Raw genomic sequence first — 72,089 nt, 5'->3', positions numbered from 1 at the left:
TATCATCACTGTTCTTTTCAACCTCACTCTATACATCCTTTCAGCCATCTGTCAGTCAACTCTAAATCCTTTTTTTGTTTTCTTTTCAAACCTGGAACGCAAACAGCAGGATAAACACAATCTCAAGAGTTTCAGCATCATCATATTTTGGAAAAAAATAGATAAATACTTTGCAGCAGTGCCCTATTGGATGCCCCTATGGTAGATAGAATATGATAGCATGCCCTCTAGGGTGCCCTTCCAGTGGGAAAAAAAACAGATGAAGTGCCCTCTGAGGTCCCGATCAGAAATGGCAAATGCAAGGCATGACGGCCTGCTTATTTTGTAGAAGCTTACAATTTCAAAAAAGAGCAGTGCAGTGCATTTTTTTTGTTGCTTCTTGGCAACCACTGAATCACCTATCCCTAGACTAACCATTTTGTTGGTGTGAAGTGAACTCGCAGATCTGTATCTTTGATTTTGGCTGGCTGGATGCATTTAACTTCTTAGTGAGGAGACAGTTAGCCACCTCGTGAATAAACAACATCTGAATGAAAGAGCTCTGGCTCCTATAGAAGGTGGGAGGCTGTTCCCAAATAGTACACTGGACACAGGTAAACAGAGATCCAGGGAGAAATCGCAGGGAGTACAACCAGCTGGTCCAGGAACTTCACCTAGATGATGGTCAGCTCTAGGCTTGTTATTTTTACCCATTTAGGGAGGAGTCAGGAGCAGTTTGACAATGAGATCAGATGCTTTTCTGCCCTGAGTTGAGCTTTATTTCAACTTAAGGTGTTCAGAGCACTCCCGCAAAAGTGCAGATGTCTGAAAACGTGACGTGCCCATGCTCAGTCGCATGCAAAACACTCACTGCTTATAGAAAACAACTGGAAAAAGACTTTTCTAATTAAAAAAAAAAAAAAGTTCTGTGTGATGTAGGCCCCTCTAGGGTGCCATTAAAGTGGAGAAAAAATAATGAAGTGCCCCCGAGGATGCCCTTCCAGGGGTAGTAGTTTTTTATAGTTATACTTTAAATACTTACATTTAGATGTGCATCCAGCCCAGTCTCAAACCACAGATACATCCATATGTACGTGTCATAGGCTTTATGTACCATATAGCTGTTTGCACAAAACTTGTAATATCACTTTCACATTACCTGACTTTCATATCACGAGGTTGAGGGGATGGTGGTGAAGTTACAGGCAACAAATCTGTGACTGCTGTTCGAGTCTACGTTTTGGCATTTGTAATTGTGACATAACTGTACATTTTTTCGGGGTCCTTGGGGCAATTTCCAGCCTCATTTATGGTGACAAAACTGGATGTGTTTAATGAGACCTCAGGACATTTCCCACCGTGTTTGTTCTTACCAAAACAGGTATTTTAAGCCAAACCATAATGTTTTGTTATAACCCTAACCAAGTGGTTTTTGCGCCTACACCTAACCAGAGCATAAGCAAAGCGTTGTGACAAGAAGAACGAAATAAAACGTGAAGTTGCAACATAAAGAAACAGAAAGTTACAACTAACTGTATCTGTGCTTTTGCAGAAATGTACATTGCGAACATTTATTCTGCCGATGGGTTGCTGAGACACACACTTAGTCTAGAACTGTTTTACCATAAATGCATCATGACACTGCATGCAGCTGTTGTCCCTTTTTTATTTGCTTGTACTGCACCTGTTGATTGAATGTTAGACTGGGGTGCATTGGAGTGTGTGTATGCATGTGTGTGTCCATGCACATGCAGTGTATCAACATAAAGTGACAAATAATTATAGCGTGTGTGCGTGACTGAGCAGATTTCATGTTTATTTCGGATACTAAGGGCCAATACATATACAGTAGTTGGAGAAACCAACTGCATAGTTATTATCATTAAAGCAGAGGCAGAAGTGAGCACGGTACTTAAAATATTTAGCACTTTGCCTCTCTCTGCTCTGCGTGTTGAGAATGGCAAATTCACTGTTTGCTCCTCTACATGTATCTATCTTTTATGACAATGCTTTTACATGCTTTATCCCATTTAGAAGTCAGCAGCTGTATGAGTATTGCTTACACATGTTGGTTGCGGTGCTTTCATGTGCTGTGGAGATCTCAAACTCCAACCGAGACTTCCAATCCAGTGAATTATTGCTTATGTTCTGGGTATGATTGTTAACATGCTGTTTGTTAAATCCAATGGTATCAATAAGCTGACTTTAAAGTGTTTGATGTCAGGTGCTTCATGCCAGCATCTGAAGGCATCGTGCATACAAACGCAGCCGGGCCTGTAGTCTGTGTTTTGTTTTCCCAAAATCTGAGCATTACTTTTTCTTTTTTTTACTTTTTTTATTATTTTCGAGAGAGAATTGAGATGCTTTCTAAGAAGACACAGGGATGAATGCGAGCCAAACGTTCTCAAGTGCAACCCTTGCCGCACGAACGCAACACACGCTCACACAACACCACACTGCTGAGACTGAAATAGCAAGGACAATATGACTCATACAGTAATATGAGCGGCTCCGAGTGTGGGTGTCATCTTATATTAGCAGAAAGAGCTAGCATAATCTCCCTGGACACAATTGCACAGAACACACTAATGAACATAACTATCCAGGTTCAGCGTTGACACCAGAAAACAGTCTGCATTACACACTGATTATATGCTTAATATTTAATAACTGTTTACTGCTCCACAGCTCGGCTTTGTCTTTGTTTATGAGGTTGATTTTAATTAACACGGTATCTGAGTGTCAGGTAATGCTGGCTGGGATTCATGATTTAACAAAACTAAGGTAAAGATTTGACATAATGTACTCTTGGATGCTAAATGCCTGAGGTGTGGAGCACTCAAATGTCTTTAATCAGTTTAAATCATACATTCATTTATTTAATCATTTTCATTTGTTGAGGTACGATGTAAAAGAACACAGAAATATTGAAAATCACCCCTTGTAACTTCCCAACCCTCACAAAATGTCCCCACATCACCAAACTGAGCACAAATAACTCCGATAAGAAGCAGCCACTGTTTGAGAGTCGTGCCGTGCCCACGAAACAGATGTCTCACAACCGCTGTTATGCACCTTTACTATTGCAGCTGAGGTCTTATTCTTTACACGCAATACAGATTTGATGACAACAAGACCTGCAGTGTTTACTGGCTGTACGTGCATCGCCTATTGTTTCTGCAAAATTGTCAGGAAAGCAGAGACACTCGAGTTTACTAGGAAGACATAAGGAGCTTAGGCTAACAGTCAGATATACACGCCCACTCCCAAAGCTGGGCTGGTCTGAGTGTTCGCTGTTGACAGCCGCCCACACGGTGCATACTGATGCATGCAGGCGCCGGGACAGCTTCTCTGAGGAGAACGCTAATTTCTCTCTCACTGTGAATGACACCATGGTTAAAGTTTGAATGGACCATCAGCTCAGACTGGTTTGTGTAATTAGCAGGCCACATAATAACTGGTGTAACTTTTCTATTTATGATTAAGACTTTCATATTTAAAGTGGTATTAAGTCACCATGTTTTTTCGATTAAACAACCCAAAGTGCTGCCCTGTACATTCAAAGATTAACCTTTTTTCTTTCCATAAGCAAGTGGTGTTTTGTCACATTTGCGTTTTTAAGCTTCCTTTTAAGAACTGCATTGTTTGTCTCTCCCCCAGATCGGGCCACCCTGTTCTGCAGTCAAAAATAAAATTGCAAGGAGAAGCTTTTTTCTTACTGAGCACCTTTTCTTAGATATGATTAGAGAAGCATATTACACTGACGCCTCAGAAAGCAGGCCCAAAATTATTTTTCAGTATCAGCTTTCTTTGAAGTAAGATGAACAAGTTAGCAGCAGTTACGTTTATAAATAATAATAATAATAAAAATGATAATAATGATAATAATACACTTTAACAGTTAGCAAAAAAATCTTACAATCAATCCTACATTTAACTGGTAGCTAGTGAAGGGTAGCTTAAACTGGTGCAAACTAGTAACAAGTCTGGCTGCTGCATTCTGAACCAGCTGCAGGCGGTGTAGTGAGGTTTGACAGATACCAAGTGCATTGCCGTCGTCAAGCCATGATGACCAGGGGGTATTAACAACGTTGTTCAGATCCTGACTTGATAAGAAGGGTCTTATTTTGGAAATGTTTCAAAAAGCAGGCTTGAACAACCCTCTTCATTGACGATTCAGACGCTTCATGTTTATTGGTCCTTACCAATCTTAGCTGACTGGGAGTCTCCTAGTTATCTCACTATTGTTTATTATCAGTAACTCAGGTTCCTGCAGATGGTAATTTAACTTCCTGATGTGTGCCTGCCGTGATGTGTATCAGTCTGCCGGAGAGGGCAGGAGGAGAAAGAGTACAAACAAGACAGGTAGAGAAATGGAGAGAGACAGAGTGAATGAGGAGATGAGGGATGTGTCGTGTCGGGAGATTGGATGAGAATTGGAGGCCGAAGAAGAGTAAGTCTACTTGTGCAGGTAGAATATCTATCAATCAATCTCTCCATCCAGTTTTTTCTCTACTTTCTACTACATCCCCTCGTCTGTTCCCATTTGCGATTCGATTCAATCTCATTATCTTCGTCAGGATGGTCTGACTGTGTGCATGCGTGTGCACGAGTATGTGATCATCGATATATCACAGTGGCAAACCTTTTGGAAATTAAGTCTTTATGGCAGACCAACCTGAGCATAAGGACTCACAGCAAGCAGTCCGGGATGGAACAAGCCTGCGAGAGAAGGAGTTAGAGATAAAGAAAGTGATTGTGAGAAAGGTCACAACTCATTTAACAACACAATGGTCTGCTGCACCTGCAATCAAGTTACATTCAGTGTAGGCCATGGAATACGTGACAAAGCAGTTTTTGGCAGACAAAAGTGTTGATATACAAAAAAAGAAGACAGAAAATCGCTCCCTGAAACGTGAGATGGAGTGTAACACACTTTGTCTCTGCATGAATGCACGTAGCAGCCAAGCACTTGCACTGCATGCAAGCTCGAGACATGAATAAATGCACCAACCTGAAACAGCAGTGGGGTAGCCTCGCTTGTACCTGAGCTGGCGAAGAGGTGAATCATATCGTTAAAGGTGGTTCCTGTGATCTCCTCCCAGGAGAAGTGACCCAGGATGAAAGGTAAGAGTCATTTACATGATTGTCCTCTGGTGAGCAGTCAAAAACAAGAAAGAGAGACAAGAGGGAGGCAGAGGATCAGTGAGCAACAGAGTTCACCGTGAAACGGTGCTATTGTTAGAGACATGAAAAAAAAAGAGGTTGTTGTACAAAAGAATCAACAGCCTGACTCATGCTGCTGGGATCTGCCTACAGCAAGTCATTTTATTTGATTTTTTACAGTTGTGGGGGAACTGTCTTTCCATTTCTGAACATTAAAATAAGATAGATAAATTACTGTACAACTGCATGGCGTATGAGATACCAATAATGTGTGTTTCCATTGCTGATAACTGCATAACTATGGTAATTTTAGACCATAGTTGAGATAATACTTCCTTGACACATATTTTTTTTCATTTTGGTGTAACTACTTTGTCATTTAGTTGCATCAATTAAATAATTTAAAAAAAGGTTCATTTATCCCAGAGGAGTAATTCAGTACATATAGAGACAATATATAATAGAAAAACAGTGATATCTATGACATTATATGACAGAACAGTGAGCATGTAGCAAGACGTAGAGTCTCGGGTTGCCTGTAGGAGAGGGGGTGGGTGCACGGGGCAGTCATACTTGCCCACATACTGCATGGAATAATGGCACTTGGGTGCTTTGCCAGATCTGAGCCACAGGCAGGCCATACTTGGGCTGTTCTGGTTTATTTGGTTCACTCGGCTGATATCTGGTCATCCTATGGCCTGCCTGTGGCTCAGATCTGGCAAACAGGAGTGGACCGGCCAAGTGCCATCTATCCACGTGGTATGTGGGCTAGATGAGGGTGCCTGGAACAATTTTGCTATCTGGAATGGGTGGGGTACTGTTGGATGGTGTGGGCTCTCCGGAGCATTTGCTGATCATGCAGTGAATTCAGACAATTGAGGGGGTGGCCTATGATTTTGATGGCCTATGAGCAGGTGTTCACAATGCTTCTTCAGTCAGATCTTTGTGTTTGTAATTTCCATATAAAGAAAATATGGCAATAGTGCCTTTTAGAGCTCATCTCCCAGACTTTTATGACTTTTCTTGGCCTTGTCAATAAGGAGGACACTGTGTGTGTGTGTGTGTGTGTGTGAGAGAGAGAGAGAGACTGAGTGATTGAGTTTGCATGTTTGCATTTCTATGTGTCCTAACCCTGACCCTAACCCATATCAACATTCCTACACTAGTGTCTAAGTGACAGGCCAGATGGCTACTGAGCAATAGACTGCTGTTCGAGATGGTTTTTCAATGTTTGTAGACGTGAAACAACTGGATATTTTTGACGGGAAATTTTCCAGCCGTGTTTTTGCTGTATCAGAACCAGTTAAGCCAAAACAAGATCTTTCTCTAACCCTAACCAAGTGGCTTTTGTGCCTAAACCTTACCAGACCATAAGCATAATGTTGACAACTGAACCTAAAGAAATGTAAAGTTGGAACATTAAAAATAAGTTTCAACACATCCGTGGTTTGCAGAAACATACATTGCCAACATTTATTCTAGTGACTGGGGTTGTTGCATTTCTCTGAGTTACACAGAGGGAGAAGAAAGTTTTGGCAATGCAATAAACACAGATAATCAGCCGCAGGGCTCTGCATGAATATGCATGAGCCCTGAGACAACAACCAGGGAATGGAACGAGAGAGGGGATGCCTTTGTTTTGTGTGAACGGGAGAGATGGAGAAGGTTCTGGTAGGAGAATTCGTCTTTGTCTGGTTGGAGATTGAAGAACACAGTTGATGTTTTCAGTGACGGAGTGGCAGAAATTGAGTGAGGAAGTGATGCAAGCACAAGAAAGAGAGAACGAAAGCAAACAATCAGGGTGTGAAATCATTCTGCAGGAGATTAAACTTGTTAGTGTGTGTGCAAGCTCGGGCAGAGAGACCATGAGTGTGTGTCTTCACAACAAAGGTGTGACAGAGTTAATCTGAGTAGCTCGGAGCTCGTGTGTTGTGAGGATACTGAAGAGAATTACCTGTAGCGTATGTTTCCACACGATTAATTCTCACTTCTCTGAGCCTTTGCCTCTCAAATGTTCTTACAGGACCAATCTAAACTCATTACGATAGCAGTGTGATAACAGTGGATATATCGTCAACTATTTCAGATACTATTGCATGGTAATTACATCAACAGAACGCTTCACTACTCGAGTGGTGATGCTGCATCCACAAAATCTCACCGCTCCACGGCGACTGATCACAACAGATCCAGTGTTGATCATGTGCAGCACAGACTGGCCTCCCTCTGGCAATCAAGGGTGACCTAGGCTCTTAGGCCCACAGGGACATTGATTCTCTGTTCAAGCCTGTGTGAGGAAGCAGATGGCACTTCTGCACACTCGCACATACAAGTGGGCACAGACATACACTCAGTGTATTAGGTACACCTAGCGCAAACTAATGTAGACTATTTGATAAAATCTTAACTGAAAGGTCCACTCACTAGCTTTTAAAAATTAGGGAACGGCCACCTCAGTCTTTCTCCAATAGTCCTTTGACAGCTAGTTGACGACTTTAAAGTTTCTTTTTGTACTACGAGTGTTGGAAAACAGTTAGACATATTCACTCTATTACCTTTCTCTGTGCAGCCATCCATTATATTTACCCTCACATTTCACTTAAAATCAGAACAATGGATTTAAATGTCTCATGTAACCACCTCAGTCAGAGGAGACTGACCCAACCAGAAAGAATTTTCAATGGGGCTGGTGTTGAAGCGTTGAAAATCTGATCAATAGAAAAGTATTCACGCCCAGTAACCGTGTAAACTCTTAAAGCTGCTGTAACCGTCTGTTTTGCAGTTAGCAATCCCCTCCCTCCTCTTTACGTCACCACATGAATGTGGAGCGTAAAAGCCAGACTGGACCGCCTCGTTCTTTGTCCTGATTGAATAAAGTGGGCGGGGATGCCAGAAAATGTATTTTCTCTTTTACTACATGAGGAGGGGGAGGAGGGACATGGGTTAGTGACCAAACGCTCTGAAAAAATAAGCTTAACATAAAACAAGTTTACAATGAGTTTTTCGATCGCTGCCACATCTCGCTGCCACATCTCGCTAAAACGCCAATAAAAACTCCAATTTGATCAAAATAATTGTTGCCTTGTCGATAAGATGTATCTTAAATTCACGTGAACTTTGACTTGCTCAATCAATTGCTCTCATGTTTCCGGCAGTTTAGATGTTTAGATCACTTTCTTTTGCGTCTATGCAAACGGTAAGTTGCAATATGCAACCAGAATGATTTCAGTTGAGTTATTGTCCATGTAACTGCACCTTATAAGATATTGTGGCCTGTGCGGAAGGATCATCACCAACCAATGAGGGTGGATGAAATATTCTCTCATCATAACAAAAAACAATTCAGCATCAACACTTCTATGGCCATTAAGTTGAATAAACACATCTACAATTGTGACATTATAAACTGACTATTATAGCTTTCATAAAAATAGGATTTATTGCAGGGTATTTGTATTTGGCTGCATTAGTTTTAGCCAGGATTAGCTAAAACTAGATAAACTGGCAACTAAGTGTATGCATACAACCATATGTATGCATACAAGCACGCAGGCCAAGACGCCCTCTCCACACACTGCACACAAACAAATACCGAACGACATCACTCTCCATCACCTACACATCTAACCATTTTTATCAGACCATATTGGACTTGCATTCCACTAACCCACTCTGTGCCTGCTCTGTGCTCTTCTCTGCAGCAGTATTAGTGCTGGTAGGAGTATAATTGGACACTGGGGTGACCAGAGTAGGAAGCCCATAACAGCTCCAGGCTGGATTTAGACATGAGCAACCAGACAAATCTGATTTTAACACCCATCGTGACACAGACGCGGTTTTCACATCATCAGCTCAACATGGCAAAACACCACCAAATATGAGGTCAAACAGGGTTAAAATCAGATTTTAGGGGAAAATCCAGCCTCGGAATCCCAGATTTATCTGTTTGGAACCACGCATTTGTAACAACATTCAACTTTAATAGTGCAACGACTTACAATCCATTGGTCGATATCTGGCGCAGGCTGCTGGGATTGTTGGGTGTGGGAGGGATTGATATGGATCAATCTCCTAGGGTGAAGTAAACAAAGATAAGGGCTTACAGTCACAGTTACACATCACCGATCTAATGGTCTTTTCATATGATTGAACAAACAGGAAGAAAGTGGATTATTTCTGTTGCTTTATCTGTGACATATTTCTTTACGGCAAAGGAGGTCACAAGATTCTTCCCACAGCCTGATAAAAAATGACATTTTTCTGCTTCAAGTCACAGGGAACATACATGAATCATTACAGATGAGCTCATACAAACACATACGAACTCAAGGATTAAATTGCATATGCTCATGTATCCAAACAAGGAAGTGAATGCCAACATCCGCTATCACATCATTGCTGTTTCAGCATCACACGCTTCCCTTGTGCAAAAAGACACATCCATAATAAAAAAATGAATAAAAGAGGTATTTGCGAAAAGCATCAGCTACCATAAATATGTCACATCTGTATTTACGGCAGGGGGAATGTAGGACATGTATTTACAGCTTTACTACAGTATCCCTAATCCTGCTGTTTATGTTGACGTCACACTGTTGGGATGATGGAAACGTAGATGTGCGTATGATGCATTCATGTATTACAGAGCGGAGGATGTGCACATTTGTTTGAGATTGCGTAGGAGCCTGAAAGGTCAAGTTTGCAAGATAACCTTGCAAATGAGGTGCCAACAAGGAAATACAACAAACACTGACATGTCTCTGTGTGTGTGTGCCTGCCTGTGCATTTTTATTGGTTTGTTATTTGTTGAAAGCATGGCAGATCAGAATGTTCTTAAAACATTTCACCTGTCGTAGTTTATATTCATTTTCAGAACCAAACCAGAATTATATTGTCAGTTATTGTATAACTCATGCCCAATATAAGTCGTGACCAGTAAGCTGCTAAAAAAGATGTAACCTGTTGTATCACAATGTTCAACTTGTCTTTATCTTTCTCCTGTTGTATTTTGGAGTGGTAATTGCAAGGTGCTGAATTTTACCCTTCCCGTAAAAAATATTAGTCAAATAAATTGTTTTATTTAGTAATTTATCATATATTAGGAGTCTGTGGGCAGCTAAAATGTGAGACTAGTTGCTATGGGCACAAAGCCTATGTTACTGAGGGGCTGTAATCCCTTTTTGGCGATTTATCTCCTGCTGCTTTGAAGGACATTTCAGCATTTTATAAGATTTGGTGTGTGTGATTGTGTTGCAAGCTGGATCTTTCTCATTCCACAAACAACACTGATAAATGCTAATCCTGCATACAGGTGAGTGTGTGCATGTATATCTGTGTGAATATATTTAGTGGTCTGTATGTATACTACAGTTTGTATAAGCCTGGCAAATATCCTTGAGAAAGAGCACCTGAAATGGATATCTAACTCCAGACGGAGACCCAACAAATCCAATCAAACCTCTGAAACTGCTCATGACTTTTACGTATACCAGCAACATACACATTATACATACATAATGGAGGTTTCACATTGGGATACTGATGTGTTGACATAAATGACATTGCCGGTGCATGTAGGAAACACAATTATAGTTTTATAAACGTCAATTCAATTTAAAAGTTGAATGATGATGTCATACCATGTACATTAGAGATGTAATGGCACTAGAGCTGTAACAAAAAAAACAAAAGAGAAAATGAATCGCGTTTGATCATTGATTAATCGTTTCAGTAATTTTTTAAGCAAAAATGTCAAACATCTGCTGGTTCTAGGTTCGTAAATGTCAGGATTTGCTGCTTTCTTTGTTATTTATGATAGTAGTCTTTGGGTTTTGGACTGCTGGTTCGAGAACAAAAAAAAGAAACAATTTGAAGATGTCACATTGCGTTCCTTACATAGATAGACTGAACATTAATTGGGAGTGTGGCACAGGAGAACAAGCACTCGGGCGAGTCCCACCGATCTCACACCCTCTTGTTATCCAGCAGACCAACAGAGTCACCAAATACAACGATCGTGAGCTGCAGTTGCCCCGGTAAACACACAATCACTTTGGCAATTGCAGCTGTGGTGTCTCTGGGCTTGTAAGGGAAGAGACAGGCTGGGTGGCGGACAGCAGCATGCAGGGCAACCCCCTAGCAGCCAAACCCAGAGACACTTGCAGTGAAGAGTGGCTCCAGAGGATGTCAAGCATAGAGAATGCAACAAGACGTTAGGCAGGTTAACGAGCATTTTGGTCATTTTGCTAACAAGGGAGTCGGCTTCCCCCCTTCAAATCACCTGTAATTTTAATATACATGACATGGTATTCTGTATGCCATATACTGTATAAACAGCGGTTTCTGTCTTCAGTAGTGTGTGGACAGAAGCCAGTTGTTTAAGGTGACATAATGCAATATGTTTATTCACAGTGTTTTGTAGGGCACCGCATCAGTCATTCAAGGAAGCATGTTTACACATGGGAACATGGCTTTGTTTTTATTGGCGTGATTGTCTGTTGTGGTGTAAAAAATCCATAGAATGACCGCGTATGCCTGTCAGACAAGTCTGCATGTCAACAAACAGGACGTTGACAATTAAATAAATTGCTCTGAAGCATCAAAGCAAACGGCCATCTATTTACAGTTTGTTTTTCATGTTCTATAGCGCCGCGTGTTGACAGTTCTGTTTGACTGATTATTGAGTTCAACCTCTACGCTGTCTTCTGACCTAATGTGTTGTTGGTCATGTTGATCAGATATCATGTCATGTGCAGATGTGTGTTTTTGCTGTAGTTTCCGTAGTTGTCAGATTGAGGATTTGGTCACTAAATGTGCTGCTGAAAATAAGTTCCATTCAAATGAGGTTTTTTGGTGCAGAGTGCATCGGCCAGCTTGGATGGCTAGTTAAAGACTGACACTGATGGGGAGTAGGGATTAGAGCAGGGCATTAACATTTGGTAGGAGTACCACACTTTTAAGGAGTGTTTGAGTTGTGAATGAAAGCTGGACAAAAGTTCAATTTGTAAACTTTTTCAGAGTCAGGTTTCAAATTGAGGGCTGCATTTAAATACAGTGATGTCTCTTTGCAGGTTTAGGCTCAGGAAAAAAGTGGCCTGCAGCCCAGTGGGCTCTCAGTTGAATTTTAATTGAAAGAAGATTCATTGGCAAGGAAATGATACAAAGGTAGTTACTGCCAAAGTAACAGACACAAATACATATTAAATTGACAGTACTTTGAAGTAAAAATGAACTCAAAGACCAGCTCTAACCAGCTGTAGTAACAGGAGGCCTCATGAAGTTCAGGGTAAGTTCAATCAGAAAGGCTATTGAAAACTCTTCTATTCACAATGCTTTCAGCTAAACCATCCAGATTTTGCCATCATTTAAATCAGCCAATCACATTGTTGCTGTCAAACTTGAAATCTTTTCTCCTCTCTGCTGTTGTCACGTGTCATTCAGTTGAAAAATGTTTTAAATGGTAAAGCGACTTGCGTTTCTATGGCGCTTGTCCAGCCTACAGACCGCTCAAGGTGCTTTACAACAGTTGTCACATTCACCCATTCACAGCGGAGGCTGCCATTGGGGTTCAGTATTTGGCTCAAGGATACTTCGACATGCAGCTGGAGGAGCCTGGGATTCAAACCTGCGACCTTCCGATTACTAGACAACCCGCTTTACCTCCTGAGCTACAGCCACCCTGGTTACACCTATCCTACATGTCTCATCTAAATGTGCAACATATTATTTATTTACGTCATTCAAGTCTCTCCTGATTGAACTGAATTAGGCGTAAATAATGGAATTCATACAATGATACAAAACGACTATATTAGGCCTTTCAGTGGCAGCACATTTGTCATAGCTCATTTACTGTATAATACACATTGTTTAAATTGGCCCAAAAGCAGTGTTTTCAGCCTGCTCCTAATAGTTTGTGGGTGGAAGTACAGTGTGTATGTAAGCATTACGCACGGAGGCTCATGGGATATACTGGAGTCAGAGCTCGTCATATGGGTGTCAGTGCTTACTCAGGAATATACGTTTCGGTATGTACGTGTGTTTCTTTATTTATCCAGAGAACTGCTGACAGTGGAAAGTGTGTGGCCCTGAATGAGTCACATGCAAGGACATGACATGTGCCAGAAATAAGGAGGGAGGAAATGGGAAACAGGGAAAACAGCAGAGGTAGATTGAGGTAAAAAAAAAAAAAAGATGAGAGGAAGAGGAAGGAAAATAGAGAAAATAATAGAATGAGGGGGGAAGATGGAGGGGAGTGGTGAAGAAATATCCCAAAGATTGAAATCTCAATGCTGTAGCAGAATAATGTGCATCTTTCTCTGTTGTTCTAATGTCAGACTCAAACGGAAAACATTGAACTCCTAAAATGATATATCTAGAGTATCTACACCTGCAATAGATAAGGAGACAAGTTAACTACAAGTAAGAAATACAAGGACCTTTAACCAGCAAGCTACAGGTTTGAAGGACAATTGTAGAGAAACTTGTACGTGAACGAGAGAGTGTGCGTGAGTTTGTGAGAGGAAGAAAGATAAAGTGAGCGTGGTGGGTAATTTCTTACTCTCTTTGATTTTTCCATTAGCGTCTAAGCTTACAAGCTTGTCAATCTTAGCTAGCTTCAAGACCCAATGGCTCCCCAAAACCCCTGCAAAAGTGCCCTCCAGGATGGCTTTCAGGGGAACAAAATGTGATAAAATACCCTTCCAGTGCCCCTTCTGCATACTAGTGCCCCGCTGCATAGCCCTACAGCTGGTGCCCTTTTTATTTTTTTTTTCCCCTGCCCCTCAAACATCCTCATTCCGCCACTGGCCCTAGAGGACAAAATGGCAGGAGGGAGTAAAGGCACAGTAGAGGAAACAGAAACATATAATTGTGTCTTAATCGAGCTAGCATGAAACCCGCTAGCTCACTAGCTACAGAAGTTCACCAGCTATTACAAGTACAACCTATTTTTCACACAGGTTGACGCATACATCAGTTTTGCTGTGTCACTTTGTGCCGATGTGATCTGCAGTCAATTAGAAAAAAAAAAACAAGGGATGTTGAATAAGCATAAGGACTAACTGAATAAAATTTGACTCCTGTAAAGCTCTATGAACATAAACACGTCTGTTACTCTGTTTTCCTAATTTTCCTCTCCCTTGTTCATTGTTTCATCCCATCTCTCCCTTGTTCCACTGTGTTGGGACAGAAATAGTCAATACTTGGAAACATTCATGTTCTCTTTCTCTCAGTCTGTACTGCATCTGTCTGTCTGTCCTCTCTGGTTACCATCAAAAATGCTGCTCTCTCTATACTCTGTAACCCCCCCCCCCCACATCTTTAGGCCTCTTCTTCTGGGAAGAGGCAAAGTGGTGCTCACAACGCATACCATTAGTTAACAATTACCCTTTCAGATGGAACTGCAAGACTATTTATGGTCTTCCTCATTTATTTCAGCCAGCCAGCAAAACGCTGATCGCTTCTAAAATTTCCATTTGTGGCTCCGCTGAAAGTGAATTTGTTGGAAGTGTCGGACTGGAGTGTGACTCCACATTGTTTGTGCATCCCTGGGTGTGGCTGATCTTTGCCTTTGTGTGTTTGTGTTTGTGTGTGTTGATCCATATGAAGAACGGTAATTCTTCTAACCTGTGTGTGTAATTTCATGAATTTACTGCGCACACAAAGAGATACAAACACACAAATCCACTCATCACAGATATATATCATCAACATTATACTTTACGTAGACTGTACTGGTCTCTGTTAGTGCACATGGAATAAAACATACAAACAACAGTTTTTCCTCTAAGTTCAGATTTGTTTTCGTGCTTCAATGCTGCCTGAATTGATGGTAGACTAAGGAGCCTTACAGTAAAGTTGGTACTTAACACACATTATTTTTAGGAATTTGCTATAACTTGGTCATTTAAGAGCACCACTGAACCTTAAAATATTTTGTAAATACAGCCCCTGAACGCTAGTTAGGTGAATGAGACAGTCCAGCCCCACAGACACCAAAATTAAGGATGCATTTGAGTGTTCCCTGTCTACTTATAAAGTTGGGAAATAACTTCCAAAGTTAGTCTTCATTCCTGTTGCAGAGATAAAACAGAAACACTTTTAATCCAAATCATTGTCCCCCGTGTTTACTTTTCAGGAAGTGAAAGTAAATATTTGAGTGAATCAACAGCAGACAACAAATGTATGTGTTTGTCAGCTGTGTGGTCCACACATTATTCCATTTTGCACCATCAGCAGCAGGAATCTGCCAAGGTAAGACATGTGCATACATACAGTATACACACATGCACGCACACGCATACGGTATATACTGGAACTATACATATTCAAAGCTAAAAATAAACATCTACAGTGCTTGCATACACTGTACCACCACAGATACGCTCACACACAGACACAGGTACAAGGACAAAGAGAAAGAGAGAGAGGGAGAGGGGAAGGTGGGACTTTGCTGTGTCACATGATAATCAGCATCTCTCATGTTCTTCAAAAGGACCATATGTTTCCCTCGGGGGGCTGTGGATGTACGGCAATGCATCAGAGGGTTCAAGGACGCACAGGCTTATTAGGGAAATCCTACTGTTAGATTTCTCTGTTTAAGTAAAGCTCCCCTCGATCTCGTGATGTAAGCAGCGATGGGAATCCTCTGCGTGACCTTGCACAGCAGCATTATTTATACCATTGCCTGGCTGAATACTAATTGGGTGGAGGGGATGCATGAATTTTTTGCTAACTTTGCACCTCAGATCTTGTCATGCTTCTACAATACTGCACCAGGAAAGGGAAGACTCAGGCAGGGGCATAGCACAAAAAATTCTGGGACCTGTATATAGGCATCTCTATGGGCCCCTATGCCAGTTAACTGTCTAGTGGAGGGGCAAACATTTCCTGAATTTGTATTGTCTAATAATGTCTAGACTTAGCATGCAAACTAAGTAGTACTAGCTTCATCTTGTCAACAAAAAACTCACAATTCTTATTGATAATGTTGACAATGTCATCTGCAGGACTAAATGACTAGACAGCACAGTACCCAACATGCTGCATTCAAGGTCCACACAAAACAAAGCATTGGAAAATCATTGAAAGATTCATAAATATGATTCATGCTCTTGTCATCCAATGTCTTTTTCTATGAGATACACACACAAAGACACAAGGTTATATTGTTGACAAGTCACTGGACAAGGGACAAACAGGAGGGGGACAGTAGATGATTGCCTTTTGTGCTGTGTCAGCACTGGAGAAAGGTTTGGCTGCTCCCAGTGTGCTTGTTTGTATTCCTTTAAGTAAGTAATCACAGTTGTCTTGGGCTGTGCAAAGCCCAGAGGATACAGTGATGGTGCCCCTGCAAAATAATGCCGGGGGGTGGGGGGAGACTTGTTTTGGTGGAACATTTGCATGTCGGGAGGAGAGTGCTGCCATTAAAATGGCTGAATTCCTACAAAAGAACAGGTAATGGCTGCTGGCTTGTGTAGGTTCATACCATTTCCATTAATACCGTTTCAGAGTGTAGGTTGCCAGTTTGGAACTTGTTGCTGTTTCCCATAGCGGCGAGTTATTTTGAAAACGTTAAGGTGCAGCCAATGGCAGGCACAGTCCACACCTGGTGAGTCTAACTAGTGTTACAGTGGCTTGACAAGAAGTTGGTTTATACAGGTAGTGCTCCTCTTCTGGAGTACGATACCTTTTCTGATTTACTTCCAAATTATCTAAATTTCCTATATATGTTATCATTTTGTGGCATCTTAAGTCAGTTCTGCAGCTGCTGTTGTTCAGTCTAAATATTTATCCAACCCACTTAATTGACTGTCATGTAATTTTGCAGTAGTCTGTGTAATTTTGTGAGTTACCTGAGTAACTACGTTATGGTGGCAGCAATTATTACTATTATTGAGCTCAATGCCTCGGCTTGCTTGGCAAGAAGCCAACAAGACGAGTCATTTCCTCACACAAAAAAATAATGTCCTCCCACTTCCTTCGTCTCTTTTGTTCAACCAGACATCTCATCCTGTATTAGCCTAAATATCTCATTATCTGACTCAATTAGGCTTTCATTTTGACAGATAAATGAGTTGCACTTCCTGTGTCTTTTTATCAGAGTATCTGCCCATTAAGAAAAGACAAGGTAACTTTCCCTGACACTTTATTTGGCTCCTGTAATCATTTCACCCATCAGCCTGCCTGCTTGTTGAGCAGGATATTGAGAATGACGGCAGAGTTTCATTGTGGATTTAATCCATTTCAAAAGGGGGAGTGAGATGCACACCTTGATCAAGCCATTATCTGCAGAGAGGGGAATGCAATTAATAATGCAACAATTGGAGAACTGTAGATAGTCGTCTGAAAATGTTAAATGATGGCACAAGCAGTATACATACCAAAACAGTTTGGTGATTTTGTAGATCTACAGAAATTAGTAACAGATAAACAAATCTGTATACATGGTATGTTCTGAGTGCTGAAAAAGTGCTGCTTTAAAGAGACACAGGGACACTTCCCCAAGAGTTCATTTTAATAATTTATTAAGTAAAACATTTGTGTTGCTTTAGAATTTTATACATCTCCACAAATAAGTCCTACACAATGATGCAAGATTGCTGCTTCAGAGTGAAAGACCACAAAGTTATTCTCAATTCAGCTCCCCATCCAGCCACCCTTCATTTTCACTTAAGTTTAACTCAAGCCCTCATGTTGAAGATACTCTAGTTTTATAGTGTATTCCATTTTAATTATTTTTTTGCTTTTAAAAGAGAAAAGTCATTCTGATGGTCAAGGGTTCGAGCCACCATTGTAGGCTGATTCACTTATCTTACCACAAATTCACAGCAAGGTCGCAAGTGTATTTAAGTGCAGAACTGATGCATTGGTAAACATGACAGTAAACATCAGTTTCAGACTTACCATGCATGCGTGCAAAGCATGGTGCACCTAAGAACGTATAAGGGCCTCTTTGATTAAAGTACTGGCTAGTAAAACCAATAAACATATTTCATAACTGCAGTAACACATTTCCCCCACAAAGAGATGCTAATGCAGCTAATGCTGCTGACTTTGTGTCACTTGTTTGACAAACTTATTGCTTAAATAAATGAAACAAAATAATTCAACCATGACAAGCTATCTAATGCCAGAAAGACAAAGGACATTAAGCGAATGAGTCAAGTTCCATTTCCCAATAGACATATTACCTGTATTGCAGTCATGTCATTTTGCAATACTTGAAAGGGGTTGCATCCTTTTGAACTTAAAACAAAGGAAAGTGAGGGAGCTCTGCTTCCTGTTTTTAAAGGTGGGGATGCAGGGGTATGAGGGATAATACAGGAAAAACCCTCAGTGGGTTTTTTTTTTTAATTTTCAATTAGAAGCTGTCAGGTATGAGTGAGTCTCTTTGTGTGCCTGTCCTTTCAACCACGTTTTCATAAATGTTGCCGTGCGCACCCCATAATGATCAGAGGAAATACATAAAAGATTTGCACAGCTCCAATAAAACGTGCTATGATAATATCCACAGGGGGAGAAACAGGAGAGAGCAAGTGAGGCTAATAAAATGTATTTAGAGCAGCAAACAATGTCTGTTTTTGGCTTTTGAGTAAAACTGTGAAAGCACACACACACACACACACACACACACACACACACACACACACAACACACAAACACACCCCTACCTGTCTTATTTATCTCAGTTTCTTGCCCTGTGTTCCCTCAGCCACTCTTTACTTCTCTGCGTCTTTTTCTTCTCTGCTGCAATTATATTCCCATATAGACCTTCATAACTTCCCTCGCTCTGAAAGTAGTTTACAAAAAGCATCATTCTTCTCTATGGAGTGAATAAAGCCGACTCGTTTGTTATACTTTTGGTGTAAAAAAAAGGCCTATGGAAGATATTTGAAGAAGTAGTGTATTGTGCTGTCCATGGTCAGTGAAATGCAGATCATTCTGCAGTGCAAGGCATCCAAAGTCAGCCCAGGTGTAGCACCAGGACACATTAACAGTGCCACAGAAACAATGTGTTACTGAAAAAAACAACAAAGAAAAACTGTCATGTCCTCAGGTAAAGTAGCCCGTGCCAAAGCTCTCCACCACCTCCACTGCTTCTTCATCCCATCTGCTCTTTTGTTGTTCTCATTTCTCTCCATCTCTCTCTCTCTCTCTCTCTCTCTCTCTCTCTCTCTCCTTCCGCCTCTCAGAAGTGAGGACATAGCTGAGGGACCGGTGACCCATATTACCCTGGCAACCACTCGCAATGAATAGTTTGTTCATGTCTGTGCATGTGTCCATGTTGCTTATGTCTGCAGAGTAACACGGATGTGGTTGACGGAGCTCTCTGACTGAAATGCTCCAACCCCCGAAAGGGACCTCAAAACATGTCAATAATCATCTTAAAATGGCCTGATCTTCCTCACGTCTTTGACTGTGTGGCATGTCTACAAACTGTTGCATGTGCATGTTTGACAGGAGCCGAGAAGTGTTTGCATGCAAGCATGTGCATTAGTTAAACTGGCATCCAAATGTGTGTGTGCGTGTGCGTCTGTGAGGCAGGAAACATCAGTGACTTGAAGAATGGGTTCCTTCAAAGGTCAGCCTGAATGTGACCATTTTCATTAGCCATGCGACCGACAGCCTCGTCTCTGTGCACATCCGCAAATGCACACCCTTTTTTTACTTCGTGCATAGGTCACGATGGCCTTGAGGTCGCACGCATGTGCGCGCAAGTGTGTGTGTGCACATGAATGTATTTATGCAAAGAAACAATCCTCACCCTCTTCCCTCGCTGCCTCTCTACATCACCATTTATTTTCTTCTCCCCGCTTGGCCTCTGTTCTAAATCCATCTATATATTTTTTTTTCCATCCCTTCATCTACAATTCCCTTGTCTAACTCCTCATTGTTATTTTTGTGACTGTAAATAGCTGACAAAGATCAGATATACTGGCATTCTTCTCCCTTGTGGATTCCGAGTGACTGTACTTCAACAGCAATTTGTATAATTAACCTATTTTAACTCTAAAGTAGCACAGTAGACTATCTGACCCGCCACAACAAATGCTGATGGATGGGAGTTTTGAAGATTTACATTCTTTAAAATGCAAAGTCTTCTCCGAGCTTTCAACTCATAATTTCTTGTATTTGAAAGTGGCAGACTCACTTGAGGATGTCTGGGAAAATGCAGGAGGCCATTAGTTTATAATCTGATTGCATGAAATGACGCTGTATATCTTCAACAATCTCCTGAAATGAAGGTTTGACGTGACAGCAGCAAGTCTGAGTGTGGCCGTGGCTCTCCTCAGCCCCTACAATAGGCATGTCGATGTACTCCGAGGGGATGATAGCGTTTCCGTCTTCTGTCATCTGTCTTCATTGAGGTGGTGTTGTCTGACCGAGGACAGGCTGTGTCATCTCAAGGGCAATGGGCTTTAAGGTTTGCACATACAAGTGTTCCAAGTCGGATTTGCCAAACTCCCTTAACTGCACAAACATAAGTGCCACCTGCTCATGACAAGGTTTGAGTTTGTGAGATGTGATCAGTTGCAGAATTAACACCACTAAGGATGTCATATGAGCTTCCTGTTCCACTCCGTTTGTGTGAAAGTTTCATTCACAACAATGCTACCAAAGACAGGGTTCCTGTGGGTCCTTGAAATCTTTGAAAAGTTATGGATTTTGGGGGAAAAAACATCAAGGCCTTGAAAGATTGTGAAAATAGACATTAATGCACAGGGGTCATAGAAAGTGTTTGAGTTTACATAAAATTGTGAACTTCTGTAGAGCGTGATAGTTCTCTCAAAAATTCTCAGTGTTGTAACAGTAATTAACCTTGTTCTGTGTCAAACTGTGTCCTTCACTTTGAGGGAATTGAGCCAGAAAAGTCCCTAAAGGGTCCTTGAATTTGTTTTTTTTAAAAAGCTGTCAAGAAATCAAGAAGTCTGTAATGGTGATTTGTTATTACCTCACTTCCCATTCATTGTCTATGAAAGCAGCCGTGCAATGCATTCTGGTCACTTCTATAAAACTATAAACTAAACATTGTCGAGTTAAGATGAAGACAGATTCTGCAACCTCATGGCTTATTTCTTGCCTAAAATGTCTTCAGAAACATATTTTGTCCCTAAAGTCCCTATTTATGTAATGTAAGAGGAAATTTCCAAAGTGGCATCCTATCAGGTCCACTAAGTTGTCAGAGGGTGGAGCCTGTTTTGGTCAAGCGTCCAATGCTGGGAAGTGTCACGTGCCCTTGCGTCAAATGACGCCCCTGAGGACACATACCATTAGCAAAATGATGAGAAAATATATAATAACAGATGGATGGTAGTGGATGGCAACCTGCTTAAAGACCCCAATGCAGCTATCAAAGTAGACAACAACTACTGAAATCTATAAGTTGCTGTGCCAAAATATGCCAGTAAAAATCCTGAAATCTAAAAAGTCATACTAAATTGGCAAACCATGATGATAACTATCCAGTGAACAGATTCATTTTGCATTACTGTGGGTCCAGTTTGGTTACATATTTTATTCTACTTAGTTTCGGTATCTTATTTAACCAAAAAAAATAATTCAGACGAAGACATTATGGTTTGATGTCAAATGAGTGTTCTTTGTCCTGAGGACAAAGACAGGAGAGAGATTTGTACTTGACTCATACAACAGGTGGAGGCCATTCGACAATGTATTTCATGCCTCAGAGAAAACTGATCTGAAACCACTTGTGTGTGCAGCATAGGAATGGATCTATTTATTCCCATGCATGAGGCCTGATATTTCTCTCATTGCTGTTGGTCCTACTTTGTAGCAGTATGTGGATCTGTTAGTGGATGGAGTCTAATGGGCACCGGTCATCACAACAGTTGAACGGACTGGTGTGGTGCTTGGGTGTTGGCAGGGTTGTCTTAGGAGACTGTGGAGACCGGAATCGTAACTTATGGCAGGCCAGTCAGACTAACATAAGGATATCCTCCCATGTTCATTGTCTGCCTAGCACAGAGTGAGTTGACTCCATCTGGGGAGGTCTAACCCACCATGTGTGGTTGCTAGTCAACAGCCACATCCATGTGTCAGCAACGGCACCCTGCCCACGTCTTCCTCGATTCGAGCACTGGAGCAGCAGGTTTTTCCACAGACAGCTAAATTCCTCTGCAGCAGGCTCGCTGTCCGTGTCTTGTGCGAGAGCTGCACTCAGAACATACCATGTATACAGATATCTGTTACCAGGAAGGCAAAGCGCTCGGGAACCTGATCATAACCATCTATGAAGTCGAACATGGCTAAAATAAGAAATAGGTTAGCGTGCTTACCAGTTAGCCTTGGCCCGTCCAGTCACGTTATAGTACTTTGTACGCATGCGCCAAGGACGTATTCTTACCACCCGCTCTCTTCAAGAAACCATGTTTGACGGTGAACAACAGAAATGACAGAAACAAAAGAAAAACAAGCTCTTGGGCAGTATAGGGATGAATTTTGGTGCTTAATGTAACTAGCTTAGCTCCTTAGCTTGTACGCTGGTAAGTAAACAGCTGCTAAATTGGGCTACTTAGCAATAGCTTACAAAGGTAGGTAGCTAACTTCCCCTCTGTCCTCTCAAGGTCAGCTTGTGTATTGGTAATAAAATTCAACTATTTTGAGGGTGAACGGCAGCTGCTCCATCAGTACAAGACTTCACTCTAACAATTTATTTTCAGCCAGTTAGAATGAACAGTCCCTTACACATTCATTATGGCAATCATCATTTACCAATACAAAACAAAACAATAATAATATATGCATGCATTTTCCAAATAAAGGCAATACCTAGGGAACATAACCATTAACCCGATTATGGTATGCGGGGAGGAAAATAATCATCATAATAACATCCTGGTAGATACATCACGTCTCATCAACCACTTTATGAGTGCCGTGTGTCTCAACCTTTCCCTCTCTGTGACCCACATTGAAGGGGATGTCTCTCATCTCTCCAGTCTTTAAGTGACAGAACAGCAGCGCAGCATCATTTAGTCCATATGGTTCTGTTGTATTGAGGATATAAATCTAGCAAGAGTCCCTCTGCAACAACAGTTTGGTTGAATTACGGCGTCTGGGATTTGAATAGTCTAGTGTCGTCTTTGAATACCAATAAATGTAAGCTGTGGAGCCATGATTCCTCCCTTAGCGTCTTTTAATTGCCTTATCCAGCTTACCATTTCTGATTACTCCCTTATGAGTTTGATCTCATTAACTATGTATGTCAGCCCACATGGGCATTGCAACACGGACAGTATATGTAAATGAATGTTGCAGCATTAATGATCTCATTCACCACCTTAAAAAGCATTAGAACATCTCTGTCGAGTGTCAACCTCGAATTAGTGTCAAACACGTAGGGCCAACCATCAAAAAACATGCAGCCATCACCAGCTGGACCAGGTACTTATGTAGCAAGTGTAGTGGCATGACTCTCTAAAATTACAATGACAGTCTGCTGGTTGGTCGACCACTTTGGTATTGAAATTTCTCAACAACTCTTGGGTGGATTGCCATGGGATTTTGTACAGATGGCCATGCTGCCCTATTGCATATTGCAACATCATTGTGTTTTTGTTTTTATTTTTTTTATTTCAGTTTGCGAAATGTTGGACAGAATGCCATGAAATTTCGTTCACAAATTGTTGTCTCACAATTGTAATGAAACCTTAACATTTAATTTGGAGCCGTCATCAGGTTAATACTTGAGTTGGTCCAATACTTTAACTTTTATATATAGTTTTTATAAATAGCCGCAAAATTCCCATTAGCAACTTGTGTGTAGTGCTAATTAGCATGTTAGCATGCTAACACAAAACCAAGAGGGTAAACATCAATATTTGCTAAACAGCAGTATACTGTGTCAATATTAACGATATTGTGAGCATTAGCATTCAGATATAAGCATTAGCTCAAAGGAACGCTGTGTCTCAGTACTGCCTCACAGAGCTGCTAGTACGGCAGCACTCTTAGTCTAGTTGTTACCAGGTTCTGTTATGACAGAAAAATGTTTTTTTGTTTTACAAGAAATGTTTCCCTTGTGTTCCCTTGTGGAACACCTAACTAAATGCAGACAGGAGGGCTCTAGGACATCTGCACTCTGCCTCTCCCCTTAGCTGAGAGCTGAGAGGCCCACGAGGGATGAGTACAGTAGATCCTTCTCATTAAATCCGCTCAGAGACTTCTCCAATGTCCAAGTGGACAGTGCTAGGTCTTGTCGCTGTCTTGCTCTTGGCTGAAACCAATACATCAGTCGTACAATCCCCATATTTTGACAAGTCATTGTTTTCCGATGACACACTCAGGGATTAATGCAATGTGTTCATGTTCGGTTTACTATTTGTAATCCATCTCCTTTCTCATCCAATGTTATAGGTAGGAGCGGTCTAGAGGGTAAACAGCCTGCAGGGTTTATTGTCATTTCATGCATCCTTTCCAAATTCAAGCAAGGTCCTGCTCGACAGCATGGCACATAAAGCACTGCTGGTGTTGGTTGACCGTGGTCACTGAGCAAGAGTTAGAAGAGTTTGGCTTTGCAGTCTTCTGATAAAACTGGGTTGTTGTCAGGTACGGTAGGGTTGAAGACAATTGTCCAGTGTGGCTGAGCACAATGCCTGTGCAAATTCTTAGTACACTTATGTGCAGAGGTAAGTGTCTCAGCCGATTAAAATCGTCAAGGGAAGCTCCAACATCTACCGACAATGGTGCTTCAAACTCAGTAAAGAATGGCTGCATTTGATTAACCCTCTGAGATTGTGTTACATTAACAGTTTCAAGTTGTTTTCTTCGCTTTAAACACACAGTGTGATTGAATGCATTATCTTTTGTTGTGGTAGAGGCCCTGTTCTTTTCTAAATGTTCCTTGTTCTGCGGTCAAGGAAGTAGAGCAAGAGCTCAGAGCGCTCTAATTTCACACCGTGTTGTTTAGAAAATAAGTTCTGTGTGCTTTTATATGGGTTTGCGTTTCTGTTTAAGTGTGTCTAAGCATGTGTAAAATGGAGAAAATGTCTCTGTGTGTGTGCAGAACCTAGCATGTGTGGGCAGGTTCACGTAGAACTGGTGCACAAGAGGTTGTGTGTGTGAGATTGCGTGTTTGTGTGTGAAGTGAGGAAGAGAGCCGCACAGGTTTGTCACTATGTGTGCGTGTGTGTGTGTGTGAGACGTTTGTGTGATTGTGTATGTGTGTGTTTAATTCCTGTTCTGTACGGGTGGCTAATTCCCTCAGACTTTGCTGTGATAGTCTGATTAATGACCCAGAGCCTGACTTAAAACAGCAGGCGACAGGATGAGGGCACAGACACCTTCTCTTCCTCCCATCCTCTCTCTCTCTCTTTGGGTTTGTTTTCTCTTTTCCTGCTTCCTCCTCTCTCTCATTATCTGGTTCCCTCTTTTTATCCTTCTCTTAGAGCCATTGCCTTTCCATCTCTGCCTTACCGAATCTTATTCTCTGTTTTCCTTTGCCTATTTTGACCTCTGTGGTCCGGTCAATCCAAAGCACACAGGCTTAGTGCACCACCTCAGTTTATAAAGCAAAATGGATTAAGTTTTTTTTTTTTTTTTTTTTTAGGCCAATGTGATGGAAAAAGGAGCTTAAAACACTGTTCTGTATGAACAGTTCAGTGCAGTCCTTCCTCCGGCTTCTGTTTGATAGATACCTTTTGCATTCCAGCATGAAGATATACAGGTCATTGGACACGGCGAGACAATGTGAGATGATGCTGGCAAAAAGTTGCAAAAGCCATTCTTCTCTGGGCAATACGTGTCCTTTTAGAACATTTCCCTCAATCCGGTGTCCGTAAGGACAGCTTTGTTGCTCGCAGTTGCATATCAAAGAGGCTCATGGGCTTCTGTACTCAGGGTAGGTCAGTCCACCAATGCTGCTTGGTCATCCGTAAGGATCACTGTGGTGCCACATTACAACACATCACATCTTTTATGCCTAAAACATCAGCTGTCCAGTGCAGAATTTGATTCTTTTCCATCCTTTAGCCTAGGAGAGATGAAACTGCATCACTTCTGTTATTCATCATGCTATGAGCACTGCACAGATGCTCCTTATCTGTCAATGTGTTAAAATCTACTTTTGAGGTGTTTCTGGTTTATTCTGTAGGACAGTTCTAGGCGGATCCACAGAGCGCAGAATTAACAGTATGTGCACATAGAGTTTAAGTTGCTATGCACCTTATTGTTTTTTTCCCATTCTCACTCTGAATGCATCACAAACAGCAGCCTGGTCAGTGGCCATACCATTCTAACTTTGACGCTGCAGTTGCCTCTCCAGCATAAAGCTTCATTGTAGTGTAGTAGTATAAAGAGTGAGAAAAGTCTGAGCCAAGGGGGTGGGTGGTTCATTGGTTGGGTCATTTGCAGGATTCTCCTTCTGCAGTCTGGGGTTCATGTCCAGTTTGTGATGAAGACATCAAGTGTTTCTTTTTTTTTTGTTTGTTTGTGGGTTTTTTTTTTAACATAAAAAAGTAGGTAATTTAACCTGCGTAAATGCTATGATGTCATAACTGTTACGTGACGTGAGTAATCTCACTTATGTTAATTATGTTACAATACTGAATGTAGTTATTTAACCAAAAGTATGATCTTTTCCTAAACCTAACCAAATACCAAATGAAGAAAGTTTTGCAAACCAGAAAATAACAAGTTGTTGTAGTGCTACATGCAACATCAAAAATGGACTTTGACTCAAACCTTCTGTTTATGTCCTTTGTTTGTATCTCTGTTCATATACTCTTTGGCAGCAGTACTCCTTTGTTCTGTCTTTATCCTGTTTGTGTCTTTATATTTTCTGTCTTTGTACTCTTCTTTCTTCTTTCTCTCCGTTTCACCCTGTCACCCAGTGTCTTCCACTGATAATTGCAGATGGTCCCAGTTCCACATGGGACTCATCAGTGTTAAAGGTAGAACTAGTAGTGAAGGTGAATGCCTGAGGAAGCAGGGTACATAATTTCACCAGACAGCAGTTTACCTGTTGATGTCACTAACAGATTGAAAATAAAGGCTCTGTTTTTCTATGTTGTCCTTTTGATAAAGCCTTTTGTTTCCAGCTAGATATGTGTATAAATCAGTACATTATTTCTGCTCATATATAATCAAGTGTGTTTGCATGTATATGTTTCTGCTCATATTTTCTTGTGTGTGCGTAGGTGTTGTTTTGTTGACGTAGCCCATGGATAAGTGCCTGTGGCAGTTTGTGATTACTGTCGGCTTTGTTCACTCCATCCTCTTTACACTCAGTAATGTTCCATTATTGAGTGTACTGTCCAAGAATCGAGGTAATTTATTTGACATTATACAACACAGGGTTGCAAAACAACATTTCTTCATGCTACACAAACAGAGCATAAAACAGTTATTTACATACATACATACGTCAACATGTAGTGCAATTTTTGAATTTGTGTTGGGGTGAATATAAACAGCAGCAACAAGATGGTGATAATGATATGGTCAGCATCGTCACATTAAGAGTTTGAAATCTGGGAAACACTGTCCATCAACTTTGAGCAGCAAGCACAGTCCACCTCTCCTCGTCAAACAACAGCTTGATCCGGGGTGTTGTGCTGGAGACCGGTCATTGTAAAGTTGCTGGTATTTGTCCATTTCATTTTGCTGCAAGCAGACATTAGCCAGGAACCACCTAAAGGCCAAGCTGGATTAGCATGGCTCCTACCTGACTCTCTTCCTTCCTGGGGCAGTCCGACTGTTCATGTTGGATGGTCAAAAGTGCTGTGGGCAGTGATCGTCTCAAAGTCTTACTTCAAAAACACCCACTTTCTTCTCCAATGTGGATGACAGTATTTCTGCCATAGGCAATATGTGTTTCAGCATTTAAACCGAAAAAATAATAGTTAAATAAACCAAAAATGTATCAGAATTTGAAGGAGCTACCATTTTTATTATTATTATGACATGTGGACTGTTATTCACATTGTCAAACTGTCACGGTTTGTTTAGGTCTAGGCACATAAACTACTTGGTTAGGTTTTTGAAAAAGATGATACTTTGGGGTAAAATTACTACATTCAGTCTAATAACGTATAATAATGTAAGTTCTGGCAACTCACGTCACGCAACATAAGTGACATAAGTACATCACTTAACGTCATTCGAGTTTGTTTTTGCTTCGGTCATATCAGAGCAGTTGTTGATTTCCGCAGCACTTGAGTGTTGAGTGTGTCACTATCTTTTGTCCAGTATCGACACTCAACTGCGAGCTTACAAAAAGATGGTGTCATTGACTGCTTGACCATTTTTTTTCCCTTTCCCATTCTCAGTCTCAAATCTCTTTTAGATCGATACAAAGAGAGAAAGAAGTACTGTTAAATGTTAAATGAAAAAGGTCAGCAAGGGGCAATTCACGATTACACGAGCTGATGAGAAGAAAAAAGCTTTTTATACCAAGCTGAACTTTCATTGACTTTCTGTTTGTCTTTTTTTTCCTGCTTTTGTAGGCTGTTGAAAAGATAAGAATGAAAGGTAAATCCTTGGTCCATAAAATGAATCTTCCATTTCCTGGAAACCACGAATGATCAGTAGTCCAAGGTCAACCACGTATGCACATACACGAACCGGCTGGCTCACACTCACACAGAAACACATAAACACTTGCCAGGTTGTTTTCTTATCACAGCACAACTTGTTTTTAGATATACTCTCACCCACAACATTCATTTACGTCCACCAACACCCCCTCCAGAGCTATTGATACATATGTGTAAAGTCATTTAAACAGCAACATAGATAGCTCATCATATAATATTAATAGATAATTGTGAAAACATAAACAGCAAAAATCTTTCAAAATAAATATGAGACAGTTGCAATGAGGTGAGTCATGTAGAAAAAGATGGAGATAGTGTTGGAGGACAAAGACATTTGGTTCTTTTATGTTTTGTGTAGCATCATAATCTCTCGTCATATCTCCCTCTGTGTCTTTCTCTTCCTGCCCTGCTGTGGCTAAAAAGTATGTGCGTCATGCATATGGATGAGTTCAGTTTCAGAGTCGGACTATTGGACAAACCTTAAATTGCTGACTCTTGAAATAGTGCACAACAGAATATGTTGGACACCTTAAAGAGTTAGTAGATTATAAAAGCAATCTGTAATTTAACTCTTGGCTGACTCGGCCATAGTATGGCATGCTAATGGCTCAGGTCTGGCAAACAGCAGTGGACCGCCTAAGTCCCATCATTCCACGCGGCATGCGGGCCGGATGAACGTGTCTGAGAGCTGAGCTGTTTTGCCAGCTGAGATTGATTCAGTCAAGTTATGGTAAGACATACACCGATCAGCCACAACATGAAAACCTCTGATAGGTGACGTGAATAATATTGATCTTCTCATCACAATGCGATGTTCTGCTGGGAAACCTTGGGTGCTGGCATTCATGTGAATGCCATTTGACACGCACCACCCATCCAAACACTGTTGTGGACCAAGTACACCCCCTCATCACAACAACACTACCCGATGGCAGTGGCCCCCCAGCAGGACAATGTGCCCTGACACACCGCAAACACTGCTCAGGAACAGCTCGAGGAACACAATAAAGGGCCCAAGGTGTTGACCGGGCCTCCAAATTCCCCAGATCCCAATCTGATTGAGCATCTGTAAGACGTGCTGGAGCAGGTCTGATCCATGGAGGCCCCACACCCCAACATACAGGACCCAGAGGATCCACTATAAAACGCCCTAGTGACAGACACCACAGGACAATATTAGGCAGGTGGTCATAATGTTATACCTGATATATATATATATATATATATATATATATATATATATATATATATATATATATATATATATATATTTTAATTTATTATTATTATTTTTTTTGTTTTCCAGTGACCTTTCCCAAAAATGACATATATGGAGAGTAGATTTGGAGCATACCAGACGTTTATTGTCACATGGTTAATATCGTGAAACGGTCGCAGTAGTCAGGTTGAGGCACCAAATATACTTATAATAGTTGGTACATAAATCAGGTTGTTTTACGTACGTGACATAAGTTGAGTATGTTTTGCAAGTTAACGTATGTAAGTTAAATTATGCCACATACTTATGACAGTGGTCTCCTTGGTGAAAGTCCTGTGTGACCCCTTCATCCACTCCGAGCTCCTCCACACATAAACTTTGACTTACACTTTTTGAAATACACAAATCATTATTTTCTGGATTTTGATGACCCCCCCCAACCCCCACCCACCCACCCAACTGTAGGCAGAATATCCCATTTGTTTCCCCTGACATTCTTTTAATGATTTTGTGAAAGAAAAACAACTTATTCTTTATTTGGACAAAGCAGCGTTTGTGGACAGACGAGATGAAACAAGGCGGAAATGACAGAGAGTCTGTGATGTCATGCCAATGCATAGCCTCAAGATACTTAACTGAATGGGACGCTGACTATGCCGGCATTGCAGACATGTTTTATAACAACAGCATGAACGTCACTTCTGTTATTGCCAGGGGTCGTCTGCAGTACCAAGTCAAATTCAGGAAACAAAGCCCATGACAAACGTCAAAGTCTCATGCTTGTGCCGGGGGGAACATCTGGGAATTAAAAAAAAGTTTGAAGCTTAATGTGCACCACACCATTCAGAATGGATTCTGTCTCGTTTTTGGCTTATAAAATAATCTGACTAGCATGTCCTGCATAAAAAAAAATCCCAATAGGGTTTTTACTAGAACATCCATGTCACTACCAGTTAAAAGGCACATTTGTTTGATGCAGAATGTTGTTCCATCCCCTCGAATTTGAGGCAGAGATGTATGATAAAATGGGTCAGATTATTTCCCAAATAATTTTCCATCTCAGACATCTGTCCTCTACAGTTTGAAGTGGGCACCAGGGTGCACACAGCTTCGGGGCAGAGCTTACTGATGCTTACTGCTATAAACCTCTTTAGCCAGAGGGCCAGAGGTGTGTGACAGACTGTGAACAAAACGGGGCCGTCTTTGAAGAGGCCACAAAAGATGGTTGTTAGAAAACCAGGAAAGCTGCAAGTTTATGATCAGGCCGGTACTATTGATGTGCCGCCGCTGGCACACCGAGATCCTAAAAGATACAGGTGTGGGCCGTTCAGGTCAAGCCAGATGACCCAGGTGAATGAGAAAATGCTGGAGAGGGCTGGACGTCAAAGGAAGAGCAAAATCGGTGACCGGGATGAGTCATATCGTGGTCTCTGCATCCCAGAAAAGGGCAGTTTTCCCCAGCAGTCATTGCACACACACAAAAACACGCAGTCAAACAATCTCTTTCCACCTCCTCCTTCGTGAGAGGTCTTCTTGTTAAAATTACACCCCGCATGTTCGGTCACACTCAAGGCGAGTCACGCCGCTACAGAGTAGCACGCTCCCTCGGCCACACACTCACACACACTTTCAAAAAAATTAGACACTCGTCGCAATCTAGCAGCTTTGCCTCCTTGTGTCCTATTATTCCTCACTTCTTTTTCCACTTTCCCCCAGCACTCTTTGGAAACCTTTGCTCAGGGAAACTAAATCTGTAATCAGCTTAGTCGTGTTGATGCATCAGACATTTTTAATCAGCGGTATTGAAAAGAGAGCAGCTCAACGCTAAGGCGCTTGGCAAAAGCAATGCACCGAGAGGAGAGGAGAGATGAAGCGAGGACAGCACATGTTTGTTTTTTTTTTTGTGTATGTATCTATACATCCCTCTATTGATCAAATGAAAACGTCTTTAGAAGGTTTGAGCGTTGCATCACTGCTCGTTGTAATAGTGTTAAGTTGACTCTTGCTTGAAAAAAGGACACAAATTTGTTTTCAAAGAGAACGAGTGATTGTAGAATGGGACTGAAATCAGCCGAGTTGACCTTCATTTAGAGCTGTGTTAGTGGGTGAATCAGAGTAGAGAAGTGCCATGAATGGAGCTAAAGCTTTTCTGTTTCAATGTACTGTTTCTGTTTTCAAACAACAACAAAAAAAACCATTGAGACTTGGTTATAAACTCTGAAAGACCACAGACAGAGAGAGAAAGAGCAGACTGGTTGTTTACTTTGTTTCCTGATTTGATTCCCTTCTCATTTCCCAGGTGACATCAGTGAAAGCTCTTGTATTTTGGGGGGTAAAAGTGAGCATTCGCCAGGTTTCAAATATGCTATGGTTGCATTTTCATCATTCCCATATCCCTAGCACTGAGTTCAGGTTTTATCACATATCCAAAAAGAATATCCCTTTGAAGCAAGGGGAGTCAACAGTGAGTCAAGCAAACGCCTCTTTGCATTGTTAATGCAGAAGGAGGTTAGGACCACTGCAGCAAAACAGCTTCCCTCCAGCTTCAAACAGCATCACGAGGATCCAATTTTACTCTTAGTGCTAATTATTCAGCACTGAAGCTCTACTGTAAACTTTTGTTGACATTTCAGAAGTACACAGTATCTTCACACTGTATCAGCTCTTTCACAAACACAAACAGGAGATAAAGTGGCTCGATTTTGCTTGACAGAGCTAAATTGACATTTGCTTTTATGTAAGCACATCCAGCATTATTAACTGTACATGAAAAATTATTCAGTTTCAAATTCTAGCCAAGTTTCCAGAAAATCGAAAAAGTAAACACATATTGATGCCAGGCTCCATTTATAACAAATATTAGGGGGGAGTCATATTCGGGTACACAAATGGTGGCATTACTGCTCCAGTTGGTCATGCTTTGTCACATTTCACCTTCCTAAAAACAAACGTTTTCCACCTCAGCAAAGTTTTAAATGTTTTTTTGTTTTTCAGACTTTACCGAATTGAAAATTTGCATCAAAACAAATGGAAGCAAATGCAATCACTGAAAAATAAATTACTTGTAGGAGTAGATGCATTTTTTTTTTTTTTTTGGTGGTTTTTAGATGGTTTTGTGATAGACTGACAGCCTCTCACCAACTGCAATCTTCAATTGGTCCCAAATCCTCATAATATGAAAAAGTCACAAAGAAAAGTTGGAAAAAAAGTAGTCAGAAAAAAGTATAAAGAAAATGGATGAATTAGAGAAATGTCAAACCCAGCAAACACTTTGAATCTGGAAGGATAAACCCAGGACTGGTTGCTAGTTTATAACAGAGCACACAGACACCTTTGAACTAAAATAATATCATGGTCAGTCTTTTCCTGTAATTTATTTTGATAAACCATTTGTGACAATCATCATTTGTGATTTGCAACTTGTGTGGCAAATTTCAAAATTTCATTTGTGAGCAAATGAATAGACTAAATGAGTGAAGCAAAAAAGAAGCAGGCATATCATTGAAATCACTTTGAGTAAGCGTAGATGCTAGGAGTTTAATATTAATAAAATAAGATCATGAAAATGCTCTGTTATGAAGAAAAAAAATGAAATGTTGGAATAAAAAGGAAAGGAATTTATTGTGTAACCAGAATCCATGCAGGCAGAAAATTACTGATATTCAAAAAGGGACAAAGACAGACTCAATTCCTTTGCAATTTCATTCATTTATTATGATGCGAGAGTAAAAGAGAATAACAGATGTAGCATATTGCATCATCAGGTTTAGCGGTTTAGTGCAGCAATAAAAGCTGATGTCCAGAAATCCAAAATGCAACAAATGGCAGAAGAAAAGACTGGTAACTAAACTGAAAAAAATTCCAAGAGCATAAAACAAACAGGATACAAACAGGATAACACAATTACATAGGCAGCAAATGCAGGTAAAACACAAGGAGAGACTCAGAGGACACATGACTGACGTGAGGACGGAAACAGACAAACTGACAAAGAGAGAAAGACTTAAATAAATACACTATGGAGGGAAGACTGAGGGGAAAACTAATAAAGACATCAAGAATGACACATGAGAATAAATTTAGCAAAATAAAACAGGAGACAACTAAACCAACAACCCCAACTATGACACACTGCTGATTAACACAATCCACTATCACTTACAGCTGAGCACGTTTTATGGCCTACATTTATAAATATATACTGTGAGGTGATGGAGGTCGATAATACTGAGCACAATATCTCAGTAACTGTGCGGTGGTTTAGGGATTAACAGATTAAACATAACAGCATCCTTTCAAATAAGCACTGCAATCCACCAGTTACTGAAAGGGAGGTAATATTAATCACAACGTGCATTCATTTAAAATGGCTTAATACCTAAGCCCAGCTTGTTGCCGCGAGAGGCTTCAGTGTTCCTTACATCCACTTCAGTAATCTGCCACTGCTGGTAAATAAACAGCCACATTAGTCCTGGAGTTGTAGGTACATTTCACCCACTTCATTTTCTCTACCCGTGTGTAACAAAACAGGGGAAAGAAGTCAAACCAAGCCTGCTGGTTATAGGTTTAAAGAGTTGACCTCAAACATCCATCACACCGCTGCGTGATCATTTATTCTATTCACCACTTCATTCTGTATATGATGATTAATTCTTTCCTCACCTTCACTTGTCATTCACTGACAATAGACAAGGACGGTCCATCCCTGGGTGTCTCCGAGCCTTATTCTTCATCATCCCATTCATCTCCTCACCCCTCTCAGTGACACACACCTTCATCTGTTCTCATTAAGCCCGAGCTGCAGAGAGGAGAAGATGAGGCCTGCTTTCCTTCGAGGTAGGGAGGTGGCTAATTTCCACAAATAGAAATTAGACAAAGCAGAGCAATTTAATATCTATAGTATGACGCATGACTTCATTCTGCATCTGACTGACCTCATCGGATCAGTTTCCTCATCCCTTCCTCCACGGAGTAAGGTCAAGCCGGCAGTTTGTCCATTTTGTGGTAAAGCTTCGTCTCGCAATACACTGGAAGACAAACATTTGTTTTACCCTTGGTTCTCCTCAATTAAAAACCCCTGAGTGGTGATTAAAAACAAGAGCAGCTCCCTTCCTATGCATTAGCAAACAGTGCACAAGTGATGAACTTTGACTCACACAGCAATTTTCACAGCAGACTACTAGACTCCGACACGGTGGAGCCTCTAACCATGCCGGTATCACAGCATCTGACGTCATCTGGCTTGCCCTCGAGTGTAGCCTGCAGTGCGTTGCACCCACAGCATCTCCAAACAGGCAACAAGTGTGCGTGTGTGTGTTTGTGTTAGACAAGCTTCCTGTCTGCAAACTTTGGGCATGTAGCCAAGCCAGTTCCTGAGAAGTAGTGGTAGTCACAGTGGGGATGGAGCAGCTCCAGGAGGCCACACCACCAACCAGCAAACACAACCATGTACAACTCCCACAGGACGCAATCACCATAACTGACATTTCTAACTCTACAATTCTAAAAAAAAACTTGCTCTTCTGCAACTACATGTTGTCACTGTGATCATGAAGGTGAAACCTAGAATATACATATAGACTTCAATATAGAATTGAATTGATGATTTATAGATACTATATTCTACATACATGTAGAAACTGACAGAAAAGGCACAATTAGAAAAGTGTTTGCTACTTCAGCACCACGGACAGTGCCATGTGTTTATCAATTCACTGCACAGTTAGGCTACTGGGTTCTCATTTATCAACAGTGTGATCAATCCAACGCATTCCTCCTGAGTGTGACATTTAACAATTTGTACTTGTACTAAGTAATGTGTGTAAATTACACAATCTCAACATCCACCTATGTTCTGTCTTTTCTTTGATAAAAAGAAAAACTAAGATATGTAGCCTAATCAACATCTATGACAGGTATTAGATAATGTGACATGGCTCATCTTGCAAAAACTGGAAGATGTAGTAAACTATGCACTCTACCAGGAGCACGTTTTCAGAGAGAGTGGCGATCTGCCATGCCATGCTGTGATTTGATGATTTCACAGGTTCCCGTTGAGTCCAGTTCTGCTCCAAGATTTCTGTCTGTTAAAAGGCAGTTTTGTTTCTCGCCACTGCAACCAAGTGCTTGCTCATGGTGGAAAATGTTGGGTAAAGAGCATAGTCTGGACCTGCTCAATTTGGAAAGTTTCATGAGATGACTTTTGTTGTGAATTGGCGCTATACAAATAAAGATTGACTGATTGATTTGGGACTTACGTTGGAGCAAGAAATTTTACGCTGGAAAGCTATTCCTGTGCACAAGACCTGTTCACTCTGTGGTTTTTGGCCACCGGCACGTTCCAGGGTGAGGCTGGAGATGGATCAGGAACGAGATGTTTTGTTGCCTTGTGTGGTCAATATAGGGCATTTCAGAATCCAAAGTACTCCTTACCTGCACAAACCTCAGTCAGAGAAAGGATCAACAAGTCAGGCAGACAAGACTAACTTGTATATGAGTACATTGTATGGATATGCACAGATAATGTAATCTGTACAGATATGAAAAAGTTATCTTTACTTCCATTCTTTCCCTTCAAGGTTGCTCATAGAAAATAAATAAAATTTTGATGCGCACTGTTTTGGCAGTGGTATGTTCAGGCCTTTACAGTGGCGTCAGGCTCCCCAGTGTCATTGAAACTCTTTAGAAATCGTATGAAAATGGAGCTCTGACATGGAAGTTCAGTTCTTGACTGGCAATCATCAGATTATAGAATTCAGATGTTTTCTTCTGTATTAAAAACCTGATACAGCTGGTTTCTGTCTATACACTGTGAACAGGAAGTCCTAACAGCCAAAGCGGCAGGACTTTGCATGATTCAGATGAGTCAGAATGTAAACAGAAAGGCTACAGACTGAAAACATGAACGTGTAGAAAGTTTTAAGTTTGATATTTAAACACCTTTATGTTAAGTTTAAATCAATTTCACCAGATTAGTTGTTCAGGACAGAATTAAACTTGCCTGATATTCCATGGATGTTTGATTTACGTCAGGATCCCAGATAGAAGTGTGTAAGAAGAGTGCAACTTGACAGTAGCCTGAAAAATGAAGAGCTCAAGTTAGGGGCCGTCTTAAAAGTGCATTTCAGCTTTTCAGATTCTTCTCAAGCTCGATTCTTTTTATAGACCCTTCAAGACGACTTTATTTTCATCTGGACCTCTGTATCCTCTGCCTCCTTTTTTAGGCAATATGAGACAATGAGCTTTGGCCTCTCTTCTGGCTTTCTCACTCTTTTTCTAAGCCATCTTCAACATTAATCATACACGTCAGACTGCATCTATTTTCATCGGAGTCTCCTCCCATTTAATATACAACCCACAGCTTTTGAAGAGGAGTCATGCAATATGGGCCAGTGCGCTTCTGACTTGCATTTTCCCACAACGCCTCCTATTATACATCCACTATTGATTTCCACCCAGCTTCTAAATATTTACATAGCTTTAAGCTATTTTCAGTACCCTATTCTTAAAAAATACCAGTCATGTTTTACTGTCTGATTAACTGAGGTGCATGGTAGAAATATTTTGCTGCTGAATCAAAAAAATGACACATCATTAGAATTAATAGGACTCCTGTTAGGTTACTTTGAATAATCATGGGCCAAGTCTTTCTTTAATTCAAAAGCTAAAATGTAATGGTGATAATGGCTGCACAACCTATTTCTAACTAAAAAAAAAAAGTGTTAGCATGATGTTTAAATAATCAAGGACAGTGATTCTAAAGATCTGCTTGGTTACAAGAAAGGCTGAAGAGAGTAAACTTGGGCTTTACATATTGAAATAAAGTCTCCTAAGTCATGGGGTAAAGTACTAGTAGACTTTTATCTCTAGATAATGCCTCAATAACATTTATTTTAACAGTAGTCTGTGGGAACCAGGGTGACCTGAATTTTGCAGGTTGTAATCTCTCTAGTGTGTGGCTGTATTGGACCTGGACTTTGTTTTCATTGGTCAGTGAACCAATCCCTTATGTCAGCTTTCATAATCTCTCTGGCATGGAACCAGCCCTTACTCACGCACACACACACACACACACACACACACACACACACACACACACACACACACACACACACACACACACACACACACACACACAATAATAGAAGACACACACAAGGAGAGCGTTTCCACCCACATACCCCATCCTTTATGTTAAAATCAGCTTTCAGTTCAGCCATTTTATGCTTGAAGTTAACTTAAAACTGTCACATTCTGCTTAAAGCTCATTCCACCAGTGGTAGACTCAGGATGTTTGAGAGGCGGTGGCGAAAAAAAAATAAAACAGCAACTGAAAAGAAATGAGCTGCAAAGGCATTATATCATTTTCACTAAAGAGAGGAAGACGGACGGGGAGGGGGGTAATGTCTCAACAGTTATACCGTCAATTGTTGTGTGTGCTGTAGAAATGACACATCCACCTTGGCCTAGTTGCTCCATACTGCAGAAGTGTACTTCATGAAATAAAGCTGCTCAATAGCAGTATTATGCTGTGTGAGTAAGCAACACAGGACAGCATTACAGTATTGTCCTCTCTTTTTAATTAGTCTGTCCTTGAGGTTGAATGACTGTGAGACAACGTCATGTATTCTGTGTATCAGGAGGAACCGAGGTGGGGGAAAAGTTGAAATCAAGTAAATGTGATGCTTGACGTCTGCTTTCTCTTTCACAGGTTGTGCTTACTTTTGCTTGTGCACGCCTAGAAATTATCCCCATGCCCCTGATCAACCGTACAGTGTGCATAAAAATGATTTCCAAAAACATTTCCGGGACCTTTTTCAATTTCCATGGAATGATGCTATTATGTTTTCTCCGCTTCCACTCATCAGCAGCCTGATGAAAGGCGGCTGCCTCTTCTTGTATCGTTCACTGTCACCAAATCCCTTCTCATTTTGAAAGTCTTCAGTCTTTCATTACCCTCTCTGTGTGTCTCTTTATCATATTTTTCTCTCTCTTCCAGGCCATAGTGTTTATTTTTCTTGGTGTGCATGAAAAGGAGTCATCCTCCCCCCCTTTATCCCTTGCATTTTCTTTCTCTATCCCCATCAACTATTTCTTCCACTACCTCAGTCTGTTTCTCGCCCCTTCTGTGAGTGAACCCCTCCTGTTGTATCCCCATTTCCTCTTCCACCTCCCACCGTCATTTTTTTTGCTCTCCCACATCACTGCAGCCTACATGCCCATCTCTTCCCGTGCGTCCCTCTTTCTTTCTCTGTTTCTCTTTAGCTGTCTGGATTTGTCCTTCCCCTAATCGCCTGTCTCATTTGAATGATGGGTGCCTCCGTCTCAACTGACAGCCGAGGTCAGACTCATTCTCACATAGCCATGGTGTTAAATAGCATTTTCTGGTTAACTCCAGGGGATGTCTGAAATGCCTCTTGTGAACCAGTTGAATGCTGCTTTTTCATGGGCGTACCAGTCATGGGCGTGGTTGCGTGTTGTTAAACTCTTGAAGGTGATTTGACTTTTGGCCGAAATATTCAGGAGGCGGAACTGACTCGAAAGAAAAAGTTGTTTCTTTCATGTTCTGGTGAGGCAGTTTTGAAAGGGTTTGAGGAGAAAGAGTATAAGTGGCACTTGTGTGATAGTAATGTCACTCTTGGAAGTCCCTATGGTAGATAAAACATGATAAAGTGCCTTCTAGGGTGGTCCTCCGATGGACAAAACGTGGTGATGTGCCTTCTTGGGTGCCCTTCCAGTGGCCTTTCTGTGCGCTGGTGCCCCGTTTATTTTTTCCAACCCTGCCCCTCAGATTCCCTGAGACAGCCAATGGTACTGTAGCAAGCAACGGAGACCAAGCTGTCATGTAACAGTTAATAGAATTGCCCTCTTAATACATTACACAGTGTATACTTCTAGTAGTAGTAGTAGTAGTACACCCAAATAAATCCGTCCCATAGATCTCGGCACTGCACTTCCTTGGGTCCTCAGCAACACACCAGCGAATTGTGAAGTACAACTGATGAACAGTTGTCGAGCAAAAGAGCGAAGGACAGACAGACAGACTCACAGAGACTCCTTCCTGGATATCACATCATTCTTATATAGTATTTACCCAAATGTCTGCATTAATAAGGCTGATAGATGTGCAGTGAAGGAAGAAATGTCCGTCTCGGCTACCAAAATTGAAATCTTTCCCATGTCATGTATTTGACCCTGAATCTTTGCCATCTTCCTTTCCTTTCTCTCTATATATCACTTTGCTTTCATGATTTCATTTTGTTGGACCACAAACCAAGTTATCTTCCCAAATGGTCACATGGTATCACCTGACACTAAAACAACATGCAGAGGAGAAGAAACAGTTTTACAGAAGTAAATGTAGAGGAGTTGGTCTAAAAACAAAACAGTAATAGTTTTTTTTGTCATTTCAACAAGGTTATACAGTTACAGTTTATATCGGTTTGTATTCACAACGTCGTTGAACATACAAGAAACATAATAAAGTAGGCATACCCTTCAGGACAAAATGTAAACATCAAATTGCTCATGATCATTACCCAGGGCTGCAACAAATCTGCTGATGAAGTTTCTCATTTTGTCTAAAAATGTCCATAAACAGAGAAACTTCCCAGTGCCAAAAATTGCAAAAACAAGTTGGCTGATGTCTTTTGCCATATCAACGTTCACCACAGTACCTCGAGTGAAGCCATTTCAGAGATGAGGAGCCACTGGATAAGGCACCTGGTTCAGATGCCAAGTGGGTGCCTCCTTTGGACGGTGAACTAGGAACAGCTAACCGATTGAGACACCAGTGCAGACAGGAAGCAGGACATCTCTCTGATGGCCTGAACATGCGTCAGGAAGGGACCTGAAGGACCTTTTTTAAAAATAAAAAAAAATACATGTGGACTCCATTGCTTGAACTTCTGACTGGACCCAGATAAGCCACAGAGTACCACTGCATTTCACGGCCATTAAATATTTCCTTGGAAAGAAATGTCGGCTCATACTGTACTTAAGACTTCAAAGGACATACATTTTCTCAACTTTTTTCAAGGTACATTATACGGTACAGAATGCTTCATGTGAAAAGGAACGTTTTTAAAAAATAAATATTTTGAAACACAAAGAAGTAGGAACCAAAAAAGCTTGATTCAATAAGATTCTTCCTTTTTTGAGAGCTGAAATTGTCTTGAAAGCTTCCCATATGTGTGCCTGTCGTGAAGCCAATGCTGTTTGTCACTCACATCAAGCACTGTTACTATTTTGACAATGTGTCCTGCCTTATATGCCTGGGGATTGGTAATAGTAATTTCACATGACACGCAGTGGGAGGTGTTGTCCTCCTAATTAATGAAGCTGTCAGTGTCATGCGCATTAATCACAGCTCACCCGTGACATCTGTCAAAGTGTCTTGTCTGAGAGCTAAACTGTGGCACTGACATCAGTCAAAACAACTAGCCTCCTGTGAAGCAGCTGTCCGTCCTTCAAAAAATATCACTTGTGGATAATTTGGTGATGAAACTGTAGTTCTCTCAAGTGTAATGACACTAGGGCTGAAGAGCTTAAGTGGAGGGGAAAAAAACATTTAAGTAAATAAAGTTCAGAAGTTCCTCCTATAACACTGTACAGTTTATCCGTACATTTGAAAACCCATGTTCACATACTTAAGTCAGAACACAACACATGACTCATGCTAGAAGAGTACAGATAGCTACCACTGACAAGAATAAATAATTTTCACCCCTGTCAATATCAATTTGTGCCATTATAAGTCGTTGGCAATATTAGTTGATAACAATGCATTGTGTGGTATTTTGTGCATACAAAAATGGAAGCAACATGTCCACAGATAAAAGTTGGACAGTGCTGTGTATATGACTAATTTAATGAGACACAAATAAGACAGAGGTGCCAATAAAAAGTCTAAAGATTTCACAACTCTTGATAATCGGGGCAGCCATCTTGGATTTTGAGGTTGGGTTTGGAAAGGTACGGTCGACTTTCAAAGCCAGAGAACTGCCCTCGGGGCCGATCCAGTTGAAATTTCACAAGGGAACTCCGAAATTCTGACCTCCCAGTTCAAATGGAATACATCATAACACCATTTAGCACCATAAACGTCACTTTAACACATAGAGACCTCAAAAATGGTATCATCTGGTCAAAAATGGCCCTTTTGTCAAATATTTTGGATTTATGATCAAACACCTGCAAGTATTGACACTCCCATCAGCCCCAGCTTTACTATGAGTTAAAACAAATTTAAGCATGCTAAATTTTGTACAGTATATATGGAGGTGGAGACGCCTCATTTATCTTTGTACGTTTGATGCTAATACACAAGCTTGTGGAGCTTGTAAATATTATAACTGTTTAACATCAGCATGATCGCATTGTCATTGCCATTGGAATTGCTGGCATTTAGCTAAAAGCACCACTATGCCTACAAGTACATCCTCACAGAGATGCTAACATGGCTGAAGACTCTTAGAATAGTCTTGTTGATGGATTTTCAGTTCTGTTCAGCACCTGTACTCTATGTTCTCTTTCTGAAGAACATCAGCAACATCACAGGCTTGGAGGGTTAACCGGCTCTCTCTAGGGTTTAGCTTATATTGGTGTTTTATTATATTTGCTCTGAGCCTACATTTTTGCTACATGACTGGATCGTTTGATGTCTCATAGAAACTGTAGAAGATATAAGAACAAAAATATCTATAGTGCGCTGTTAAATCACCACTCATGATTCACATGTCAATGAATCATCTCACAGGATTTTAAAGTTCAAAAAGAATCAGACACGTCTGCCATTGTGGTAAAGTGAGTGCACTTACAGTATATACTGTATACTTTCATAGCTAAGAATAACAACGGACATTCAATGACCTTCATTTATCTGTTCACACACAAATGTAGTGCCGGCCATCGAGCAATATGAGATTATTTGTCCTGCTCAAGAACTCGGACATATTGAACGATCCAACACTCAGCAGTTAATGGCTGACCTGCTCCACCACCTGAGCTGCAGTGCTGGGAGTAAAACTGTTCCTTTTCCGTGTGTCCACTGCTCTACGTATAGAATGCAATAAATGCATTTCTTTTTTTAAGATTTTGGAGAGGTCTGTAAGACAAAAACTCCTGTGGCCACATTATTGCCACCCCACTTATCGCACCTGTCCGCCTACTGTGGCACACGGCGAGCCACCAAAATACAGAACAGCTGCAGCCAAGGGCAAAAACCCTGCTGTCCCACAGTTTCATTCCCACTCGAGGGGCGGTGAAGAAGGTCACACCGCTGACTATCTTTTTTGTTCATTTTCAGCTAGCTTTTCCTGATCCCTGTGGTCATAACAAGGAAGGAGCATCACCTTGACTTAACATAGTGAGGATTCTCAGTCAAGGATGAAATGAAACTCCTGTACTGTACCTTCAAAGACTTCTTCATAATCATTTACAAAGATCCCCTTTGCTTCGTCTTTTTAGTCTTTGTAGTCTTCTCCTTCCCTCACTCTCTCTCGCCCTCTCTCTACCTCGCTGTCTTTTTTTTTTCTTCATCCATTATGGATGAGGCACATTGAAGACAATGTGATTCTCTTTGGAAAATACCAAAACGTTTTCAGAGAGGAGTGTGCGGTGATGTCACTGTTAATGTCAACGGTCATGTCTCAAGAGGACCACCTTTGCCAAATAGACTTCTTCCACAACTTTGCAGCTCTCAGTATGTGTCTCACTTTCCACCCTTTCCTTTGACAGTGTCAGACGCAGGCAGTTACACCACATCCTCTAAGCAGTGCTCCGGAGTCATTCTACATCAGTCACTTCAAAAGGTCAAGTAGAAAAGCGTTGGAGTTATTGTGTGCGAGTTTGTATGCATGTGTATGTGTGATAAAGATCCAAACAGATTATGACAAAACTAAATTGCTTGGCATTTAGCACCAACAGGTTCATTTTGGCAGAAAAAAAAATCACAAATTGTCACACGTAAAGGTGGATAACATGTTCGAGTCATATCAAAGGTCTTAAAAAAAAAAAAAAAAAACTGTACTCACACACTTTGTACCGGATGCTTAAACAAAGGAATTACTTTTGCACCAGAGGATTTTAAATCGCGTTCAAGGTCATTCAACCAAAGCAGTTCAATTCTCTCCAACATCTCATTAGCTTTTTGTATCAACACTGTGACCTTTGCTCGGCGACACTGTTTATTATCACATTACTGTCGTCAGTGACAGAACGAGGAACAATAACGCAGTATGCTAAACTGTGGAACACTCCCGATGACAAGAATAAATGTCATTCAACAAGGACTAATGGCAACAATGAGATTGCCTAGAAATATGTCCATGTACTGCAGTAGGAACATGTGATTTTGTGGTTGCTGGAAGCACATGTGTGAGTGTCTATCAGACAATCTAAAGTCAGTCAGCGTAATGCATACATATATTTTTATTGATTGAAAGAATACCCCAAACATTATCTTCAATATTTTATCTTTAATGATCATAGTATGGTAAATAGACAATGCGTCAATACAAATCCAGGGCATTCCTGATTCCTGTATTTTAGATGAAGTGGTCTCATCGATGAGCAAAACTAAAATTATTCTTCCATCAGCCTCACTCCTCAGCTCAGGAAATAATGCATCTTCTGCAGGTTGAAGTTTAATTTGTGTAAGTAAAATTCCAACATCTGCTTGGAGTCGCTGCATTATATTCACAAAGTAATTTCAGATTTTTACGATACAAGTGCACTTCTGATCAGCTGCATTTACTGTAGGCACCATTTATTCAATACATACATTTGAAAGAAAGACATAAAAAAGGAAAAAAAAAAAAAGAAATATGTAGCTGAACAGAGCTGATTGTTAAGTCTCATTCACAGGCCATCATGTAGTCACGCTTTGGGTTTTGTGACTGGCCCCGACCCAGAGAGGGACCTGGGAGTCTGCGTAATTGCTTATTGCACCTTTAACTAGGAAGCAGAAATTAAAATTCCCTTTTTTCATAACAGAAGCCATTATTTGGTTATTGTGCATTGTACAATACCGGCACTTGCAAAAGAAAAACAAAGAGTTTTGCTTGTTCCATTACAACAGTTTGAATTACGTATCCTAAAATACTGCTCCTGCAGAGCTGGTTATTGTAGAAACAGTTACAACAAAGGGAACATACAAATACATACATAAAATGTTTACAAAGACTGAGTTTTGTTCATTCTTGCTGTCCACTTTTTAATGTAAACTGTTGTATATGGCTGAATGAAACAGCCCAGCCCAGGCAGGTCACTTCACTCTAGCAGTAGATTAAGGTTATTGCCAACAAAATGAGGAGGAACACGTAGTTAGAGCGGGGTATTATCCCATTTGCACAAACCTGCAGATCATCTGTGGAGAAAGAGGAAGACAGAGAGACTTTTATTTTGTAATATTTCACAAAAGGATGTCAGCTGTTTTGTGCATATATTTACATATACGTTAGTTAAATATATCTAATTTTTGTATCCGTCACTTTCCAAAACATTTATCTAAAAACATATTTTGGAGGACCAGTCTTACTTTAAACAGCTCTAGTGGACATAAATGTTACATTGTGTCCTTTGGATAACGGAGGAAGAGTCATTCTGGATGAAGATGGTGACAAATTCCCCAAATTCTACATGTGCAGAGGTGCAGTGCAGGGTGTGTGTATGTGTAAGAGAGTGCAAATAATGACTTCAGTGGAGAGGTGTATGAGTATTATTCACTCTGTGTGTGATCAGTGTTCGGTAAAGTGATGACTGACCCTCCTCTCCTCCCACTCAGACCTCCAGAAAGGCGCTGAAGCAGAGGAGGAGCAAGCCGGGATACAAATCTCCTCCACAGGCTAAACACGGCAAATCGCCTCCCTGGCAGTGCCTGACGCAATACCTCCTACTCTAGATAACTATAAAGAGTTCTGAGTATGTGTGAAAGCGTGTGTGTGTGTGTGTGTCTGAGCATATGTGTAAGGCAGATAGATGTGTGTGTGTGTGTGTTGTGTCTCACCTGAGACTTTCTGTATTTTTGGTAATAATTTGTTCCAGAGGCGACACTCTTTAGCGCGCATCATTGTCTTTTGTTGCGGAGGGTTGTAGTTCAGAGTGACGTACGCATATACGTATTCCTGATGTTCATGGATGAATATTGGCCATTTAGCCCCATCAATGGCTGGATACCTAAAATAAAGACAATTCGTCAGTGTCATGAGGGTCCTCACACAGCTTTGAATGGCTGATTGTCTCTCTGATAATGCGTACCCTGTGCGAGCAAAGTTGGCCCAGTGTTTCATGATCTTCTTGGTCATGTTTACTTCATTCTTTGTGTATCCCAGGGAAGCATCCAGCGGCATCCCGAAGACAAATTCTATCTCATAGCCGTGCATAACGCCCAGCCATGCTGGCCAAGGGTTGACAGATGACCGGTGGTCAAACAAATAAAGGAAGGTCTTGCCACCCTGTCGTGAGTACCTGGGGAAAAAATGTCAAAATTGAACTGAGTCAGATTAATAAGATACAAACATACCCAACAACCACAATAAATTGGAACTGGTCATGTAGGATATCAGAGACCCAAAACATCAGTTGGATTGGACCGTAAGGCTGCATTCAGAAGGACAGCAGCACTGCATGAGAAATAGCAACCCCCTCATTCATTTGAGCAGCAGTACTGCACCGACACAGCAAGGGTGCCAAACAAAAGTGCAGGGTCATACAGCAACAAAGAGATAGCTCAATTTTAGCTGTGACACGATGCAACCTTATCCTGTAAGCCTCTGCGTTGGGGACACCATTTTCCATACACAAGCAGCACTCCTTGCATATGCATACTGTTCCTTGCACAAACCCATTTGCCTCAATAAATATTGGCAGTTTCTGCAAACCACTGATATATTGACACTTTACTTTTCTTTAAGTTGAAGCTTGACGTTTCTTTAGGGTCATTTATTTATTTTATGTTGTGACTAGGCTTTGCTATAATTTGGTTATTTTATACACAAAAAACACGTGGTTAGTGTCAGGAAAAGATCACGTTTTGGCTTAAAATACCTTTTTTGGTCACAGAAAAACACGACCAGAGACGTCTTGACTTTCCAGCAAAAAAAATGGTTTCTTTCTATCTATTTCTTTCCTTTTTTTCTTTCTTGTTTCTTTTCTTTTCTTTTTTTCTTTTTTTTTGCTACAAACACAGCTGCAAATTGTCATGAGGTACCCTTAAAAGTGTCCAGTGGTGTCCGCCTACAAATGTTGAAACGCTGTATTCCCTCGTCTAAAAAGATGCAGTGGTTTCACATTTGCAAATGTTGAAACACAGTCTTGAACAGCTGTCACCCACTTGTCAACCTTATGGTCTAACTCCTCCTAAGTCCGGTTATAAACATACCATGTTGTGACACATCCTGACGAAACAAAAAATGATTGCCAGCATATCTGGCACCTGATAAACCTCCTAAGTCCAGTTATAAAATGGGATGGCCTGACACATCCTGACAAAACATAAAATGATTGAACTGATAAACCTTCAAAGTCATGGATTACTCAAATTGGCCTTTGTTGACTATATTAGACATCTCAATGGTATCTAAAACAAAAATTCATAATGTTAAGATTTGTCGTTTGTGTAGTAATATATGTAGTGAAAAGCAATGTGATTTCCTCCTAAGTCAACCCTTGTGAGAGATAAGTTGAACAAGTACTTGAAAAAAATAATATATACAATGTGTTTAAAAAGTAAAATCTACATACAGTATATACGTATGTATAAATATGGTATGTGTGTGGCAGTGCAAAGGATTCCCTGCAGAACATGTGCCAGACAGGGCTGAGGGTATACAGAGGTCAGAGTCAGTTTACCATCCAGGTGGCCTGAGGAGAGATTTTTCTTCTCTCCTCCTGTCTCAGTGTTGGACCTGGGGCTACAGAAGCTGGAATAGTCTATTGCTGAGGTCGTGGCAGTGCTTTATAATCCTACTAGCTCTGGTCCTGCCACTTCTGGTGAATAAGAACTACATGAGCCCACCAACACAGCCCTTTGCATTCTCAGTCTGAATGCCAGGATAGAGATTAAATGTATCCTTTACTTTACTACCATAACACAATACCTTTTAGTTCCCTTTACCTGTCGGCGAACTCTAGCACAGGACAAACAAACAGTTGGTCTCCAACCAAAGCGCCCAGCGAGTCACGGTTCCCCATCCTGTTGTGCTCATCCGCCCAATCAGTGTACTGGAAAATGGCTGCTTCTTTTGTGACTTCATTTGCATCCGTCATTGTTAGGCCCACTCCAGTCAGGAAGTCATTCCTGCTGATGAGACTCTGACCAGTGATGCTAAATCCAGGTACTCCATACATTAGGAAGTAGGTTCCTTCATCCTGGTTTAATCCTATCAGCAGCTCTTTCCTTGGGAGGTTACCGGCACTCAGCAGCTCCTGCAGGGGAAAACAAAAATGGTTTGGTGTTTGTGGCACAAGATGTTTTCAAATAAAGGACTTAAATAAAACTGATACTTAAATATTGAAAAGTGCTAGATGTTATTGCAACATTTCTGTTATGATCCAAATAACATTAACATTTAATGTGGTAATTAAATGATAACAGAAACATTCACACCTAATGACAACCAGCCACTCTCACACAGAAACACACACATACTGTAAACCTACCTCGACAGTATCTGTTAGGAAGACTCCGTCAACGGTAGGGACAAAGGTTAGGGCTAAGATTTTAGGCTGCGCGTCAACTTCATATTGCATCGAGGTGATTTTCTCTGGATCAGCCTGCTGCAGACACTCTTCCAGCTTAGCTGGATTAGATTTGCAGCCCAATAATGTTGCCAGCATCGTGGACCTGGATGTTGACGTACAGAGGGTGCAGTAAGTGGCAGAAGGTATGACAGTTGAGAATGGGAGAGCAAGGGGAGGATGGGGAGGTGGTTTTAGTTAAAAGAACCGATAAGACAAAGAGCCAATACACTGAGAATGTTTGATCAAGCTGCATGTGTGTACATCTGTAATGGAAAATTATATTACTAGACTCTTGAATGAGAATTGATTTTACTCTTATATCATTATTATGTTTTACATTCTTCTATGTTCTTCCCACATCCTTGAATGTTTGTACTGTCTGCACAAAGAGAGATTGTTATTATTATGTGCTTCTTGTTATGGGAACAGAACCTGGTACAGACATGATAATGGGCACTCCTTTCTCTCTATCAAAAAGGTTTCTCAACCGTCTCATCTTGTTCTTCTTTCTGCAGACCGCATGCCACTCTGTTGATTGTTGAACCTTCTTTATAAAAAATAAAAACCTTTAAAGACAACTGGTATTTCTTACAAGCTTATTTCAGATATCTCACAAATAAGACAAATTTCCACAACACATCCATGAACTTTAAATTCACCAGGACATGATTTATGTTATGTGACACAGTTTCAGGGTATCTGCAGGTCCTAATATGTCTTAGATGTCTGAGATTTAATTCTATAATCTTAGCCAAAAAAGTCATTCATTAGTCTGAAATATGATATAATGAGGTCTAAATTGCCACAATCATTTTTGAAAAAAAAAAAAAAATAAAAAATTCTGTCTTTTACTTTTGTTTTGGTCAAAATGAGTCGCGCTCCTCTGCATGAAAAGTCCACATGTCTGACGTTGCAAATCTTTAAAGCTCTCTTTGAACCTAATAGTCTTTTTACTTTATACTTGCACTTACCTGTTGGCAAAATGTAAATTCACCACTCAAATAACCATATTCCTGCATAAAACCTACCTCTGCACGGGACCACATGTATACTACATACCTTTATACTTACCTAATTGAATAAGAAAAAATATGACTTGTCCAAAAATGACTTAAATTGGATTTTAAAAAATATCTTGAAAAGGTCTTATTAAATTTAAGCATCTGATACACCCTGAATAGAAAGATGTTTAATATTTATACCCTTTGAGTCCTCATTTGTGACATTTTATACGCATGAACACCACCTGATCATGACTGAGCATTTATTCTATTCATTTAATATTGCAGCTGACAACAGTTGATGAGGCAATAAAAACAAGTGTGTCCCAACATATCACATGAGTGTCAGAGGAAGCCTAAACAAATCCAAATAATTAGTGACGGGATTAATGCACTCTACCTGCGCCAGGCCTCAGCCTGGCTGATTGTGGCCCAGGGTGCATTAGGAGAGCCACTCTGCATCACAGCCCTTTGAAAAAGACCATGGCTGCCTCGGGAGAGCAGGTGGAAGCCCACAGATGCTGATCCAGCACTTTCCCCAAACAGAGTCACCTGGGAAAGACAGCATATCACAAGCCAGGCAGCTTGTTTTATTGTTTGTTTGGACAATCGAAACAAATCATGTTATCTGATTTTAGGGTAGAAAAACATTTTACCTGTGAAGGATCGCCTCCAAAAGCGGCGATATTGTCGGCTACCCATTGGAGGGCTAAGCGCTGATCGAACAGGCCTGCATTGCCCCGGACGTTCTTGTTGTCAGGAAGTGACAGGAAACCCAAAGGTCCGAGTCTGTCATTGGATGAGGAGAGATGTTGAAAGCATTTAACTGGAGATGGATTCAACATTTACCTATGGAATCAGCAGTAATCTGAATCAGTAAGGAGAAGTTTGCACATAGTGGTAGTATATCTTTCCTGTTTACAAATTCCTTTTCTCTGCTTTATGCACACAAACCCACTATGAGTATCTGATGACCTAATGCAACTTCCATTGTGGGCAAGGATAAAATGTTGGCAGTTAATATTTCTGCAAACCACAGATACCTTCAAATGTGTACGTGTCATAGGCTACATGCCATACTTCCACAAAATGTGTCATATCACATTCACATTGTGTTTATGGCATGACTTTCATACTGTGACAGCGGTGGAGTTACAAACAAGAAAGCTGCCAAGCCAGTGACCGCAGTTCAAGTCTGTGTTTCAACATTTGTAAGTGTGAAACCATTGATATTAAGGAGACCTCAGGACAATTTTTAGCCGCTTTTGTGGTGACATAAACCAGATATTTTTTGATGGTAGGTCTCCAGCCTTGTTTGTGGCAACCAAATCACTTATTTTAAGGCAAAACATTTTCTTTTCCTCACCCTAACCAAGTGTTTGTTTTTGTTTGTTTTTTGTTTTTTTGCCTAAACCTAACCAGAACATAAGCACAGCTTTCTCAAAAGAGGAAAAGAAAAGTTGCAACATAAATGATCTAAAGTTTCAGCATATCCATGGGATGCAGAAAATGTACATTGCCAACGATTATTCAGGCGATTCGGTTGAGAATCCAGTGAAGAAAGAAATAAAACCTACTCTGAGATTTTCACCTCATTGTCAAATAGTTTCCAGTTCCATACAGTAAGGACTTCATCACTTTTTTTTCTATTCACTTTACTTCAGTTCTTACCTGTAATTCATTGATACCACAACAGCACCTTCAGATTTACTCAAGAAGCGACCATCATAAATGTCCAGAGAGGACGTCCCTACACTGAACCCGCCTCCATAGATCCAGACGAGGACAGGAGCCAGTGCCGAGCCCTGGGTTTTATTGAAACGTGGGGACCAGACGTTTAGGTACAGACAGTCCTCACTCAGAGGAGTGTTTGGGTTCCACATCTCTGCACCTTTGAACCCTGGGAAGAATGATCATATGAATCACTGTCAGTAGAGACTGATTGTGACTGCTGTCGAGCAATTAAAAGATAGTCTTATCTCTGTTCCTTCATATCTTTAGAATGTGATCTCTGTTCAGCTTTATTATGACCCTTAATTGCAAGCAATATGTGGAGTTAAACAGTTACAGAGGCAGTAATAAATAAATTACCCTGACTTGTTTTCCTCTTAATGAGCACTGCTTTGTCCAAAGCAGAAACAGCAGTCTAACATATTCTGTCCATTTCTATTCACTCTAGTCACAACTATATTTGGAGAGGGCATTTGGGCAGTTCCTCTGTTCAAATGCCTGGCACTGGTTGTAGCTGGCTTCCAAGCAACCCCTGACAGGTGGCTGCGTCTATAAATAGCTAATATGTTGTCATGACCCCAGCCTCGATTCTTTACATGGGTGGGGGATTGTATCAATTTCAATTTGTGGATTGTGCACTTATGAATGTTTATAAGCAGACATACTGTATTTTTTTTTCTGTTTCTTTTCATTCACATCCGAGTTTTACTACTGCCGGTGATACTATAATAAATCATTCAATCACTGTTTGTTCATGTGTGTGTGTGCGTGCGTGTGTGACTGGGTATTATATAACTGCCATCGCCCCAATGCAATGCCTAACCTAAAGTAAGTACAGTGGCCTTTTAAAGGTGCACTGCGTAGTTTTGGGGAAGAAATTTTAACAGGTGAGAAAGATCTTCATTGACTGATTTTTGTTTAATGCCTAAACAAACTAATTGAATAAACTGTCTTTGTTTTCATGACTGAATAAACTGAATAAACAAACTGACCTTAAAGGACAACACAGTTTCATACTGTTTTACTTTGTTTATATGTGGCAGACCCTGCCACCTTTCTAGCTTCAAACAGTGTTCTGGGAACCTTATCTTTCTCTGAGAACAGCTTGTTTGTTCACTTATGGAAGAGATAAATATTTCTGAGTTTGTATCATTAACTCATTAATAATGTAAATATTAAAAGAGTTTGAAATTCTTCTTCAAAACTACATAGTGCCCCTTTAATGTCTTAATTTATTCAGACATGAACTTGGATGGACTCCTTTGGTGCCTTGTCACACTTGTGTCATCCACTAAACCAGTTTCAACTGCATATCATTTTGTTTTGAGTCCACTAAGTTTCAACTTAAAGGTGCAGTCCATCGACTGTGAAGATCAGTCTACCAGTCATGTGAGGTACTGTGACCCTAAAAAACCCCACAAGTCTGATGATGTTACACTGATGTGATCAGATTTATCATGGGTTGGGCTCGAGTATCTATGGGGACAGTGTAAGAAATGGACACTGTCAAGTTGGATTGTGGGAAGCAGAGCTAGAACTATTCAACAAGGGACTAAAAGCTAGAACATGGAACATTCTTTTTTTCCCCTCACCCAGTCCCCAGACATGCTCCTCGGGACAAACAATTTTAAAACGGCTGTGGATGTTGGACGCCGCACCTCTTTCCACATTTCATCGGCTGATTTTTAGAGTTCAACACATGAGAAGCGTCCGATGAAAAAACATCGTCATTCCGAAGAGATGACGGCTCGAACTTCGACATTTTGGCTTTTCCTTACTATTAAAAGAGTGCCAATGTTTATATACCTGCACACTGTACCACACATTTTAGTAAATGCTGTTTTGCTTAGTTTGCAAGAAATGCTGTCCGGCTAAAAATAAAAAACAAAACAAAAAATATTATTTTTACTTACTTATACTTATTTCTTATTGTCTTCTCAAGCTACTGTAACATACCAATTTCAAAAAAGTATTTCTGATTTACATTCTGAATCTGTGTGCAGAATATATGGATTATTTGCACATACTAATAACATGCTTGCACAAAAAATGTACAACTATATTGGCCCCTCAGTGGCTCCATATCGTCTGGGTATATCATCAAGTAATAGCTGATGTTTACCTTTCTTTGGCAGGGTTATAACTCACAACACCCACTACAACAATTCACAGTACATGTACACAACAGTACAGTTCCATCGTATCCATTCCCATAAACATGTATCCATACCTGGAAAGGCCGTATCCGTCATCTGGTAGCAGGAGTCTGGGAATTTGGTGCCATCCCTCACCCCTTGCCAATTCGCTACTGGCTCTGGAGGTCTGAATCTCAGTTTCCGCAGCGGTGGTTTCGCATAAGGAATCCCAAGAAACGCTCTGACATCACCACCTAACACCGAAAGCATCTTCCCTTTGACTTTCCCATTCTTAGTGTTGATCAACAGGTCATCTTGGGTGGTAGGTAATGCCGTCAGGAAATGAGGCAACAGAAAAAGAAGAAGCAGGTGTGTGCACGGAGAGACTGCCGCCATTGAAAATCCTGGGGAGACACACAAAACATTATTAATAAGATATTATAATGTAGCCTATTAGATTGAAATATCACATTTAATATCTATCAATATAACAACAGATTTCCAGAACAGAGACGTTCTGCTTTTGTTCACAAGTTTTGCATTTTCAAACTACAACAATGTACTGCAAGTGCTGACACCTTCAATTTCCTTTATCCACATAAAGATGCAAATACGTGAAGTCTGTATTTTAAATTATGTTTTACTTCTATGAATATATTTATTTTGACCCAAGTCAGTGTAGGCTGCGGTCGAAAAAGAATGAAGTTTTGTACAAATTCATGTCCTTTGTTTTGGGGTCACGGAGCTGAGTTCAAGGACCAGGGAACAGTGTTAGGTTTGCTCTTGCTGCAGCTACAAGGCAAGTCTATGTGCTTTATAATTACACCCAGGAGCATTCGGGGGAAGGTGGAAAACACCAGCATGACGTTTTTCACTATATGAGACACGAACAACAGCACAGAACAGCAAAATGTTATTTTTTTACAAATATTTAACATTTCCATATGGACCATGCAGTAAAACATCTGGCAGTGTCCCAGCTGGTTTTCTGTATTCAATAAAGCTCCAGTTCCTCAAAGAATACAACTCAATGCTTCAGAGCGGCGTGTGTGTGTGAGTGTGTTTGTCTCTCTGTGTGTGAATGAGTATGTGAGTGAGAGAGAGAGAGAGAGAGAGAGAGAGAGAGAGAGAGAGAGAGAGGGTCATTCCCGCGGCAAGTGTGTCACTTTAAAAGCGTCTTTTAATCCGTAAATATTTGGAAAAAAGAACATTTCCCCGAGGCCGTCAGTGAACACGCATACGCATGTCACTGCGTGCGCGCTTTACTCTCAAAAGACACAGAATGAGCAAACGACACGTTTCCAGAGTGAAAGCCGCGCACAGCTGGAGACAGCAACCACTGGAGAGAGACGCGCTCACTCACAAAATACAAACGACTTGAAAAAAAAAGGACGCGTCCTGATAGTGACTCCACTTATAGTAATTTATAATAAAAGCCTTTACAATGACGTCTTACCTTGTCAGTTAGCAGTGTCTGTCTGTCTGGACGCAGTGAGGACACAGCGTGGGGTGAAGAAGGCGTGGACAGACTCTCTGTCCAGTGTCTGCTGGGCTGGCCCTGACCGCCACCCACATATAGCCAACTACTACAACTACTACAACCCCACAGATAATAATAATAATAACAATAATAATAATAATAATGATACTATTAAAATTAATAACAATAATAATAATAATCCGTTAAATTTACTCTAACTAGACAACACCATGTACCAAAGCTAATAATAATAATAATAATAATGATAATAATAATAATAAAATTAATGGTGACAATGTTGATAATCAACATTAACTTTTAGTGCAGATCCAAGTAAAGGGACTGATCCACTATCTTTTTCTCACTTTCTTTAAAGATATAATATGTAGGAATTCTGTGTTAAAATGTCTGCAAACTCCCCGGCATTATTTATGTATTTTGTTTAGTTGTGTACTTACATTATCCCAAATGTTTCCAAGTTTCCAGAGAAATCCACAAGTTCACTCAAGGTAACAGTGTGTTTCATTACGTAGCCGTCGCTACTTCCGGGATAGGGAAGCCACAGGACCAGACTAAATTACAGGTTAAACATTACCTCGTCTGTAAACATTCATCACATTTTGCCTGAGTCACATCAGTTTTGATGTTTGTTTAGTGGTGTTTGTGCCAGTTTGACTGCAGGGTCATTTGCAAACAGCCAAATGAAATTACTTTACTGAACACCAGCCGCGAGCTAATGTGTAGCGGTACTGGCTGTAAATTGCTTACAGGCCAGCCCAACCTACATAAAAATATAAACAAAAAACATATAAAACTAGGGGAATGCCCAATGTCCGCTACTTGGACAATAAACCAAATGAACAAATGCCTTTTATAACAAACAAATGCCTCCTACAAGCCCCAGGGAAATAAAATGGTAAACTGAAAGTGTAATGGCACACACAGAGAGTGTATTTGTGTCTGTGTGTTTAAATTCAAGTCAAATCTCACTTTTTGATACTCACCATTTCTCCTCCAGCTCCAGTCGGCAGGCAAAGTTACAGTGACGTGACATAAACACTGAAAATGACGGTCAGCTCTGTGGATCGCTGCTGCACTCAGGCTGATAAACAAGAGTAAAGATAAATCAAGATTTTGATCCCAAAAGTTAAAAAGTAATCTCTGAACTCTCCTCCGATCTGTAAACAGCTCTGGATCATGACTGGTTTAGCCCCTGAAACTCTAACCACCACTAGGCAGCTCAGCTGCGGCTCCTCCCAACAAAACACTCTGCAGATGTCTTATGTTTTGTTTTAGTAGAGAGCCCCCTGGTGGTGGAAATTACATATTGTATGTTTAACATCGCAAGATGTTAAATGGGCATATTCCGACATTTTTAGTCAATTTCTCAAGGAATAATGCATGGATATTGATGAAAAAAATCAGGTTTAGGTGGCTGGTATCTGTACAGTAAGAGTATAATTTGATGCAGGCTGAAATAAAAATCCAGACTAAGCAGATTCAAATATGTTTTATTTGATATTGGATTAGTCTTGATTGAATTAAAGGGGGCTGTTGGGCCTTGGTGGAGGTATTCTCTCTATAAGTAAAGGAAAATCACATCATTATCATTATTGATCATTGTCGAAGGTAAACTCCATGCAGAAAGGTAGGGCTGGCAGTAGCAGCCCTGAGCCACAGCAGTTCAGGATGCAACTGTAACGCGCTGCTTGTGCAGGTAATTTAGCGCACTGCAAATATCATCCAGGCAGCTACAGCTCATTCTGAGTTAATAATGAGTTAGAATATATTTCTATGATCATTAATATATCGATAATTTTTAATCTGAAATGTGCCTGGTACCAAGCTTAACTCCAATGGAAACCCAGGCTTAGTGCTTGTAATGTTGGACATATTGTTTTTTTTTTTTTTTTTTTCATGACTTCCCTGGAAATTAAGCTGGTTTGCCATGATGACACAGAGCCTAGTTCCTCCCCATTAAAACTACTTCCTGTTTCTGTCCCTTGTTTCTTTCTCACACTACTATCTGCTTGTTCTGTCTGTGGCTTTTGTTTTGTCATCTGTGCTTTCCTTTTCCACTTATCCGGAGGCCAAAGCTGGAGAGAAAAGTAAACTTGTCTTTGGAATTTTTAGTGCTGTGAGAGTGAGTGTGTTTGGGTCTGTGCATGATGGCTTTGTGTGCGTGTGTGAGTGTGCGAGGGACTATATAGCCTATGTGTGTTTATTTATGGATGCATACATGTGCGAGCGGGCCCATTAAGAATGTCTTTGTGTGTGTTTGTGTGCTTGTACGTGTATTCATGTTATTTATAGTATGGTAACGTGCAGTTGGATTAACATTACACAAAGCTCAGACTCTGATGTAGTGCCTTGGCACCACATACAGGCTCAGGTACACTGGCCTCAGTCAACTTGATTAATATTGTGCTTACTGGCAAGGCACATACTGTACATAGACCATACATGTTTTTCAGTATGACTGAGATCTTAATTGACTCGGATCACTCAGTAAAATCGACACATCATACCAGAACAGAATAACAGGTAACAAATAATGAAAGATGTTCAGCATGTTTGTGTGTCAGTGTTCATCTGTGTGTAGACATACAGCATCTAATGAAACAAAGCCAACTTTTCCAAAACTCTTAAATACAACTGTCGTATCTCTGTAGTAAAATACAACCTTGAAATGTAGTTATTGAAGTAATGAAATAGTGGTGGTAGAGTGCTGAATAACTAACTAACTCCATTTACTCAAGTATTGTGTAAACCTAAGGTACTTGTATTTTACTTTATCATTTCATTCAACTTTATACTCCTCCAATATTGTACTTTGCAGTCTTCTCTACACTCCCATACATTTTTTTGACAGCTTTAGTTACCTGATACTTTTCAAATAACAATTTTTCATATCCCTCCTATCCAGTAAAAGAACTGCATATCTCCAAATTTGGTGATTTTGAATGTGAGTGTTTGTGAAAAACTGAAGGCGGACGTGTATTTATGGGCTGAGATAACTCTCATACTTCTTAATCTAAATAAAACTATTAAAAACCCTCTTAGATTTGCAGGAAAATGCATCATCACAAAGCAAAAAACAACATTTTTTCCGGGCTCATGAGAAGTTGACCTTTTAGACATACGTGGTTCTTACAGGACACTGACACTATGAACATCTGATCTTCTCTGATCATCTCATAAGATGATGCATTGCTGTAGATTAAACTACCTTAACTTACTTACTATCATTGTACATACACTGGACTGTGTATGGCCGTGTGGTTGAAATTATACTTGAGAACGTATTATCCTCACTAATGATTTATTTGGACTTATATTTTAACCTCTGATAAGTAAGGCATATGAACTGTACAATATGGAGTGGTACTGTGTGCATGAAAAGTCACAGCCAATTACAAGTGAAAGGATACTTTGTACAGTTCATATGCCTTACATCAGAGGTCAGAACATAAGTCCAAATAAATCATAAGTGAGGATGATAAGTTCTCATGTAAAATTTATATCACAGGCCCTTCATTTATATCCACCCTGGCTTGAACCTCAATAGATGGAGGTTCAGCAGGAGGTCTCAGGGCAGCTCAAACCACACCGGGAGTTCAGCTCTCTGGTCAGTTCTGGGATCTCCATCAGGTGGGGCATTTCATCCAAGCTGTGCTTTTCTAATTATATACACCCACAAAAGCAGTCCACTGGTCTAGTATTGCACTCCTGTAACACTGTTGGGCTCATTATGGACTGTTAAAAAAAAAAACTCGATCAAGCGGACCCAGAGATACTGCCTTTCCCTCCACATATTCCTCTTTCTTTTAAAAACCTGGCGCCTACATTACCCACAATGTAACTTAGCCACCGAGTGACATCACTGGAGGCAGTTTATCAGATTACATGCAGATTCCTCTGAAGACACAAAAGGCTTTAAACTACATTTTTTTTCACATCGGCAATGGTACTCCCCAAGACCTGTAAAGACACTTTTTTAATGTGTAAAACTGATTGAGTTAAGGATCTGAGAATGTCCTGGTTTTCAAGCAACAATATGCAAAGCCATTCAACAGGTTACTCATCAAGTGAGGACAATTGCGTTCTCTTGTGTCTCAAACCATCCAAACTAGAGCTAATAAAACAAATATCTGCATGTGATGGATTCTCCTTCCAGCATCTAAGTAATTAAACTTTATTAATTCATGTTCTTGTAGATTAAGATTAACAAAAGAGACAGTATTCACCATTTTAACAATTGATTTTTACATGTTTTTGCTTCAAAACTAAACCTTACTCATGGAAGGAAATCCTCGTTCCCTGTAAATAGAGTGATACATTTCCTTAAAATAATAACTTCAAACCACAGAAAAACTATGATTCTGTCAGTCTCTCCCTAACCCTGTCTCTCCAGCTTTCAACATACCAGCCTGCTGTAATAGTGGACATCAACCCCGAGAGAAAGGGAGCCACGGAAGGTCTGGCTCTTTTGCAGTGTAGTACAACTCAGCAGGGGGGTTGGGTATCTGCACAGACGGAGGTAGGAAAAGAGACTGAAAGATATAGAGAGAGGCAGCAAACGGTTCGTTTGAGAAGCGAGACAGCGGCACAACCGCACACCATCAGGGATTAGACGGTTAAAGGAAGAAAATGACAGGCATTTGATAGGAGCCTTTGAGAGAATGTTTTCTCTCTCTCATTCCAACATCATCAAAATAGGCCTGGGACTGGAATGCAAGCCGCCAAACACAAACACGTACACACAAACACACACTCAGACAAGTTAATTTCACCCGTGCCCTTTTAATGCCAATCTGCTGTTATGAAGGCAGGGATAAGCAGTAAAAAGAACAACACAAAAAAAACAACAACAAAAAAAACCCCACTCAATTCATTTTTTGTGTGTAAGCTCGGAGCAATGAGATAGTAAATATCCAATCATGGTGTCACAGAGACGGATATTGGTTTATGTCATGCTCTTTCTGTCTGTCTCTGTTTTATTTGAATGTATGTGTGTGTGTGTGTGTGTGTGTGTGTGTGTGTGTGTGTGTGTGCGTATCCACATGTATGTGTGTGCAGCTATTTGAAGCTAGAGTTGTTTGAGGCACTCAAATCCTGTACTCAAACATCATCTACTGTATATATATAATAAATAAATAAAAAATACTCCAAATTTCAAAAACAGTGCTGGACAATTTCACAGGAAGGGCAGAGTTAAACTTCAATTAGAAAGTCAATTTAGAATAATAATAATAAAAGACAAAGACTAGCTTGGATGTTTAACTATTGCATTTCCAAGTTGGCCTTTATTCATCAAGACAGACCTCTTGATTAGCAACCATAGCAATAATAGTTGGAAACAGGAAAGTCTCTCATTAGAGCGTGCCTGCATTGTAGGATTGGTTTTCCTTCACTTCCTTAATCAGCACCACCACATCCTCCTCCTGATTTCCAACACAAAATAGCCAGCTACCATGTGATACATATCAGACATGACGTGCATATGCATGTGGGTGCACACACTGACACGCGCGCGCACACACACACACACACACACACACACACACACAGACCAATTTAACCAGTGAATGGGTCTGGCGTCCTTTAACCTTCACAGGTAATGGAGCAGTTGTCCTTCACTGACATAAGCCTCCCTAATTGGAGGAACAGAGATAGATAGAGAACAGAGACAGAGCTGGTGGGGCTGGGTTGGGGAGGGTGTTACTTAAAAGCTGCTGAGCTGAGAAGCAGAGGGAAAGGGGATAATACATGTGAGACAGCTGGTTAACAGGTTTCAGAACACACCACGGGAACTAGATAACTGGGTAAATGGAGTGTGGAATGGGGAGTAACAAGGTCAAGTGGGACAGAGTGCTCAATACTATGTACAAAACAGCCTCAAAACAACCAACAAAACAACCTCTCCATGAACGAATGGCACAACACAGGAGGGCCAACTCCTCAGGTCAAGACTCTGCTGTCCACTTACATCTGAAGGAGAAAAATCATTCCTTTGAGGACAACAACGTAAACATCTTGGCCAGAGAAGACAGATGGTTTGAAAGAGGAGTAAAAGAATCGATCTATGTCAAACTGGAATGTTCGTCTTTGAACAGAGGAGGTGGCCTACGACATTACTTATCACCCACCTACAATGCTGTACTGAGTTCTCTCCCAAGACAGCTTAACAACCATTCACACCTGGGCTCACCTAGCCCTAGCAACCAGCATGAAGGCCAGGCGGGTCAACAACCCACAAGTGGCCCTAACGACTCTGAAACTCAGAGCTCACACGTGTCCTTAACGAGTCTGTAAGGACACTCCCACACAGAGTTTAAAAGCCTGTAACTCCCCTCCAGTTAGTTAGAACTGAAGAAGCCTCTTTGATGAGAGGTGAAACGTCTTCAAGAAACTGAAACACGTCCAGTTGCCTACGATACAGCACTTAGAAATACTATCTATAGTTCTGTACTTTTCTTTTTGATTTTGGTGACCCAAAAGTATATATACTTATGACAATTGCAGACAAAAAAAACTGTGATAACACAGTTTACACCAGCAGGGCAGCAAAAAAAAAAAAAAGAAAAAGAAAAAAGCAAACAGCAACACAACTCAAGTCTGCAAGAACTGCAAGTCAATGTTGTGCTCCGTATGTGGTATTTCTTTTTTTTCTTTTCTTTTAATCTTAAATGTGCAGTCGTGTTAAGCAGAAATAAATAAATGAATAAATAAATATGTTGGACTAGGATTACAAGATTGAAAAATAATCATGATTTGGACATCCTTATCATTGAAAGTTTATACTCTCAGCAATATCAGCACTGAATATGTAATGCCTGCTTTTTTCTCACCATCATTTATCTAACCCATTACTGACTCACAGACTGCAGTTTCATTTTTAAGTGTGGATTGGATTTTTAGGAAATGCGTGGCTATCTGAAGCAAACATAATGGTTAATTTCATGCATGAGACAAACAAGGAAGTGAAAAATCCGTCTGCTTAGTGGCAGACGCAAAGGAGAGGTTTGAAAAGCCAAAAAGAAGAAAAAATATAAATTTGTCACAATTTGTCAATCAAGTCAACCTATAAATGCAGCAGAAATTGGGTAATCAAATCCAGTTTCCAGAAATCGTCATGGGACAGAATGACGAATAAGGCCAGTTAAGCAAAGTGCGTACATGAGACCTGCCAAATAGTATGTCCTTATTAAGCTGTTTCTAAATGCATGTTTTTTCCTCTTCATTCAGGCCTCCATCCAGCCAGAACTGTGTTTTTCTTCACTAATAATGGAACTTTAATAACGGTTAACATAAGGGTTGCAGGCAGTGTGCCACAGTTCAAGGAAAGTTAGAAAAACAACCTTAAGTCAGCTCTGACTTTCTTACCGAACAGCTGTCGCCATGAACCTGGTTTTATGTTGATTTTTCAGACAAAATTATGATTTTTAAAAAAGGATTGTATCACTGCAGTGCAGCTCTTGGGAGTGACTACTGGTTAACATGAAGTTTTTAAGGGCCAGGATTACATAACTATGTCATACTTAGTTGTCTGAAAGCAGAAACATAAAAATATAAATAACCAATACAAAGAGGAAGAAGTTGTCACGTTGTTCAGACAATTACGACTCGGGGACGCTAATGATGCAAATCACTTACATACCAAAACGGTGTTTTAAAATTTAGATGGCTTAATTACTGCTTAAGACGACAAATTTGACCTGTAGGCCCCCAGCTTCAATGGAAACCAAACCAAACTCAGAGTGCTTCAATTAATAAAGGCACATAGTGTCTGGGTCCCTAAACATTAAGATTAGGTATAAAAACATGTTGGAAGTGATTAGGCACTGAAAACTGAACACATTTTAAAAAAGAAAGATTTTTCTAAACTTCGAGAGGAACATTTTCTCCAAAAAAAGAAGAAAAAAAAGTAGGAATAAAAGTAAAGGCAAAAAAAGGGTCCTAGATGACTTTTTTCTTTTTTTCATTCATTCCTTTTTTTCATTCATCATCACAATTGTACATTTTTTGACGGTTGTAGACATTTCTCTCCAAACACTTCGATATTTTTTTTTCAGCCAAGAGGGACTGCAAAAAGAACAACTTCAAACCATTTAGAAAAGGTGTAGAGATGCTGCTTATGAATTGCCCTTGCCATTGTGAGTCTTTTTGGAAGTGTACCTGTTGTCACTGCTGTACAAAGTAAAAGCATACAAACACAACATCAAGATACAGTACCACTTCCCCTCACTGCAACAGGAGAGAGTGAGTGCTGTGTCCTGAAAGCTGCTTTGCCAACGATGATTGAACCTGCTGCATTTTTAAAAACCCCACCAGCCACTTAGAGCGGGGTATTTAGGTCAGATGAGTGTCCACTTTGCTGATGTCACTGCATATAATTCTGGGTAATTAAGTCTTTAAGGCCCAAAAAAGGAAATAGGGTCACCCCGGACCACCACTTGAGGCTGCCGTACATGTCCATTTGTCCATCCCAAAGACTATCTCCTTGTCTCCATGCAATCATGCATGACATCATATTACTAAATAATAGGTCACATTCTTGGCTCTTTCCCACATCCATATTTGGGTCAGGCTTCACTCTTCAGAGTAAGTCAACATGGTCCTCATGCATGTCACAGACAGATTACCAGGGATTTAGCCTGTTTATGCTACAGTATGCTGGTGGCTAAAAGGTTAGAGTGTGAGTGCAGCGTGACTGCAGGATATCAAGTGGACATGGAGTCTTCTCTGCATGTGTGTGGGCATGTGCGTGAGAGGCAGTGAGACCGGAGAAGAAACAGCATGATAGATTATACAACCGTTTCAATGGCGTGAAATTTCATTTGAACTCCTACTTTGGATTCAATCTTAATAAAACACTGAACTGTCTTGCGACCCATTTAGTGTCCCGTTGCTCACACAGTACCTACCTCAAACTCACTCTGTCTCTGTCACTTGCTCGCGCTCTCAGAAACAACACGCACGCTCGCTCATGCGCACACAAAAGGGTCTTATCGGGCTGCTGTGTGTGTGAAGTGTTGTTTTTATATTGCAGCCATATTTCATTTTGGCCTAGTTTCTTTAAATTGCCTATGGGGTTTTGTATGGGGAGAGGAACCATCACATTTATATATGAGATTGAAGGGAAAGAAAGAGAGGTGGGAGACTTGTTTATGTTCTTATTCATTTTCTTTGCCTCCTTTCTTACTCTCTGTGTGCTGCCCTTTTTTCCTATTATGTTCCATCTCACTGTTCCTCTCTTTCATGTTACCTTAACACATCTCTCTCTTTCTATCTCTCTCTCCCCCTCGCTCTCTCATCTCTGCTGTGCAAGGTGGGTCCACAGTAATTGCTGTGAGGGTTCACAGCTGAATTGGTGAATGACGCATGGAAATAGAGGAGCAAAAGGGGAAGAAAAAGGAGGAAAGAGAAGATGGGGTACACTCCCTGAATATTACACAGGCCATTGTATGAAGGTATTTTAAAAAAAGAAAAGAAAAAGTAAAATAATACATCTAAAAATTCTTCGAGTTGAAATTGAAGTTTTTACTTTCAAAAAAATGGACAGATTGGACAGATGGATAATGAAGTGCGAGACAGTTCCCCTTTCGGTCTATTTCAACATGTATATTTCATTAAAAGCCATTTTTTCTTCGCCGCTGTTCATCACATTACTTAAGTTGAGTTGTGCAAAGAGCAAGAAATTGCTCCCTCCTCAACAATTTATTTGCTTTCCTGCCGTTGCATCACAAATTTCCAAATGTTTAATATAATGTTTGTGCTGTAACAAATGGTAACTCGCTGGAAACATGGATCACAAAACAAAAAACACTCACACAAACACAAAGGTGCGCACACACAAGTACAAAGGCCCAGTCTGTCCCTAACACACACTCAAACGTCTGTGGGCAGAGTGCTTCTTGCTGGTGATGTTCATTTTGTTGCAGTAGAAAAAAAAAAAAGAAAAAAAAACTCATTTTAAAATCACTTTGGCCTCTGACACAGGAGATGCTTATTTGCATACAGACTATGTGTTGCTTCATGTGTGTGTTTATTTGTGTGTGTGTAATGCAGTATTTCTTGTGCATGTTTATTCAAATCAAGAAACCAATTTGAGACAACATACATCATCCGCTTCGGCCTCGACATCAGCGAGAACAGACAGCAGGTGAATGCAAATCAAAGTACAGTTGTGCGGTGGTGAAATTAAAATGAAGCTGTATTCATTTCCAATCTTATTAGCGTCTAATGGAAACCACTGGAGCCACAAATTGTCACATGCTCCTGACATGCCAAGCATAGTTAGTTCTGTGTGGGTGGTGTGTGTGTGTGTGTGTGTGTGCGGTCTGACTAAGGGTGTTTATGCAAGCTAGGCAAATTTTTCTCCTATTAGCTGTTTGGTTTAATAAGTTTTGGGCTTAGCTGCTCAGCAACTCACCAGTGAAAACAAGTGGAACTAAAGTGGCACTAATGACTGTGATTGCAGATGTTTTGATATTTGATTTTTTAAATCTTTATGCTTTAATGGAGCCCCTGGATCCCCAACAGCTAAAAAACCAAACAAGTAATTATATGAAATCAAACATGAGAACTGCTTGTACAGATTAACTGTCTTGGGTCAGACGGTCAAGACAGCACAAGGAGGTCAACTTCCCTTCATAACTTCCACGTAAAACTGTTGCAAAACGCTAAGAAGGAAGGTCATGTCCAATGTCAAGAAAGAAGAAAAAAGAAGTATGAGATGAGAGTGACATTCTGCTGATAGACAATCATTTTTTTGTTGGTACCCTGGTGCAGGGTGAGTGATATGTGAGGTATTTTGGTCTGCTTCATTTTGGTCTGCTTGGTGACCTGGAGGGACCGGAGCCAATGCAGGGGGCAGTTGGCAGCACAAGAGGAGGACGGGGCCAGCCATGACCACGCTTTGAATACAGTTCAGGCGGACCTACATCTTTTCTTGTTGTTGGCAACCAAGGCTTTCCGTAGGCCTATATGATGTGGCCTGCTGGTTGCTACTGGTCCTATGAAGCTATGTTGTAGTTAGATCTCCTGGACCTAATGGCAGATTATTTTACCAGTAAACTGGTGCCATTATGGCACCAGCCAACCTGGAAACCCACAGACCAATCGCATGCACTGTATATCACTCCCATTACGCCACTCAGCAAATCTGTGTATTGCTTTAAGCGTTGTGATTTGAGTCAGAAAGATAAAAACAAGGATGAGACGAGACAAGATGAGAGAAAACATTCTGAAAATAGACAGCAAAAACAGAACTCTAATCAAGGAATCACAGGAAAAAAAATATTTTATATGGCAGTGTATCATATTGCAAGTTAGAAATGACGATGTTATCGACCTTTAAATTTTCTCTAAATGTACAAGTTGTTTTGCTTTTTCTGCACCGTTCTGTCATTGGTGTCTTGGATCAACGGTATTTGCTAAAGAGTGACTGGATAGAGGGTGTCATATGATGATTGCTTGAGGGTCTTTCTGAAAGTTTTGGAGCATTTTTGTATTTTTTAGATTTTTGGCTACATCAAAAAGACTGGAGGCGACTTCACCTCTATTATACTCTGTGCTTTGTCTCCAAGTTCAAGCAGAATCGCATGGCAAATTCATTACTTTTTTTGTAGGTAATCCATTACACTCTGATTCCACTAAATGGACAGCATTGTATAGATGAAGAGAGGCAGTGTCACCAAGCACAATGGGGAATGATTATACTCAGAATGAAGCAAACACATTTGCAAGGGTTTGAACACTGCAAACCATAAAAGGAAAGAGCCAACTTAATTTACAACAACAAAGATTTTCTTCTTCAGATTAATTCTTTCTCTTTGAAGAATGGATGTCACAATTTCCTTTCTTCCACTTGCCAGTGCCCTCTTAGTTATTTTCTAATCAATGAAATTCATTTCTCCCAGCTGCACGCTTTGAACCCTTCGTATTTTTTTAATCTCTACAATGTGGTACTAATCTACTGATGCTAATGACTTGCCAGCTTTGTAGAGGAGACAATAGATAATAATGTATGAGATGTGTGGTTGTGTCATGTGTATGTGTGTTTGAGTGTGTACCTGTAATGGAGGAAGAGTATGTGTGGCTCTGTGTAAATGTGTGTCTGTATCAAACTTTCATTCAAATTGTGTATACTTCAGCCTATGTGTGCGTGTGTGTAGTTTATAGTGCGTCTTCCTCCCTCCCCTCAACAGGACTGACCTGCTGGCACAGCAGTGGGGCTAGTTAAAGCTGGTCACTCAGCAGGACTCTATTAATTAGACACCAGAGAAGCATCAGGGCACACCAGCAGCAGCTAAAGGGTCAGTTATACAGGGGTAAGTCAGGGAGAAAGCAAGGGGGAGATGTTAAGGGAGAGAAGAGGCAAAGAGACAAGGAGGGGTTGTGGTCAAGTATGAAATGGAGGCCGAAGCTGGGGTCTGGTGTGGATTTGGGTGCCGAGGGGGATGATTTCTGCTGATTCTCAGGTGCAAAAAGCCACTGAAAACAGTCTTTGAAATCATAAGGACATAATGTAAGCACATGACAAGGTAGGTAAAATAATTTAAAAATAAATAGCCACCAAAGTCTGTAAGGAACTGGCAACTATATGCAGAGATGATGGGATGTGATATCAGAGTCAGAGATTTATTATACATATCAGTGCAGTTTACTTTTTCTCTTTCGTGTGATTCGTTTAATAAAACCACATACTGCATAATGGAGAAATATAATGCTGACTAATGAATGACTTGTAAAATATCAAGTAGCTGTCTGAGTCATGCATTAAAATATAACTTTATTAAACAGAGCAGACATTCATTATGCAGTTGGGACAATCTATAAAAGTCAGCTAGTAGAAATTCCTCTTGAAATAGCTTCTCAGGAGCATAATGATCTGTCTTTTCTGGTGGATTTGATAATAAGATTTTAATGTAAACTGACACATCCGACAACATGATGCGCCTGGTCTGCTGGTTTGAAATCAGTTTTCAGTGGGAATAATAATACCATCGGCTGTACTCTAAGTGTTTTAAGCAAACTACAAAACTAAGATGGTGAAAATGTCCTTCCCATTGTCACTGTGAGCATGTTGATGTTAGCATTCAGCTCAAATGACACTGGTGCCTCAGTGCAGTCTCACAGTAGTGTGCCTATATATACATGCAGTATAGCACACATCCATACACACCAATGTGTGTTGGTGTGTGTCTGTGTGTGGTATTCTTGTGGTATAACTGACCAGAGAACAAGACTCTGGGGTGGTTCAAGCTCCACCAAGACCCCCGGCTGAACCTCCTTCTATTAAGGTTCACGCCAGGGTGGATATAAATGAAGAGCCTATGGCTAAAATTTTACATGAGAACTTATCACCCTTACTAATGATTTATTTGGACTTATATTGGGACCTCTGATGTAAGGCATATGAACTGTACAAAATACACACAGTACCACTCCATATCACCCTGAGTACAGTTCATATGCCTTACATCAGAGGATGAAATATAAAATATATATTTATATATATAATATATTTATATAAATATAAATCATTATTAAGGATTATAAGTTCTTATTTAATATTGTAAACACACCCAGCCTGGATAGTGTATGCAGAATTGAATTAAAAAATATATGTACATATAGCGCTATTATTACACATTATTAAACAATGTGTGTTGGTGTCTGTTGTATTGTCATGATTTGTCACATTTTGACCTAATGATGGTGCTAAATGAAAAGTGAATGAATTACTCAGACAGTGATGAATGACCATCTAAGACAATTCAATGAAAACAGTCCGAAAGTCATGTGAAATGTGTCTCAGCAAGCTTTATTTTGAAAGTGTAACCAGACATTGCATCACAGTATGTATTATTAAAGTGGCTATAAAAAGGCACCCCCTTGGATTTTTCCCCTTTTATTGTTTTTATAAATATAATCATGGTCAATATACTAAAAATATACCAAACAAAGAATTTACAAAAAATAAACAAATAAAAAAAAAGATTTCTATAGGGTAATGTCAGTTAATTAAAAATATATAATATAAATAAATGATTGCATAAGTATTCACCCCCTTTACAGTCACTGACCTAATTCAACAGAGGTCCAGCCAATTGGTGCTAGTGGTCTCACAATTAGTGAAGTGGAGTGCAGTGTATGTGTCTCAAGTGATTGTAGTTTAAAGACACGAGTGTCTGAAGGTCCAGTCACTGGTTAATCAATATTCCTGGCTACAGTTACACCATGAAGACAAAAGAACACTCCAAGCAACTCTGTGAAAAGGTCATTGAAAAGTATACAAATAAACACATTACAAAAACATTTCACTGAACATCCCCCGGAGTTCAGTTACATCCATCATTAAGAAATTGAATGAATATGGCACATGTGTAAATCTGCCTAGAGCAGGCCGTCCTCACAAACTGAGTGACCGTACAAGAAGGAGACCAGTGAGGTAGGCCACCAAGACAACTATGACTACTCTGAAGGAGTTAAAAGCTTCAGCAGCTGAGATGGGAGAGACTCTGCATACAACAACTGTTTCCTGAGTACTTCACCAGTCAAAGCTTTATGGGAGAGTGGCAAAGAGATAGCCACCGTTGAACAAACCTCATTAAATCTCCAATGGAGGTCACCCAAAGGCATGTGAGAGACTCCAAGGTCAATTGGAAGAAGGTTCTTTGGTCTGATGAAACCAAACTGAAGCTTTTTGGCCATCAGACTAGACGCTATGTTTGGCGGACACCAAACACTGCACATCACCACAAACACACCATCCCCACCGTGAATCATGGTGGTGGCAGCATCATACTGTGGCGATGCTTCTCAGCAGAAGGCCTTGGAAGGCTTGTAAAGGTAAAGGTGTTTTAGAATGTTGCTGGGTTTTAGAATGTTGCTGGGTTTTAGAATGTTGCTGGGTTTTAGAATGTTGCTGGGTTTTAGAATGTTGCTGGGTTTTAGAATGTTGCAGGACATACAGCAACATTTGAAAACATCAAAGCTTTTTGAAGCTTTGATCTAAAAGATCAAAGCCTTTTGAGGCTTTATGACACCTACTACTGCTATATAAAGGCCACATTTCGGTTACATTTCTTTTACACAGGAATGTTTTCATTGACCGACTTTAACAAACGCGGAGACATGAACAGCCAGGAAAACAACCAGGAGCCCAGCCAAGCTAGCACCAGCCAGGGCCAAACCAGCCAGGAGGAAAACCTCTTACAAGAAAATAGTGACTTGTGCCAAGAAGGTGATACACAGAGCACAGGTTCAGAAATCAAGGAGTCATCTTACTTAACGAGCATGACATCGACAGAGCAGATAGAAGTGCTAATGGAATCCTTAGGCGATCCGGAGGAGCAAAAGGACAGAGTATGTGAGGCCTGGGAGGAAGAGAGAGAGTCCTGTTTCCAACGCATAGATTTGTTGTGCCAAGACATACAAGACCTTCAATTGGAGCTTGGGACAACAACTGCACGCATAGTCCCACAGAAAAACAAATTTTTTCTTCTTTGGAAAAAACATAGGGAGGCCGCAAAATTAAATCAAGAGCTAAAAGACAAATGCAAGGAAGTGAGAGGCCTCATTAGCGAAACTATCAAGCTGAAGGTGAACATTGAAAAACATGTGCAGCTCCTAGATGAGTGTGAGGACAAACACCAGGAAATACAGGCTTGGGAGTCAAAGAAGAAGAACATTATTGAAAGGTTAAAAGAGAAGAATTCATTGCTTCAGAGGCTAACAGAAATAGAAGAGGAAGAAGTCAATTTGATGTTTGAGTGCAATGAAGAAAAGCGTGCACGAAGACCGTCAGAAGAGATGGTTACACAACCAAGATCATTTTGGGGACGATGTTGCTTCAGGAGGAAATGAACTAATGATGCTTGTGTGAGTGATCTCTTGAGTGGAGTGACCATGGTCGTTGGGTTTTCATACGGGTTTTCACCGGGTGCTCCGGTTCACCTATTAGCATTCGCTTTAAAAAAACAAATAATAATGATAATCTGGAGAACTAGAAGTTTTTGCGGAAACAGTGTTGTCATATGATCCCACTAGCGAATGCTTGTCTGAATACACCGATTTGAGTGCCTGAGTAGCAACTGGTCTGCGAGCTTCCTGGGTGGCTAAACCAGTGTGAGAAAGTGTTGGTGCAGTCGGCAGGATCAGTTTGGTCGAAATAAATTAGTTTCCTACATTAAACTGCTCACAACAAGCATTAACGATAAAGCTTCTGTTTTGTTTCTGTTTGAAGACTTTGGGGAGTTTGAACTGGGGGATTTTGACAAGGAGGAAGCCAAGCCAAAACTGTACTTCTTCCAGGTATGGGCATTGAATGTCTGCGATAAAATGAGGGGCCAAGATGCTCCTCAACTCTCCAGAGGCTATACCTCCTAATTCCAAATGAGTCACATTTGACACACATTCATTACCGGTTTTAAATGTCAGTGATATTCTGAAGGATTTTTAAAATTAATTTGCATTACTGAAACCTAAAGACATCGTAAAGTCCTCAGCATTTCAACTTGGCCGTATCTGAGGAGCAGGTAGCACCCAGTGCAGAGCAAAACTGTCCCCTGTTGCAACTCCATTTATTGAGGTTCAGTCCAGGGTGGATATACTCTGATTACAAAGCCAAGCTTGGATGACCGGCCTGTCCTCAAGGAAATCGCAGAACTGACCATAGAACAAGACTCTGGTTTGGTTCCACCTCCACCATCGCCACCTGCTGAACCTCCATCTCTTGGGGCCAGGGAGGATATAAATAAATAGCCCAGCTTGGGTGCAAAAAGCCCCACCAGGAGGAGATCCCAGAATCCACCAGAGAACCAGATTTTGGTGCAAATATCAGCACTCAAGGTACAATGTAAATTTGTTTTAAAAACAAAATAATGATTGAGATCTTGAGTCCTGCTACATCTATTTTAGACAATGGAGTGTTGAGGATGAGTTCAGGAGTCTCACGGCCAGGGGAATGAAGCTACTTCTGTATCTTTTGCCAGATGACAGCAGGTTGACCATCTTTGCCCCCTGCTGAACTTTCATCTCTTGGGGTTTAGGCCAGGGAGGGTGTAAATG

General features: G+C 40.5%; 1 protein-coding gene across 3 annotated transcripts; it reads right to left on the bottom strand.

The window, feature by feature from the left end:
- Nucleotides 1-44,379: 44,379 nt before the first annotated feature.
- On the bottom strand, nt 44,380-56,243 carry LOC141009364 (acetylcholinesterase-like). 3 transcript variants are annotated; one of them, XM_073481967.1, is made up of 10 exons: nt 56,015-56,243; nt 53,626-53,934; nt 51,336-51,564; nt 50,321-50,453; nt 50,065-50,216; nt 48,583-48,766; nt 48,038-48,348; nt 46,180-46,389; nt 45,929-46,098; nt 44,380-45,289 (listed from the first exon to the last, which is right to left on the bottom strand). In XM_073481967.1, exons 2-10 carry the CDS (start codon nt 53,924-53,926, stop codon nt 45,198-45,200), a joined length of 1,782 nt encoding a protein of 593 aa, XP_073338068.1. In that variant the 5' UTR covers nt 53,927-53,934; nt 56,015-56,243; the 3' UTR covers nt 44,380-45,197. The 3 variants fall into 3 exon arrangements, with proteins under 3 accessions (XP_073338068.1, XP_073338048.1, XP_073338059.1); XM_073481947.1 differs by lacking the exon at nt 56,015-56,243 and adding an exon at nt 54,987-55,073; XM_073481958.1 differs by lacking the exon at nt 56,015-56,243 and adding an exon at nt 55,469-55,554 and having other exon boundaries at nt 44,679-45,289.
- Between the last annotated feature and the right edge of the window lie 15,846 nt (nt 56,244-72,089).

This window comes from Pagrus major, chromosome 2 (assembly GCF_040436345.1).
Source record: "Pagrus major chromosome 2, Pma_NU_1.0".
NCBI lineage: Eukaryota > Metazoa > Chordata > Actinopteri > Spariformes > Sparidae > Pagrus > Pagrus major.
Note: the sequence above shows the minus strand (reverse complement) of the source record. Positions and strands in the feature narration are given on the sequence as shown.

Coding starts and splice junctions, on each gene's coding strand:
- LOC141009364 (XM_073481967.1), bottom strand. CDS start 53,926: ATGGCGGCAGTCTCTCCGTGCACACACCTGCTTCTTCTTTTTCTGTTG. Junction 51,565..53,625: donor GACGGATACGGCCTTTCCAG/GTATGGATACAT, acceptor CATTCTTCCCAG/GGTTCAAAGGTGCAGAGATG. Junction 50,217..50,320: donor TTGGAGGCGATCCTTCACAG/GTAAAATGTTTT, acceptor TGTCTTTCCCAG/GTGACTCTGTTTGGGGAAAG.